The sequence below is a fragment of the Lissotriton vulgaris genome, chromosome 3_2 (genome assembly GCF_964263255.1).
Source record: "Lissotriton vulgaris chromosome 3_2, aLisVul1.2, whole genome shotgun sequence".
Classification (NCBI taxonomy): Eukaryota; Metazoa; Chordata; class Amphibia; order Caudata; family Salamandridae; genus Lissotriton; species Lissotriton vulgaris.
Genome location: NC_141690.1, coordinates 15,690,499 through 15,762,587, shown reverse-complemented (window position 1 = coordinate 15,762,587; position 72,089 = coordinate 15,690,499).

Genomic DNA, 72,089 nt, shown 5'->3' with positions numbered 1-72,089 from the left:
GCTAAATCCTTTGCATGGTATATTTTGGGGAAGACAATTGCCAAGTAACACGAACCATACCAATTGTCAGGCAGTTTTACATAGGCATTTCTCCCGCATACAAAATATACATTAGGAATCACTTGCATCTCCTTCATGAAATCTTTCGTGTAGTATTCCAATCGAAAAGCATGTTCGCAATTAACTTCATCTACAAATACGTTCTCATAATATGTCTTGCTTCGAGTTAAACATAACTTTCCTTTCTGCGTTCTATCCAATGCTATTGGACCATTGCTACCTTTCTTTTTATGTGCCTTCTCTTCTTCGGTCCAATCCGTTTTCCACTGTCCTGACATTTTTAGAATCTTCTGCCTTCTGTATCGGTCATCTACTTGTGCTATAAACTTTTTCTCAATCTCTGACACTTTGCAAGTCAAATTATTTCTACGTGCATATGAAGTATCTAGTGTATCCCAAGGAAGGAAGAATTTAGCTAGTCTATCCTCCTTTTTGTAATAGTCCCACTTATTCATTTGCTTATAATTCGGAACTTCAGGCAGTACCGAATCATAATTTGAAAAGTAGTACTCAAATCCTTCTCTACCATAAAATATACTAAGCAGAAAACTACATGTTATCCCATAAGTCAGTGGGAGATGATGATATCGGATGCCCTCATCTACAGAAGCCGGCAATTGCATACAAACGTAGCAATCTTTGGCCTCCATGGCATCGATATACTCGTACAACAGTTTAGCATATGCGTTTGACCTAAAGTTTCCCTGTGACTCGTCTACATGTAATCTACGAGCTTCGTTTACCAGTAACGCTTTTTCACGAATAACATTGCTCTCCTCCTTCTTCCCATCAAGAGCAGGTTTCAAAGTCGTTACAGGCTTTACATCTGCTATTTCTTTATCTGTTTCATGTCCTATTATGTATGATATTGTCACTACTGTAATTATGAGAAATATTACCACTGCTATAAGTGTACCTATTATACATCTAGCTTTTCTGTTTGGGTTGCCGTTCTCCATGTTGTCAAAAACAGCGTAACTCTTTCCTTTGCGAAAAAGTTTTTCAGTTCAGTCTTTGGGTTGCTTTATTTTCTTCTCAGTTTGTAAAGTGCTCTTTATCAACAAAGTCTCTTTTTCTCAACAATGTCTCTTTATTTTTAACAACAGACAACCCTAACCCTTCTCCGTCCTCTAAATGTATTCCCTAATTTTATTCTTCTTTCCACTCGGCGCTAGGTTATCTTCTTCCTTATAACTTATATACAACAGTCTTTATACATCAACAATTATTCTTGTACCTGCAGCTCTTGCAACAAGTTCCAACAATTCAAAACGAATGACTTTTTCTTCTTCTTCCGGAATTTGATGACCAAATGTTGGAAATTGTAATCTGTTTAGCACTAAATCTTTAATCTGACTCAAGTATGGGGGTATGGGAAGTGTGAAAGTCAGTAACCCCTCAGTCTCGAGTCCAGGCGTCAACATCCGTATCTCCACTGCCACAAATGGATCGAGATCGATTACTTTCACGTTCTTCACTCTCCCAGATTTCTGTCCCCAAGACATCTGCTAGATAAGTCCACTCTGGGGTGGCGTACCTTCTGCAGGGCACACGTACCCTCCTCGATCTTCTTGGACTCTCAGTTCCTGAGTCTGTAGTTTCCTCTTCTTGGTCTGATTCTTCGGAGATTGGGACAAGAGTTTTCTCCGGTTGTGCTTTCAAGCTTGGCCTCCTTCTTCTCTCCGGCCAACTGGCTTCGTCACTCCTTGTCCTCCTGCTCCTTGTTCTTGGACCCGTCTCCTTGTCACTCTCAGCTTGTTCAGTATCCGATTCAGTCTCCCAGTTACTTTCTTCTCCTGAGGCGACTTCGGTCTCACTAGCGTCCTGACCTTCGTCGTCCTGTTCCAACACAGTCTCAGCCTCTTCGATCACCTCTACAGCTTGACTTTCCCCCTCTATGGCTTCTCCGCTTTCCGCCGGATTCTCATCCGAGAGAGGAGCTGTTTCTTCTAGAGGTGTTGGCACTCTTCGAGTGTGTGAGGCATGTATCCAATTTGGCAGGCCTCCACACTTCACTGCAGTGTTCGTGACAAGTATGACTTGAAATGGTCCTCACCAACGCACGTCTAAGCAGTTCTTCCTGATGTGCTTTTTCACCAAAACCCAGTCCCCCGGACTCAGGTCATGGCACAAGTCTTGTGCTGATGGAACCTCTGCAGCCTGGACCTGGAGGGACACAGAATTTATGGCATCAGATAGTCCCTTGCAGTAGTCTAAGATCAAGTCGTCTGTGATGTTCAATAACGCTGCAGTCGGAACCGATGGCAATCTCATAGCTCTCCCCATTATCACTTCATGTGGAGAGAGACCTGTTTTTCTATCTGGTGTGCTACGTATGCTCATAAGAACCACTGGTAGTGCGTCTGGCCAACTCAGGGATGTTGATGAACAAACTTTAGCAAGTCTGGACTTAATTGTGCTGTTGATTTGCTCTACAATCCCTGAAGCTTCTGGTCGATAACTGCAATGGAGCTTCTGATCGATACTCAAGGCTGAGCATAGCATCTTCACTATTTCGCTGTTGAAATGAGTTCCTCTGTCCGATTCCAAAGAGGATGGCACCCCAAACCTCGGTATTAACTCTCTAAGTAACAGTTTTGCTACTGTAAGTGTATCGCATCTACGTGTAGGGTAAGCTTCAACCCATCTAGAAAATATACAGACAATCACAAGAACGTATCTGAGTCTGTTGCATTTAGGCATTTCTATAAAATCAAGCTGCATTCTATTGAAAGGCCCCCCAGACCTTCCTATGTGACTCAATGTGACTGGTGTTCTCTTACCCACGTTTAGTTGCTGACAGATCGCACATCGCTGACATACTGCTTCTGCCGCTACTCTAAACTTAGGATTAAACCACGTTTGTCTGAATACTCTCACCATGGCATCTCTACCTATGTGTGCTGATCCATGCAATTTCCTTGCCATTGGACTAACAAGTCATTTGGTAAAACTGCTCTCCCATCGGCGGAGACCCAACAATTCATCTCGCTTTTCATACACCCAGCTGTTTCCCAGCCCTTTTTCTCATCTTCTGGTGCATCCTCCTGAACGCATTTCAGTTCATCCCACGTATCTACAGTATCTAACAACATTGTCAATTCAGTCCTTTCTTGGATTCCCCCCACTTTTGCATCAGTGTGAGAATATCCCTGCTCCGCGCAATAACGCGCTACTTCATCCGCATAGCGGTTGCCTTGGGACACAAAATCGACATTTTTTGTATGCGCAGCACATTTAACAACTGCAATGGCTGCGGGACCTTGCAATGCCTCTAACAATAATCTCACAAATTCTCCATTCCTAATGGGAGAACCCGAGGAGGTCATGTAACCTCTTTGAGACCATAACTGCCCGTAATCGTGAACTACCCCGAAACCATACTGGCTATCGGTGTATATGGTGACTCGAATTTTGTTACCTGCTAAACAGGCACGCGTCAAAGCAACAATTTCAGCTACCTGAGCGGAGTGTACTCCTTCCAGGCAAGCGGCTTCTACAACTCTGGTAATTGTACAAACTGCATAAGCTGCTCTCAGCTGACCAATATCGTCTCTTACGCATGAACCATCAACAAAGAAAATTTCATCGGGGTCAGTCAATGGCTCATCTACGATATCGGGTCTCGGTTTGGTGCATAGTTCAGTCACATCAAGGCAATCATGATCTGTACAAATTTCATCATCCACCTCATTTGGAAGTGGCATCAACGTTGCAGGATTCAAGACGGAGCATCTTTTCAGGGTCACATTCTCGGCAGCCAGTATGACTTGCTCGTAGCGTGTGAGCCTGCTATTCGTCAGATGCTGAGTCTTAGTCCTGGTCATTAACAATTCTACAGAATGCGGTACGTACACCACTAACTGATGACCCATTACCACGCTTTCAGAACGTTCAATGCTGACACCCGTTGCAGCTTCGGATTTGAGACATCCGGGCAACGCTGCGGCTACTGGATCTAATGTAGCCGAAAAATACGCTACTGGTCTACGCGCATCTCCATGTATCTGGGCCAAAACTGCTAACGCGCATCCCTCTCTTTCGCAGCAGTAAAGCAAAAATGGTTTTGTGTAATCAGGCATTCCTAAAGCCGGGGCACGACATAAGTCCTCCCTCAGCTGCAAAAACGCCATCAAACAATCTTTGTCCCATGGTACCGGATCACTCACTCCTTTGTGCGTCAGCTGTAATAACGGTTTCGCCTTCAGTGAAAAGTTAGCTATCCACTGCCGACAATAACCGACCATGCCTAGAAACATCCTGACTTCTCTTTGTGTTGTAGGCGCGTTCATTTTCATAATCGCCTCTATTCTGTCTGGAGACACCTTCCGTTTTCCCTTTTCAATCCTATGGCCCAAGTATTGCACTTCAGTCTTACAATATTGCAATTTACTTGGAGACACCTTGTGCCCGTTCTCGGCCAAGTGATTTAACAAAGTTATGGTGTCTTCTCTGCAAGCTTCCTCAGTTTCTGACGCAACTAGGAGGTCGTCTATGTACTGGACCAGAACTGAATTCTTGGGCAGTACTAGACTTTCAAGATTTCTCTTTGAAAGCTGGTAAAAAATCGACGGGCTTTCTGTATACCCCTGAGGGATACGACACCATGTTAAAACGCGATCTTCCAGCTTAAAAGCGAAAAGATACTGGCTCTCTTCATCTAAAGGAATCGAAAAGAAAGCCTGGCACAAATCTATCACGGTGAACCATTCAGCTTGGAACGGTATCTGAAATAATATCACTGATGGATTCGGTACCACTGGACAACATGAGACAACAATATTATTAATCTTCCGAAGATCCTGTACTATTCTGTATTTTCCACTAGGCTTCTGCAAACCCATAATCAGTGAGTTACATGGGCTACCCACGATCTCCTTCAGTATTCCCTGTTTAATCATGGATTCGATCACAGGCTTTATTCCTGCAATCGTCTCTGGTGTCAACTTGTATTGTGGTGTTCTTGGATACTCAGCATTGGGTCTTACCATGATCTTTACTGGTTCCACTCCCTTGATTAATCCTATTTCTTCTCCAGTAAAATCCCACACCTCAGCTGACACTTTCTCCCTCAAATCCTGTGGAAGCTCCTCCACTGTTAAGGTAGGATATAATTCCACGCATTCCTGCGAGTTTACAACTTTGAAATCGGCATCTTCATCGTTGGTCTGCACTTCTACTCCTTCAGGTGTGCAATGTATTGTGCAATTCAGTTTACACAACAGATCTCTTCCTAGCAAACACACCGGGCTAGAATCACAGATCACAAACTGATGTTCGTCACTGTAATTCCCTATCTTCACTGATACTGGTTCTGTCAGAGGATTCGTCATCCTCTTGTTTGCGACTCCTACCACCTGAATCATCTCTCCTGATATCGGCAGACCTGGGACTACCGCTGATCTCAACGTGGATCTAGTGGCTCCCGTATCCACCAAAAAGGTCGTAGGACATCCAGCTACTTCAGCTTCTACGTATGGTCCTCTCTGGTCTACTTCCAGGGCTGCTCCTAGAGTACAGTCTTCTTCCCTATTCACTCGTTGCCCTGTAAGAGGATCAACGTAGTAGCATTCTTCTCCTCCTACGAACAATGGCATTTGTCTATAGGTTTTCCCTCCATTCGTAATGCGAGGCGGTTGAGGAAACGGGGCTCGAGGAGTCTGAGTCCCCCCTTTGATAAACTTTCCCTTCGGGACTGTCGCTCCCTTAACCACGTTATTCTGTACCTCTTCCTCCTCCTGCTCTAATTCCCCTGTCTCAATATTGTAAGGACACTCGCGTCTCCAATGTCCCACCTCATTACACTGATGACACCTGGTTGTCTTTTTCAGTGTTGCGATATCCATTCTCGGTCTCGGTCTTTCTTCCTCTTCTCTGCTCTGATTATTCTGTTTCTTTGCTTGCGTTCCTGTTCCCTGCTGCCGCTGTCCACCCTTTCCAGCTGCTTGCATTTGTACCAGCATTAATTTTTCCTTGAGTTTCTTTGCCTTTGAATCTATTTCATCGCTACAATACCTTGCATATCTCAGAATCTCATCTAAGGGTTTGTTCTGCCAACAAATCAGATGTTGTTGTATCATCAGGCTTATGTCTGGTCTCAATCCTAAAACAAACTTTGACACAAACTGTCCTATGTCCTTAGGATCCATTACGTCTAGCCCACTGTACTGCTTAAATGCTTTCAGTAATCTCTCATAGAACTCGTGGACGGTCTCTTTAGGCTCCTGAGTTGTTCGATCTATCTTAACCCAGTCTATGTCCTGCACCGGCACCTTCTCTTTTAGCCATGTTATTACTCTCTCGTATTTTTCCATGACTCTGTCTGATGGACCACCTGTCTGTGTATCTCTCTGAGGCTCACAGGTGGGCCATTCAATACTAAGTTTGCATGCCGTCCACAAATCTCCGGGTACTACGATATCGAACAATGTTTTCAAATCGATCCACAGTACCTTAGAGATCTTCACGAATCTCTCTACCTGCTTGTACCACTCTACGGGATTTTCTCTCAGCTTCGGGAAGGAATTAGTGAATGCCGCTAAATCCCCCCTACTCCATGGTACATGCACGTAGTTTCCGTTCGCGATTTCTCGCAAAGGGAAAGCTTCCATTCGCATTAAGTCTGTATCCTGAGACTTCACAAGTGTACTTCGTCTGACAGATCCCTTCTTGGACCATCTTTCCTCCCATCTATCCAGATCTCTCCATATCCTAATACACATGACCAATTCCCTTATGTGTACTCTTAGCCCGATCGTTCTGCGCTCATCTAGATCTAGATCCGTGCAATTCAGCCTATGATTGGCCTGTAAAGCCTTAGTTCGTGATATGTCTATCATGTACTTTTCTGCCAATTCAGATAACTTTTCATGAGCTGCTCTCGCTTTTCGAGTAACGTCTTTAGACAAAAACAGTATTTCATCTGGTGCGTACAACTCTAATCTCTCTATTGCCACTGTGCCATCAATTATTTCATCTAAGTCTGATTTTAAACTCATTACATCTATCCGTCTTGCTTTTATTTCAGCTTTCAGTACGTCAGTCCTAGGTTGTTCTCTCATATCCCTCTCTCCTCCACTATGCGCCCTACGCCTAAGCACAGGTGAGTTATGAGGAATTTTTCTTCCATCTCTTTGTTCCCACCTCTCTAGATCCCAAGCCTTTCCATCTTCCCTTGGGGTGTGGTGGAACAATGCTCCATCTCTTAACCCTACATTCCGTCTTTTCGACTCGGTTTCTCCAGATACGAGATAAGATCCTCCGTGCTGTTCTGAACCACTGTAACTCGCTTGCTGTCTGGTATCACTCAACAAACGATAAGGTCCTTCATGGCTCTCCATGCTCCCGCGATCTCGTTCGTGATCACCGGATGTATGGCGAGACGTTTCGCGACTCCCTATATTCTCATGACTTCGTTCTTGATCACCGGAGGCATGTCGAGACGTTTCACGACTCTCCATGTTCCCGTGATTCCAATGTTGCACATTTTCATCCGGAGTATGGTGTGTGCATCTGAAAGTATTTCGATACTCCTGCGTCCTTCGTTCTCCCTCACTAAAGGTGACGCGAGGCACTTCCCCACACCCTGCACTCCTGTCGTTGCACGTTTGCCGATTGCCACTAGTAGTAGGGCAAGTATCTCCCCTGCTTCCTTGACTCCCTCTCTCCCACTCCGGGCTGCTTTCGCCAGCTCCACAATGAGAGAGAATCCTATTATCTTGGTCTCTCCATTCAGCTCCTGTTTCTAAACTTTTATTCCGAGCTTCTTCGGCCGTATCCCATTCTCTTAGATATTCCCTTAATTCCTTATAGGATTTTGGTTTCGGTCCCCTCAAATCCATTGATCCTCTTTGACCCCCTTGTTCTATCCAGGGACCCGTTGCGGAATCTAATGGGGTACTCCGACTCATCGGTGCTAAAGTCTGCCTCTGAGTATTCATTACGGCATTCCTGTTCTCTATTTCTGCTCTTTCCCTGTCCCATCGTGCCTGTTCCTCCTGCTGGACCCCCTCTGGGTTGTAGATTGACACTATAGGGCCTATGGTGACAGGTACTTGTAAAGCGTCTGGCATTTGGTACGACCTTGCACATTGCGTCTCTGGCACCTTCTGGACCATGAATCTTCCCACTACTCTCTGTTCGGAACTAGCTTGGGGTATTTCCTCACTCTTGTTGGGGTCCCACTCTGTTACTGGGATCGATTTATATTCTCCCCATCTAGCTCCGTCCCCTTGCTGTAATATGGGACTTGCGGTTTCACCGCTATACGGAGGTGGTCTATCTGTTAACAGCCTATCTATTAGATCCTCCTCCGTCTCGCTTTCCTCATCTTCCTCCTCTGGAGGTTTCTTTTCTCCCGTAGCTTCTATCATGGTGAACAGTTTGTCTGCTTCTATCTTTTGCACTCTCCACTTCTTAGCTTCTTCATCCCATTTGGCATCCTGCACTGCCTTTACTGATCGTCTCACTCTTTCTTGGCGCCTCTTTACGCTCTTTTCGTGTGCTGCTCTAAACCATGCACTAAGTGCTTCGAATTGTGTTGGCCTCGGTAGAGGTCTCGTTGCAAGCATTACTGCTTTCAGTTGGTTCAACACGTCTAGCTTAAATGTTCCGAATCTCGGAAACATCAGTTCCTTTTCCCCTTCCGTTAGCCTATTCCACTCGGAGATCCACATTATCGAGTGTAAGCCTACATTTACTGCCATATGATAAGCTGGTGTGCCTTCTGGTGGAGCTTCTTCTCCAGCATATAAATTTCTTCTATTCCTCCTAAAGATTTTTCTTAAACCCTTAAAGCACTTCATTTTCGTTACTCTACTATTTTCCTCTTTCTCTTCCTTGTTTACGTCCCGATGACAAACCAACCAATCCCTACGCGGCTCTCGCTAATCGGCCTATCTCAGCGCGACTCTTCGCTGACGTCTAACAAACTAACCAATCTCAGCGCGGTTCTATGCTGACGTCACTCGTTTCCTCTGCAGCAGTCCTCTTTCTTTCTCAACTCATCTCACGATTTCGCATGCGTTTTCATTCATACACTGAAAAATGACTACTTCCGTCCAAGCGATCACTTTTCTCTGACTGTACGGCCACAGTCTAACTGTAATTGCTACCTCAACTGGCGAAACGTCTTCCTCTTACGGTCAGACGTTCACCTTAACTGATAGGTTACTTACACACAGTAAACGTACGACCAGCATGCGTTTACTCATACACTCACTCAAACGCTCCCCCTATCATCGGTCTGTCGGGCGATCAATGGTACCTCATGACCCCCTTTAAATGGTAGACAAATTACTCTGGGTGTTCGATACACCCGAACCACTTAACCCCTCTCTGGACATAAGATTTTATCCGGTTGCGCGCGCTCACAACCTTCCCTCAATCACACTACAGGCATTCAACTCCGCTTGACATTACAACACAGGAACAACATAAAACACCGCAATCTTACAACGCATGACCCTTATACTCACTCTCGACCGATTCTGCTGCTTTTCTCTCGACGCACCGTCAGCACCGTCTTCGGCAGGGATTCTTCTTCTGGTCGACGATGACTAGGGACCTTGGGGTAAACTAAACCTGGCCTAGGTCGTCTTCCTCAAGAAGATAACCATCCTCTGCTACCAACTGCGGGGAATGAGATTTTGATCTCTTTTATGCTTAATCTGATGACTTATCTCATTCAACTATTTTTGGACCGTTGGTATCTGTCATTGAGTAAAAGACAACCCTCATTCAGGTAAAATAAACCCCATCTACGGACACCACTCTGAAGAATCACTTACAACTGTTAAAGTTTAAAAGGTTTAATATAAAATTAATAAAAGTTGTATATACAATCCTCTCAGGATCAAATTCATCAAATATATCGGAACCAATAGGAACATATATTCCCTAAAGAACCTCAGTCTACAAACGAATACAATTAAAGTCAGTTCCAAAATCAACAAATTAAAAAGCATCGATATGAAGTGGTTCTTCTGCGTCATCTACAGAAAGAGAAAAATAATCAAGTTAAATCTGTCCCTACTCTATGCTAGGTGACATCCTTACTTCGCAAGTTTCTAGTACCCTAAAAAAGGTGTCAGCAGTTGACTCCCTAAGAAGTTCAACTCTCTTAGCCTCTAAAGGTAACTTAAGTTTAAGAAGCAGTACCCTCTCTGCCTACCCATTCGTTCTTCTAAGGGTCCTCGGCCTACTGCTCCCTTGCGCTCTGATCTCTCTCAGCTCATCTGCTCAAGTCATCTGCTCTTTCTAACTTGCCTCTCTCTGTTCTCGCTGAGCTCTTGCCTTCGCCTTCGCTATCTTCTCCCCGGGGTGCTGTCCCTAAAATACACAATCACAGTGTGGGTGGAACGCCCCTTGACGCCCACCACGGACTTTCCCCGATGATGTCAGTTTCTGGCTCTTTCCATTGCTTCATCTCTTTGCGTCGTCCGTTAAGTTGACCCTTCCCCTTACATGTCATCTTCGTCTTCTTGCTGGTAACTTCATTCAATTTTACCTTTGACACTTTTGGAGTAAAATCTATCAACTTATCAGAACTTTCATACTTTACAGCTGTACTTTAACCTCATTTGGTCCTGTGAATGGTCATTTCAAAACAAGACTCAAATTCCAATCGTCTCCTCTCATGTTTAGGTAATAAACCTCGTTCGACATTTGTCACCTTAAATCTAACAAGAACTAGACTCTTCGGCTCGCACATTCAAGTGAAGGCTATTCACGACTCCTGTGAGCCCACTAAATTACCAACAGCGGACTACACTCCTGTGAACCCTTGGTCAGTCAGGTTATAATCACAAATGACCTAAACTCTTCTAACATTCCTACAAACTTCTTCTACACAGTATAACCTTTAGCATACATTTATATATGAACGCATTTTAGCATAGAATACAATTACGTAGAATATGAACCTTAATACATAGAATATAAAGTTATATTCTCATTGGTTACATCGTTATGTGTATGCTCTCTGCACATTTCTCCATGTTACATTTCTCGCCGTTTCTGCATTTAAAATTACACACGTACATGAATTCTACTTTGCACGTTCTTCTGTTCATGAGCTTTTCTACATTAGCCCACTACGTATACGGACCTTCTAAATCTAATACATTCTAAAGTGAATACAGTTACATTTCCTATATTACTTTGGTTACGTCTGTTAACTTTATGCTATAAGCGTCAACTTCACGTTCAATATATATTTCATTCCTACGTTTATATGATATGCTCCTAAATATGACTCGGATATACATTTTATTCAAATTGCGCTCTCTCACCCTGATTCCCAAGAGCAGCAAGGCCAGTCTTGAAAAATGGGAAGACCTACCTCAGTCCCTCTCCCAGCTTCTTAATAGGACTGGAAGCACATCCCTATAAAAAGCTGGGACAGTGCTTAGGAGTCTGCTCCTCCAGCCCTTTTTGACTTCTCAATGGCCTTAGGGATGTACTGATGTGTGTTCTAACAGCTACATTTTAGCTTAGCAGATATTATCTGCTGCCTGAAGCATGTGCAGTGTTTCTGCACAAAAATGGATTATGCTTGTGTGAGGGGATCTGATTTGAACAATACCCGTCAGACATGTGCAATCCATACACCACCCTATAGAGTACTGTGTTTTTAAACCTCCTCCTCCTGTCATCAGGAGCCTGGAAAAAAACCAAGAGAGCTGACCTGTGTGCTAGCAGTGCTAATAGCAACACAAAAGTCATATTTTCATGAACACTGTTAGCAGTTGTGGCAAGGGGCAGTAAGCAGCTGCTGGTAAACCTCTGTTAAGGAGCTGCCACTGTCCTCAAGAAGTGTTCGATCATTCCTCCATAGTTTATTTATTTATTTTAAGCACTGTAGCTTGTGGAATGATTTTCATAAACATATTCAAAAATTATTTGTCATACCTGCTCTAGCGAAAATATGGTATCTGTCCTTCATAATGGATTGTTCTATAGGAAGTGGTTATTCATCCCTCCGCAGGACAAATAATATCAAATCTCTGCTGTTTATTCGGCACCAGCGAAAATTGTACAGTTTCAGCTATTTAGTAGCAGAAAAAAACACGTTTCAAGTGAGTGCTAGCTAATTAGTAGAGATATGTATTATTAGACTGGTGACCAGATAAATATTGGAGGTCTCGTTTTTTGTCGGCTGGGTTATTGCCTTTAAAAGTACCAAAATAAACAAGCTTTGGCAAAGCCAACAGGCCCGGCTTTGGGTACAGAGCTATTGGCTTTGCCAATGCTTATCTCCCTTAGTATCGTTTATCATTAGTTTTTTTTTTACTTTATTTTTTACTATGTAGTACTCTCGGTGATACACAATATATAATCACACATTTCTCAAGTACCTTTACAATACAAACATCATGTTCATCCGCATATCTGGAATCACCTCAGTTCAATCAGAGTACCCCTAATGGGAAATTGTGGCAGTATGGCACCGTCCTGGACCAGTGACGAGTCTAGCTGATCCTTGTTACCCACAGCCCACCACGGCAGAATCTGCACCTAGTTATGTAAGACCAATATCTTGTATCCTCACTGGGATCCCTCTTCAGGGTTTGTTGATCATAAATAGTTCGATAGAGGTTGCCAGATATCTTTAGGTCTAGATGGGGTGGGGGGGGGGGCAGCTCCGTAGCATAAATTTCAGTATTAATACCACAATACATAAAACTGTTAATCCACTGTCCCAGTGTTGGAGTGCATTTTTGTCCCCAATCTACAGCCAGTTTCCTCTTCGCCAGGAGCACGGCAATCACAACAAACCTACGTGCCACCTTGGGGATATCTTTAATGTAGCCTAGCAGCGCCAGAAGGGGGGATAGTTTGATCTATAATTGTGTTATTCATTCCAATTCAACAAATGTTTGTCTCCAGTAATCTGCTATCTTACTACATGTCCAGGTGGTCAGATGTCAAATGTCCGCAGCAGGGTTCTGGCATTGTGAGGAGCGGGATTGATCTTTGTGAGCCACTGCTGTAGGTGTAATTCAGATTCTACATAGACATTTGTAGTGAATCAGTTTGGCCAGTGGTTGGATACATATGGGAGAGCTGCCCAACAACTTAGATCACTGCCTGAAACTACAAGAAGAAGAAGGACTGCCCTGCAGGGACTCTGACCTGCACCTCAAAGGATTGCTCTTTGTACAAACCTGGAATAAAGTTGACAGAAAGGAATTATCAGCGATTTTAGAACAGTCTAACCTAATTGTAACAGGCGAAGCAAATTAAACTGCAGCCAACTTTTCCACCTGGATTAAGGAGCTAGCCAATAAATTGCCCCACTTAAAGTAGCCAAAATTCATAGAACAAACCATACAGCTGGTTGGTATTCACCAACGCTTAAGGAATTAAAAAGAAGCTGTCGGGGACAGGAAGAAATTTGGAGGAGCATCTACTCACCAGCTGAAAAGACTAAGTATAAACATCTTATGTTAGGCTATGAAATTGGAGATAAAAGCTGAACAAATTAAATGAGCAAGTAATTCCTCTAAGGAGCTTTTTAGAACAGTCCAGCTGCTCTCATGCCCTCCTAATGATAAATACCTTAGTCCCTAAGCAAAATGTATATGATAGCCTAGCTAAATTATTTTAAGAACAAAGTGGAGGCAGTCTACTGGGACTTCAAGTTAAATCATGGGGATTACCCCTCATTCCCTGGTGTTACCTCGTTGGATGTGTCCCATTCCCTGGTGTTACCTCCTCGGAAGACAGCCGCCCAACTCTTTGAAACTTTCCGCCTCTCACAATAGAAAATGTGGTGGAGTTGATAAAACTGACTAAGTCTGGGGCTCCATCAGATCTCTGACCTGAGAAAATCTTTCAGGGCCTAGCTGGCACATTAGCTACTCCCTCTGCAACATTATTGAATAATATCTTAAATGTTGGTAACTTTCCCCTTAGATTGGAAAAAAGCATCAATTCTTTCCCTACTTAAAAGGCCAGCCCTAAATCCAAATGTAGAAAAGAACTATCACCCCATCTCTAAAATTCAAGTACCAGCTAAAATTCTGGAGAGACACCTGAACTCAGTTCTCTCAGAATTTCTGGAGCAGAATAACATCTTAGATGGAACACAATTTGGTTTTAGGAAAGCACAAAGCACATGATCTGCATGCTGGTGACTACTGAGGAGATCAGTGTCATCATGGATAACAGGGGAAAGGCTGCAGGGGTCCCTTTGGACCTATCCGGAGTCTTTGACACGGTTAGCCATAAGGTCCTGAACCAGCGTTTAGTGGGGTTTGGTATTGGAGGTGCAGCCTTTAATCTATTGATGTATTTTCTTAGTAACAGAGTGCAGTTTGGATAATTTACCTCCAGTTCCTGCTCTTTGCCGTGTGGGGTCCCACAAAGATCCTCTCTGAGCCCTACATTGTCCACTATTTATGTGGCTCCGCTGGCTGAATTGATTAGATCATTTGGCTTTATTACAATATTGCATGGGGATCTCACCAGTAACACAGAAGAGGTAGCTATCAGGTTTAATAACTGTATGAGAGCGATTGTTAACTGAAGGAATAGCTAATGCTTAAAACTGAACTCTGATAAGACTTAGGTACTACTCCTTGATTCCGACTGGTCATTCTGGAATTCCTCCTGATGGTCTTCGATGCTCGGCCCTTTACCAATTCCAGTCACTAAAGTAAAACATTTAGGAGTAGTGTTTTAATCCAGACTTTTGTTTGCAGATTAGACAAATAAGTTTATTTCCTCCTGCTTTTATCTCTAAGATATTGAAAAAGGTTTTGGCTTTTATTTCATCTGGTGTTCAGACAACTGTGGTCATCTCTCTAGTGTTATCACTGATAGCTTACTGCAATGCTGTATATTTGAGTATGCAGCAAGGTTTATTAAAGAAATTTCAGAGGCTGCAGTTTGCAGCAGTCCCTCTTTTGAAAAAACATTCAAAAATATGAATCCACTTCCTATGGGCTAAGGGAGCTTCATTGGCTTCCTGTAAGAAACAAGCAGCTTTTAAGGCACACTGTATTGCAAATAAGACCTTGCATGGAATAGGCCTAGAGTACCTGAAGAAAGAAATATGCCATGGTACTCTCCTAGAAGATGTCTACGGAATAGCATATGTTACCACACACGCCGAAACCACATGTGGCTTAACTTAGCAATCAGTACCGCAACTATGTTGTTACCACGATTTCCATTACAACCAAGTCATTACAACGAATTGCTTTAGAGAAGCGCTGGACTTTGGAATTGTTTAAATTACTATTCCAACTCCAGGCGGTGTATCAGTAGGGAAGGTGTTGGACCTAAAATCCGACACTGCACTCCCTACAGCACGTCGTTGTAATGACTTGTGTTGCAATGGAACTTGTGGTAACGTCGCAGTCATAGTACTGACTGTGTTATAAAGGCACTGCAATGTAATGCCTGTATTGTAATAGATGTTTCCCATGTCTACGATCAGCTAGGCCCAATACTATGCAGATTCCTAAGATTATTTAAACCTTTTTGGGTGGCAGGAGTTTTGTTCATGCTACCTCTTTGTTGTAGAATCAAATGCTGCTGCCTTCAAGATCTCAATCTAATTTTATTACTTTCAGAAAACATCTAAAAACCTACCTTTTTTCTTTATTTTTGTAATGTTTACGGTTTGGTGTTGCTTTTATCAGTCTTGTCCTGACAGACGTTAGTGCCACGATGCCTTCGGGCATTCGTCGCACTCTACAAATACTGATCAAATATAACTGTAACTGCAAGACACTTTGGAAGTACAGCCCTAAAGACTTGGCCTTGCTTAAAGAAGAGAAGGAGTGGACTCCCTGAAAGCAGCAGGTTAAAAGAGCTCAACCTGTATCATCTCGCCCAAGAAGAACCCAGCTGACTAGCATCCAGGCAGCTGCAGTACGTGCAGTTAAGCGAAATGGGGTAGGGTGGGAGAGGGGGAAGTCGACAACCGACTGAATAGGGAAAATTAAATAAATAAATGAATCATTTTCTGTCATCAGTCATTATCCCCCCCTCTCCCCGCCCTACCTCACTTACCTGCACGGACCGCTGCTGCATCAAGGGGACTTTTAAGGATTAGACCAGGTGCAATCTGGGAGATATAATGCCAACATCCCAAGGACCATCTCAGAACTTCTAGACCCTTGGATTGCTGCTATGGAAACTTTGAAACCTAAAAAGGACCTTCTGGAAGAAGATTCAGAAGTTTGGAGAATTTTTGTCAAAAAGCTCCATAAGTTGACCGACCCGTCATCGAGAGTCAAGCAGTTGACGTCGAACCGCAACCCCTCTTGGATTTCAGGTGTGTCCTGCTGAATGTTCCAGAGCTCAAGCCTTCCAGGATGTCCCTGAGGCCTCGTACTGAACCAAGTCGCCATCACCGACTTCATACCCGGCCTAACGAGATGCCTCGCTCAACGAGAGAAAAAGCTCCAGAAAAAAAAACTAAGTCTGACTGTAAAAACATGACTTGGGCCTACCGCTCAGTTCCCCCAACCCAAGCTCCATCAAGGTCGGCCTCAAACTTTGACTTTGACCCGGTCAGGCGCAACCAGGTGTCCCAAATCGATGCTTTTCGTTTTTAGCCCCTAACATTTATTTGATATGTAAAACCATATCTCTAGTTCCCTACATTGTATCCTATTTGTATAAATTAGTTTTGGATTTTTATTGTGGGTGGTGTCTGAATTTCACCTATTCACACAATCTCTCAAACTAAGATTCCCTCCCACTTTCACTCTCAGTGATATTCTCAATGCACTCTCACACAATCTCATTCACTCTCAATCTCTCACAAACACGTACACACACATGCCCAGAGAGACAGCATTTACTTTACTTTGCTGACAACACTGAAGCTGCATGGCTGTAAAGACAAGGAATCTAGTACTGGACATTGGAACCAGCAAGCCCTGATTCCCAATGAGAAACCAGACAGAGCAGTAAGGCCAGGCTTGAAAAATGGGAAGACCTACCTCAGTCCCTCTCCCAGCTTCTTAATAGGACTGGAAGCACATCCCTATAAAAAGCTGGGGCAGTGCTTAGGAGTCTGCTCCTCCAGCCCTTTTTGACTTCTCAATGGCCTTAGGGATGTACTGATGTGTGTTCTAACAGCTACATTTTAGCTTAGCAGATATTATCTGCTGCCTGAAGCATGTGCAGTGTTTCTGCATAAAAATGGATTATGCCTGTGTGAGGGGATCTGATTTGAACAATACCAGTCAGACATGTGCAATCCATACACCACCCTATAGAGTACTGTGTTTTTAAACCTCCTCCTCCTGTCATCAGGAGCCTGGAAAAAAACCAAGAGAGCTGACCTGTGTGCTAGCAGTGCTAATAGCAACACAAAAGTCATATTTTCATGAACACTGTTAGCAGTTGTGGTAAGGGGCAGTAAGCAGCTGCTGTTAAACCTCTGTTAAGGAGCTGCCACTGTCTTCAAGAAGTGTTCGATCATTCCTCCCTAGTTTATTTATTTATTTTAAGCACTGTAGCTTGTGGAATGATTTACATAAACATATTCAAAAAGGATTTGTCATACCTGCTCTAGCGAAAATATGGTATCTGTCCTTCATAATGGATTTTTCTATAGGAAGTGGTTATTCATCCCTCCGCAGGACAAATAATATCAAACCTCTGCTGTTTATTCGGCACCAGCCAAAATTGTACAGTTTCAGCTATTTAGTAGCAGAAAAAAACACGTTTCAAGTGAGTGCTAGCTAATTAGTAGAGATATGTATTATTAGACTGGTGACCAGATAAATATTGGAGGTCTCCTTTATTGTTTGCTGGGTTATTGCCTTTAAAAGTACCAAAATAAACAAGCTTTGGCAAAGCCAACAGGCCCGGCTTTGGGTACAGTTTCGTTTGTCATTAGTTTATTTTTTTACTTTATTTTTTACTATGTAGTACTCTCGGTGATACACAATATATAATCACACATTTCCCAAGTACCTGTACAATACAAACATCATGTCCATCCGCATATCTGGAATCACCTCAGTTCAACCAGAGTACCCCTAATGGGAAATTGTGGCAGTATGGCTCCGCCCTGCACCAGTGACGAGTCTAGCTGATCCTTGTTACCCACAGCCCACCACGGCAGAATCTGCACCTAGTTATGTAAGACCAATATCTTGTATCATCACTGGGATGCCTCTTCAGGGTTTGTTGATCATAAATAGTTCGATAGAGGTTGCAAGATATCTTTAGGTCTAGATGTGGGGGGGGGGCATCTCCGTAGCATAAATTTCAGTATTAATACCGCAATACATAAAACTATTAATCCACTGTCCCAGTGTCGGAGTGCATTTGTGTCCCCAATCTACAGCCAGTTTCCTCTTCGCCAGGAGCAGGGCAATCACAACAAACCTACGTGCCACCTTGGGGATATCTTTAATGTAGCCTAGCAGCGCCAGAAGGGGGGATAGTTTGATCTATAATTGTGTTATTCATTCCAATTCAACGAATGTTTGTCTCCAGTAATCTGCTATCTTACTACATGTCCAGGTCATATGACAAAAGTCCGCAGCAGGGTTCTGGCATTGTGAGGAGCGGGATTGATCTGTGCGAGCCACTGCTGTAGGTGTAATTCAGATTCTACATAGACATTTGTAGTGAATCAGTTTGGTCAGTGGTTGCAGGACACGAAGGGAGTCTGTTCACAGCAATCATACCAAGTTTTGTCTGTGATTGGGGGCCCCCAGTGGGCCTCCCATGACGTTCTCAGCTTGGTATCTCGTGTAGGCAGTAGTTCCCCACTTCTTTGATACAATTTGGAGACCAGCCGATCTCCCTCCCCATCCGTAATAACCAGCGTGAGCGGTGTAAGGGTATTTAGCTCCATGGGTTTGTCGATATTGTACTTCTTTGCCCATTCTGGAGTCGAGTCAATACAAAGTGGGGAATGTATTTGGCATCTGTAAAATGGGCATCTTCGGTGCTCAAGAAAATGTGGCCTCCAGGAAAGCTGTCCCCAAACATGGATTGTGTATTACCTAAGGGTGCGATTCACTAGCAGTGCTTTTCTGATTGCCATCCATTGGTTGTCTATTAGGGAAAATGCTGTTGAGTACAGTACTGTGCCCTCTGTCATCCATGCCAGTCTCTTCCAGGCCCAGCATGTGGTTGACACAGTTTGGATATCAATTCTGTCCAACAGGGCACACAACGGCACCGGGGTCTCCAGGTCTATCTCAGGTTTGGAGTTTGGTATACGTGCATCCTGATGATACTAGTGATGCGCATAGCTACATTGTGCTACTAAGTAGTATAACTGTATATTCAGGACCCCAAAGCCTCCCTTTTCAAATGGAAGAACCAGGGTGCTTCAGCCAATACATGGCTGCCCCCCAACCCAAATGAGACACTTGAATTGTGTATGCATTTGGGAAAAAATGCATTTCTTAGGGGAATAGGGATATTATTAAATAGATAAAGCAACTGTGGTAGGACCAAAATTTTAATAATGGCTATACGGCCAGTTATGGATAGTGGAAGTTTAATCCACCGTCTATTTTGGTACTCAGTTTGTCCATTATTGTCCCATAGTTGAGCCGTAGTATCTGCTCTTTGTTCCTATGCAGGGTGACCCCCAAATATTGTGTGTCTGATTCACACTATATCAGTGGAAATTTCCCACAAATATGGTCTTTGACCTACGTGAGTGGTAACACCTCAGATTTTTCCCAGTTAATATGTAGCCCAGACATCATCCAAAAGCGCGTGATCTTGGGTCCATTGCTATAATAAAAAAGAGTGGTAACAGCGGACTGCCCTGCCGAGTACTCAACCTTCAAACTCGCACACCCTCACTCACCTTCACACCCTCACAACACTCACCCTCACTCACCCTCAAACTCTCACCCTCACTCACCCACACCTGTCACACACCCTAACACTCCATTAGCCTCACCCCCTCATGTTCACACACCCTCACCCCTTCACCCTCACACACCCTCACCCCTTCACCCTCACAACCCTCACACCCCCACTCATACTCACTCTGTCACCCTCACTCACCCTCACACACCATCACACACCCCCACACCCCCTGACCCTCACATCCACTCACACTTACACCGTCCAAGTCCACCCCCCATTAGCCTCACCCCCTCATGTTCACACACCCTCACCCCTTCACCCTCACAACCCTCACTCATACTCACACCGTCACCCTCACTCACCCTCACACCCCCTGACCCTCACATCCACTCACCCTCACACTCACACCGTCCAAGTCCACCCTCACACCCTCACTCATACTCACACAGTCACACTCACTCACCCTCACACACCATCACACACCCTCACACCCCCTGACCCTCACATCCACTCACCCTCACACTCACACCGTCCAAGTCCACCCTCACAACCCTCACACCCTCACTCATACTCACACCGTCACCCTCACTCACCCTCACACACCATCACACACCCTCACACCCCCTGACCCTACATCCACTCACACTCACACCGTCCAACTCCACCCTCCAACTCCACCCTACAACACCACCCTACAACTCCACCCGCCAATATGACTGCGCATCTATGTTAATGCAAGCAAAGCTTTTGCTGTGCAAATTGATGTGTACCTTACCAAAAAAAAGAAAACTTTTTACATGGATAATATAAAAAAAGTTTATGATGTCTTTGTTTTTGGATTCAGCGCTAACAACATCATCAATCAACATTACATAGGTCTCTATTAGCTTCTGAAACAACGCTTCACTACATTAATACATTTGAAGTGTCCAATATTCACAGAGAAAAAAAGAACACTTATAGGCATCATCACAACAACTCACACTCACACCCACACCCACACCCACCCTCACCCTCACTCATCCTCACCCTCCCTCACACCCTCACACACCATCAATCACCAACACACCCTCACCCACAACCTCAACACCCTCACCCTCACACACCCTCAATCACCCTCACCAACTCACCATCACACACCATCACTCAACATCACCCCATCACCCCCTCACCCTCACACCCCTCACCCCCTCACCCTCACCCACAGTCACACACTCAACCTTCAAACTCGCACACCCTCACTCACCTTCACAACATCACAACACTCACCCTCAAACTCTCACCTTCACTCACCCACACCTATCATCACACACTCTCACATCCCATTAACCTCACCCCCTCATCTTCACACACAATCACCCCCTCACCCTCACACCCACACTCATACTCACACCGTCACCCTCACTCACCCTCACACACCATCACACAGCCTCACACCCCCTGAACCTTACATCCACTCAACCTCACACTGTCCAAGTACACCCTCACAACCCTCACACCCTCACTCATACTCACACCGTCATCCTCACTCCCCCTCACACACCATCACACACCCTCACACCACCTGACCCTCACATCCACTCACACCGTCCAAGTCCACCCTCCAACTACACCCTATAACTACAATACCACCCTACAACTCCACCCTCCAACTCCACACATAAATAGCGTTAGGCAACATTTATTTTAATACGTAAAAATCGGATTACACACTTGTAGCTATTCATAAATTTAAACTTAATGCAACGCAAGGACAGTGCAGCAATTAATACACAAAAATGAAGAAAGGGATTGTAAAATAAAACTTCTTTCACAAAGATCATAAATGCACACAAAATAGGCAAACATCTGAATACACAGCAAATAATACAACAATTTAAAAGTGGACAAAGCGAGCTAAAGGAAACAAATTCACAACATAAAGCACTTACTAAAGTAAGGGAAAATAAACCATTAAACAATGCCAGAAAAAAATCAAAAACACAAACAAAGTGCGTAATCACAAAAGCACGAGACTTCACAGCCTAATTGCAATTCCTCCAAAAATACAACAAAGTATTTCACTCAAAGTAACAAAAGAAATCTAAACAATGCATTTAAGTATTCAAAAAAATAAAGAAAATAAACAGCAGAGCTAACAACAGCATCAATCAACATTACATAGGTCTCTTAGCTTCTGAAACAACGCTTCACAACATTAATACATTTGAAGTGTACAATATTCACAGAGAAAAAATGAACACTTATAGGCATCATCACAACAACTCTCACTCAAACCCTCACCCACCCTCACCCTCAGCCTCACACACCCTCACTCATCCTCACCCTCCCTCACACCATCACTCACCAACACACCCTCACCTTCAACACCCTCACCCTCACACACCCTCACTCACCCTCACCCCCTCACCCACTCACCCTCACACACCATCACTCAACATCACCCCCTCACCCTCACACCCCCTCACACACCCTCACCCTCACACACCCTCACCCACAGTCACACACTCAACCTTCAAACTCGCACACCCTCACTCACCTTCACACACTCACACCCTCACAACACTCACCCTCACTCACCCTCAAACTCTCACCCTCACTAACCTACACCTATCATCACACACACTCACACCCCATTACCCTCACCCCCTCATATTCAGACACCCTCACCCCCTCACCCTCACACCCTCACTCATACTCACACAGTCACCCTCACTCACCCTTACACACCATCACACACCCTCACACCCCTTGACCCTCACATCCACTCACCCTCACACTCACACCGTCCAAGTCCACCCTCCAACTACACCCTACAACACCACCCTACAACACCACCCTACAACACCACCCTACAACTACTACTCCACCCTCCAACTACTAATCCACCCTTCAACTCCAAACGTAAATAGCATTAGGCAACATTTAATTCAATAAAAAAACATCGGATTACACACTTGTAGGTATTCAGAAATGAAAACTTAATGCATCGCGAGGACAGTGCACCAATTAATACATAAAAACGCAGAAAAGGATTGTTAAATATAACATTTTTTACGGAAAAAAAAAGAAAATAGGGAAACATCTGAATACACAGCGAGTAATACACCAATTTAAAAGGGGACACAGACATCTAAAGGACACAAATTCACAACATAAAGCAGCTACTAAAGTAAGGGAAAATAAATAAACCATTAAACAATGGTGGAAAGAATCCACAAAACAAACAAAGTGCGTAATCACAAGAGCACGAGACCTCACATCCTAATTGCAATTCTTCCATAAGTACAATTAAGGATTCCACTCAAAGTACACAACAAAAACAATACAATTTTTAAAGGTGGCTTCATACTTATTCTTTGCCACAATTAATGCGCATCTGTAGTCGGAAATTTAAAAGGAGGTAAACATTGTCTCTAATGAGCAAACACAGACAAAATCACTGCGCATCTATGTTAATGCAAGCCAAGCTTTTGCAGTGTGAATTGATGTGTACCTTACAAAAAAAGGTAACTTTTTACATGCATTATATAAAAAACTTTACTGATGTGTTTGTTTTTTGATTCAGCGTTAACAGCATCAATCAACATTACATAGATCTTGATTAGCTTCTAAAACAACGCTTCACAACATTAATACATTTGAAGTGTACAATAATCACGGAAAAAAATGATCACTTATAGGCATCATCACAACCACTCACACCCTCACCCTCAGCCTCACACACCCTCACTCATCCTCACCCTACATCACACTCTCACAACCTCACACCCTCAATCACACTCATACCCTCACACACCATCACTCACCAACACACGCTCAGTCTCACTCACAACCTCAAACTCCCAGACACTCACATCCACTCACCCTCACACTCACACCGTCCGAGTCCACCCTCCAACTACACCCTAAAACTACAATACCACACTACAACTCTACCCTCCAAATACAACTCCAGCCTCCAACTGTACACATAAATAGCGTTAAGCAACTATTTGATATATACGTTAACCGCGGATTACACACTTGCAGCTATTCCAAAATGCAAACTTAAAGCAACGCAAGGAGAGTGCAGCTATTAATACACAAATATGCAAACAGGGATTGGAAAATAAAATTTTTTTCACAAAACGCATAAAATACACACATTACATCACTGTGCATCCTCTTAACACATTGATAGGGAAAATAAATACAGCAAATACAAAAACTTTCCTTTAATACATCGATAAGCTCAATAACATATAATCCGGCTACTTCAGCATCACAGGAAAAAAACAATGCAAACACAACATACATAAATATAATAGAAACTAAATAGTACTTCAAAGTTCAAACAACAGCTCTTGTACGTCAAATAACAAACACCAGCTAAAAATACATTACATTACAGTTTTCGAAAACATATACATTACATATCGACGAATAAAAACAAGATTTTAATTTACATTACATAATAAACATTTACAAATATTACGATCGAAAACAAACAATGTCAACAGTTATAAAAATACACTCCTATTCATTTGTTAAGTTAAACATACTATAGATACTACATTACATTACATAAAAAAACACTTTGGAATAAATTCTTACCTGTCAAACGACGCAGCAACAGCACAGGAACAAGAACACACCTTCCGCGCACCAACATTCTCGATCTTCTGGGGAATTCCACTGTTGACGTAAGCAAATCTGAACGCAACGTCAAAAACGTCGCGCTCCGATTGGCTACAAATAAACGTCAAGGAAATGTAAACACTCACAACACAAAAAAAATAGAACGCTAACGTAGGGAACGTCAAGGTGACGCATTGCGTCGGCCATTTTTAAATTAATACAATTAATACGGGACTCCACAGACACCAAAAACACACATAACACCACACATTAATTAAAACACACACACACTTAAATTACATAAAAAAATACACATAAGGCAGGACAATTATAAAGGGAAGCTCTATCACGTTTTTTTTTACACGACACATATTAAAAAGAAAAACAAAAAAAATATTATTAACATACACACACTCATAACATCACCCTCACACACCAAAACTCTCAAACACCTTAACACATCCTCAATCACCCTCACACAACGTCACGCTCACACACCATCACACACCTTCAGCCTCACACCCACTCACTCACCCTCACCCTCACACACACTCACACCCAATCACACTCACACACACTCACACACCCTCACTCCCCTCAAAGACTCACACCCCTCACAACAATCTCACACTCCCTACACCGGACAGCCTCACCCTCACACACTCACCCCCCTCACACTCTCACCCCCCTCACACTCTTTCACCATCAACACCCCTCAGCCTCACACACCCTTACCCTCATCCCCTCACCCTCACACACCCTCAATCACCCTCACACCATCACCCTCACACACCCTAACTCTCACCCTCAACCGCTCACACACACTCACACTCCCTCGCTCACCCTCACCCTCACACACCCTCACACCCCCTCACCCTCACACCCCATCACCCTCGCACACCCTCACTCCCCTCACACCCTCACACCCCTCACAACACTCTCACACTCACTACACCTCACACACTCACCCTCAAACACCCTCACACACACTCACCCACCCTCAGCCTTGCAAAATCTCAACATCAACACCCCTCACCCTCACACATCCTTACCCTCATCCCCTCAACCACATTCACCCTCAGTCACCCTCAAACACCCTAACTCTCAAATTCACCCACTCACACACCCTCACACTCCGTAACTCACCCTCGCACATCCTCACCCTCACACCATCACACACCCACACACTCACACTCAATCATTCACCATCAAACACACACACTCACCCTCACACACCGTCACACAACCTCATCCTCACACCACCTCACTCACCCTCACCCACACTCACACCCCCTCACCCTCACAGCCCCTCACACACACTCGCTACACTCACAACTTCACACCCCTCACAACAATCTCACTCACTACACCACACACCCTCACCCTCACAGACTCGCTCCACTCACCCTCTCTCAACATCAACCCCCTCAGACTCACACACCCTTACACTCATTCTGTCACCCTCACACACACTCAGTCACCCTCACACCCTCACCCTCACACACCCTCACTCCCACCCTCACCCACTCACACAACCTCACACTCCCTCACACTCCCTCACTCACCCTCAAACACACTCACACTCACACAAAGTCACACAACCCCACCCTCACACTCCCTCACTCACACTCACTCACAATGACTCACACTCACCCTCACACACCCTCACCCTCACACACCGTCACACACCCTCTGCCTAACAACACCTCTCTCACCCTCACACACACTCACACTCACACACCGTCACACACCCGAAGCCTCACACCCCCTCACTCACCCTCACACTCACACACACACCCCCTCACCCTCAAACACCTTACACTCACACACCCACGCTCCCCTCACACCCATAACAACACTCTCACACTCACTACACCTCACACACTCTCAGCCACAAACAACCTCACTCACCCTCACCCTCACACACTCACACACCCTCACCCTCACACCCCATCACCCTCACACACGCTCACTCCCCTCACACCCTCACATGCCTCACAACACTCTCACACTCACTACACCTCACACCCTCACCATCAAACACCCTCCCACACACTCACCCACCCTCAGCTTTGCAACTTGTCACAATCAACACGCCTCACCCTCACACACCCTTACCATCATCCCCTCACCCTCATTCACACTCAATCAACATCACAACACCTAACTCTCAGACTCACCCACTCACACACAATCACACTCCCTAGCTCACCCTCACACCGTCACACACCCACACACTCACACTCCCTCAATCAACATCAAACAACCTCACTCACCCTCACACACCCTCACCAACACACACCGTCACACACACTCAGCCTCACAAACACTCACTCAACTTCACTATCACACACACTCACACCCCCTCACACTCACACTCCCTCACACTCACAACGCTCACACCCCTCACCCTCACATCCCTCACCCTCACATCCCTCACCCTCACACCCCTCACCCTCACACCACTCAAGCCACAGATGGGTGTGCGATGGGAGGACGTTCAGCTTGCAGGGCTGTGCTTCTATCCCCTGCTGCACTCTCCTGCTCTCTAGAAATGTGGCATAACAACATAAGCTGCCATCAAAGTCACGTCAATACAAATCATGTGGCATTCCAAATGCTATAGGTGTCACATTCACAAAAATTAAAACTATTGGCATTGTAAATGACAAATCTATCAATGTAGCTATTTGGAAAAACTACACAAAAAAAAATCATTTACAAGACCTATAACTCCTACTTTTCTAATGCGAGACCTATTGCATTTCCAATGCTTGTTTATGTTTCTTCACCTCCACCCGGCTTCCAGCAACTGTGGCTCCCAGTAGGCTTCAGAGCTGGCCACTCCCGCCTCTCAGCAGCTCACCGTCTCTGCGAGGCCTAAGGCCAGTCAGTACTCTGGTCCCCACAGAGATTGGCCCTTCTCCTCGCCGCTAGCGGTAGCAGGGCTCGTCCTTCAGGAGAAGCAGAGCCGCCATGGTTCGAGCTCCGTATGGGGCACCCGCTCGAACAGCTCTCCTCCATAGCATGCCTGAGGGACTCTAATCTCAGATGCAGCACAGGTTAGGCTGGTAGTCGGTCCCTTCTTTCCACTCTGGTTTCTTTGGTTGTGCCACCGTTTCCTCTCTCCACAGTCATCATATGTTTTGCTGGGGGCATAGAAGCGACAATTGTTGCTTATTTAGGTGGGTAATCAGCCTCTCAAGCCCACATGGGCACAGATTCGCAGGGATACCGACGAAGCTTGAGCTCCGCGTGTCCATCACGGTCGGTGGCTTGGCCACGCCCCCATTCCTCTATAGTTCAGCTGGCAATCTACCAATGTATATCAATATTTCTCATTAGCTCACAATACACTTTCTCTCCCATAAAATAGTTTACCATTAATTTATGTTTGTGCACTGATTCCTTCATGTAGTTAACCAAATCCAATCTTTTTTCACTGGAACATTTTGGCAGGTGTTACTTGTCAAAAGGTGCACTAGAAGGAACAAACAGCAATGTGATTTAAACACATATCTTGTCATTGCAATGCGGGCACAATTCTAACCACACGACCATGATAAGCAGCGGAAATTTACATTGGGCTAGTGTTACTAAGGGCTTCTGTTGCCCTTGCATGACACAAGTCATTGCAAGGCAATGCAAGCTCTTTAGTGGGTTTAACTAAGCCACACAAAGCCGCCTAGTGGTTTAGTGAATCCAAAGTAATGCAAGGCAGCACATATCACTGCCTTGATTACCTTACAACATGGAGGCTTTTCATGGGTGTGGTATGGGCGTTCCCACGCTTGCCCCCATGGTTTTTGACACAATTCCAGATTTACAAAGGTCTGTAAACCTGTGAATGCACCAAAATGGTGCACCTCTCTGACCTAGGTGTAAAGAGGAGAAATGTTTTTATTTCTCCTTATGACTTCCTCTCAAGGCAAGTTGTCTTGCTGTGCTGCATTGTGTGAAAGAATAGTAAATATGGCCCTCAGTGTGTTAGTTGTAGTCTTCAAAGTTTTGCTTCACAAGACTAGAAATGGTGCATGAAAATCTGTCTAAGACAGCATTGCGCTAATACTGAAGCAGTTGGTGTTTCCGTCATATTCTTAGCAAACTACCAAGGCGTATCTCCTTCGCAAACATCAGAAACTCTAACACTCCTCAAAAGTAGTGGAGAAATGTTGTGAAGTTTAAATGAAACCAATATAATGCTTGGCACTCAAGAGCAGAAACAGGCAGTGTTTTCTCAAATTTGGTTTGTTGCATAAATCCACCTTACATCCACCTACAAACTCCAGACATGGTAAAACTCATTCAAAGCAGTGGTGAAATATCAGCCAATTGAGAGATAGCTAGTGTGACAATTTAATGTTTTGTAGTATAAAAAAGGATAGAATGTTTAACTAAATCAATATATACGACTGTACATACGATGTGCTATCTTATATTCTCTGTCCAAATGAGCACCAATATTATTTTAAAATTGCTGGTAGCTAGACTGCTAACCAGTCTAAAGACGCACTTCAGGAATAGACATGTGGGCTCAATCTACTTAACGCTGAATATACTAGCTAAATACTGAATTCTGCACAAAGTAAAAAGCTTGAAAGTCACTTTCATTCAAAACAATATATTAGCATCTGGTGAAATATAATTTCTTTGTCATACATCCTTTGCAATGCATCTGTTTCCAAAATGAAATGAATTCCAAACATTCAAATAACCCAATGAAGTTTGGGTCAACAAGACCCTTCATCAGGGGTAACTAAAATAAACCAAAATAGCCATTTATTTCTGCATGGTTGTGGGACCCAGTGCACCCCACCTTGTCAAATGATATATGTAAATGTGATAAGTCACTTAAAAAAGAAAAGTTTAACTGTGTGCAGATATGCCCATATTAATTCTCAAAAACAATATTGTTCCACTCGTTATGTACTTCAACACCTGTGTGGTTATCCAACAACATGTTAAATGACAATCATGCCACATATTGCTTAACAAATAAACCTGTTATGTGAGATCAGGATAGGCTCAACCGTGTTCTGTGTATAAGAGAAGTTAATCAAATGAAAAAAATAAACCAATGAGTAAAACCAAATAGTTAATTCATCGACACCAAAATGATAAAAAACCAAGTATACGTGCTGTCTAACAATCTCACTCCCCGCACACCAGCGGTGTAGTTTGTTAAATTATTCATTCTATGTCAGGACCGGAGATGAGGATTATGCATAACTTTCTTCACTTTTTATTATTCAGCAGATTCAAAGCTAAACAGAAAAAAACATCAAACACTACAAATCACATGAGTCCAGGGAAGAGTTCCCATGACAACTATTAGCCAATAGTAGTTGAGTCCCTCATTCAATTTAATGACTCTTGGTGGATACCCGCCCCACAATGGTGATCATAGCACTACTGGTGCTAATAATTATGACAACTTTAGTCACAGATGACTGCATGTTCATGGTTTAGAAATGAGGGGTACCAACCACCCTATGGTTGCCTGACTCTAAGATGGTTGCCTGACTCTAAGATGGCGGCACCTCAAGTCTATTTACACATGACGAGCGTCCCTGGTTCTCAGACAAATTGGCTGTATTGTCCTAAAACAAAGAATTAATATGTCAGAAGGCAGGTGAGCCCTAACCCTAGGGACATCTTTGTTAAAAAAAATCTACTTTACTATAATCTGATAAAAACATGCAGTCTCGAACAACAAGCATGCCTGACCCTAAGATGGCGGCTACCGACTTAGTTTACTCTTGAAGAGCCTCCACAAACAAATGCTTGTGGAGTGATACCTGATCACCTCACACCACAATAAGGTGAAAGGACCTATGGTCACTATCTCGACCTGAGCTCTACTGTGAGAAAGACTTGAGATCCTGATAACTTGGTAGCCTGCCACCTAGGTGTACTCTCATTAAGTCGCAATCGCCTGACCCTAAGATGGGAGATCTTCAAGCCTAATCACCTCCACCGCGAATCCCCTAACAACTGCAGGTGGAGCGGTCACCTGCACATTTTTAAAACTCTCCTACAACGAGCGGAACTGTGATCAGTCATATCTGTTGAACCCTAACTTCAGGAATACCTGTCACTTAGGTGACAGCGGAAGCCTCCCGTGGAACTCGACAGGTTTCTAATGGAGCAACGGCACCACAACGCAAAGACAACACTCAGCTCGACCTCTCCTGAGCAACAAACCTATACTTGAGAGGGTAATCGCTCAATGCACTCACCCATTGGATTAATACAAAGGCCTAACTACCGTCACTAGCTCAATTACCAAGAGAAGAGCAAGATCCAACCATGCCCCCTAGCCCAACTCGCTAAGACCAACAGTCTGCATTTGGCCCGAGTGGTAAACCACAGCCAACGAGGATAAAATTATTACTGACACATCAACCTCCCTCCACGCCCCAACGAATTACATGAAACCCCACAACCAAAACTCCTTCTCCATCATCTTATCCCCCAATCTATCACTCAAAGCCAAATTATATTTCAAACACAGGCTGATTAGACAGCACCCTGAAACACTATTCGCTGATATTAATCACTGCTCCACCAAAGGCCTGCAGAAAATGGATCTCATTTTCCACACCCTGAGCCCTGCAGATAGAAATACCATTGTGAGAACACACCTCCACACATCCAAAACAACCAGCACCCGTCTCAGCTGCAAACTGACGATATCAACCTCTAACTGTCTGAAACACTGTGGCAACACCTCAGTGACCATTTACAGCAATGGTACAGTACTGATCCAAGCCGACAATGGCAATCTAGACCCATTTGACACCCTCTTCCCCATGCTACGCAATGCCTTCACCCATCTCTGACATGACTCAAACAACCCCCTGACCACCAACAGACTTACCGCCATCACCAACCCCAACTTACTCCCCCCATTGCCACCTTCCCCCCACAACAAGCAGCTAACGTAATCAACCCTCAGTCATTGACTCCCATCCCTCACCTATCTCCGACTCTCAAGAAGTTGACACTTGAACCACAATAGGTGACTCCACGCCACACATCCCCGACCACCCTCAAGGGCAATTCAGCAAACTCCGGTTCTGTGGGACACTCTCTCACTAGCAAGCTCTCCCCTTCCCTGGATAGCCCTGCTTGGGACTCCAAAAACCTGAACTCCACCACCCCCTCTGCTTTGATCATGACTCAGAGACTGACCATATTGGAAAACAAATTGAAGATTGCAATACTGGGCATCAACAATATCCTATCGCACCTTTGTTCATGTCTGGAGCCTTCTCTATGCCCTCACCTTATTCCCACAATTACCAACACTAAACTCACACAACCCCCCAGTGCTCAAGGGCACAACTGGCCCACTAGCCCCTCCCTGAACAAACATCTAAGACCCAAAAGAACAACTGCAGCAATGTCCATGAATGAGGCAATTGATCTTGCCAACTCCTACGACGCTTCTTCAACGGTCAACCCCTGCTCCAAAATCAAGGTTATCAATAGACTTGGAAGAGAACGTCCCCACCTAGAACACCGAGGCCTCCAACCGTCCTCACTAATGTCCCCATGATTCCCACAATGAAGATATTCAACAGCAAGGAGACAACCAAATGCATGCTCATTAATTGCAGATCGGCCAACAAACATGCCACTGAACTGGAAGAAACCATCCTCACCAATGACATAGACCTCTCATTCATTACTGAAACCTGGTTAAATGAGTCCTACTCCTCAATCATGGACAAGCTCGTCCCTACGGGGTTCTCAATCATCAATAAAGATAGAACGAAACACCGAGGTGGGGAATTGCAATTATCCACAAGAGCAACATTTCCGTAGCGGAATCTGACTCCTTCAAATATAACTCATTTGAACACCTAAGCATCACATTTAAGACGAGCGTCAACAAAACACTAGACTGCCATCTCCCCTACCATCCACCAGGTAATACGCCTGCTTTCGGAGAACACCTTTCAGACCTGATAACCCACTGCTCTCTCTAAGACTCCAACAACATAAAACTAGGTGACCTCAACCTACATTGGAATGAGGAAAATAACTCTCTGTCCCAAACCCTGAATGAACTTCTTCTCAACAACATTCTCACCCATCACTGCACTGAAAGAACCCATAACAGCGGTGGAACTCTCAATGCCATAATTCCCACGAAGACCCAATCACGATAGACCACATCCTTCCTGTCGACTGGTCAGATCACTATATCATTCTATTCTGCATCAATCAGACTTGCCACTGCCTACCCCGCACACAGGAATCCTTCCACTGGGTGAGAAATCTTAGATAAATCCCCCAAACCGACCTGGAAGAAAGGATTAGCTCACTCCTTCCCATCACAGCATGAGAACCTTCGACAACCGAACTCACTGCACAATACAATACAACAATGACCTCCATTCTCGACCAGATTGCCCTCCTGAAACTAAAAAAGAACAGTACCATTTCTTCTAGATCCTGGTTCAACACAGATCTAAACTTGGAAAGAAAACAACTAAGAGCTGCAGAAAGATTCTGGAGAAACAACCCGTCAACAATCCACCTAGACCTACTCAAATCCAAACGCAGGGAATTTAAAAAACACATCAAGAATGAGAAAACCTCTTTCTTCTGTGATGCACTAAACAATGCCAAAAATCGACCCAAAGAACTCTTTAATATCATCAGACAACTAACCTCCAAGCCCCTCTCACCCGCTATGACGGCCTCCACAGAACCATGCAACAACTTTGCCACCTTCTTCAAAGAGAAAATCAACAAGAATGAGCTCTCCTTGGACAAGAAGCTCCAAGCACCCAATGTAAGCCCTCCCCCTTTTGAAGAAGACCTCAACCCACCCAGCCCCCCCCAACAACTCGAAATCCTTTGCCTCATCTCAGAATCAGAGATCTCTAAATTAATTACCAGCTCCAAACCCTCGTCTCACTTCTCAGACCCTATCCCAGCGCAACTAGCTAAGAAACTCAATCTCATCCTAGCCCCGCTTTGGAACAAGATTATAAATAGTTCCCTAAGAGTCATGCCAGACTGTCTCAAAATGGGTCAAGTCTCACAACTTCTAAAAAAAAAAGGCTCTGACCCCAACGATCTCAACAACTTCAGGCCTGTATCTAATCTCCCCTTTCTAGCAAAAATCAGGGAAAGATGTGTCCTCTTGCAATGAACACAACACATCGAAAGCAACAACTTCCTAGGCCCTCAGCAATCAGGCTTCAGAAAAGGTTGCAGCACTGAGACAGCAATTCTGAATGTCATAAATGACATTCACAATTCACTTGACAATGAGCGATGCTGCCTACTTATCCTCCTAGACCTATCTGCAGCATTCAATATGGATAACCACAAACTGCTCATTATTGTACTGCGGGAAAGGGTTGGAGCAGACGAGGTGGTACTACAGTGGTTTTCTTCCTTCCTGCAGACCCGTACCCAAAGAATAAAAATTAAAAACAGCACATCAGACCTACTGCCCGTAAACAGGGGGGTTCAGCAAGGATCAGTTCTCTCCCCGCCAAACTCAATATCTACATGGAGCCCCTCACCAAGATACTCAATAAAGGCAACATCCCCTTCCACCTATATGCAGACGATACCCAGATCTACCTTGAAACGTCCTCTATTGATGACATGCAAAGACTAAACCTCACTCTGAAAGAAATCCAACACTGGCTATCCCTCAACCACCTGAAACTAAACTAGGACAAGACTGAAATACTCATCATATCCAACAAAGCACAGACCACTCAAGTCACAGAATGGCTACAAACCATTGATGCTCTAAACTGCAGCCTCATCCCAGCAGACACTGTAAAGTCACTGGGAATCACTCTAGACCCTAACTTAGACATGGTCAAACACATCAAAAACTACTGCCGAGAGCGCTTTCATCAACCTAAAACTGCTCAACAAAATAAAGCCATTCATCTCTCCCAATGACCTCAAACAAGCCACCCAATCCCTGGTTTTGCCCAGATTGGACTAAGGGAACGCAACCCTCACAAGCACAGCAAAATCCCACTTAGCCCCCCTCAGAGCAACCCTAAATGCAGCAGCCAAGATGGTCATTGGAGTAAAGAAATATGAACACATCACGCCTGCTCTAAGAGAGCTAAAATGGATACCAACCGAAATGCCCGCTAGCTTCAGAACAGCCTGTCTCACTCACAAAGCCCTGCATACCGGTAAACCCGCATACCTTGCCAAGAAACTCAACAAAGCTGGTCAGTCAATGAACCTAAGACTCTACTTCTCATCCCGCCATAAACTCGCAAACATAAAACCTCATCACGCGCCTTCTCTGGAAATGCACCCAAAATTTGGAACTCCATCCCAGTTCATATCAGGACCAACCCCTCCTTTCTAAAATTCAAAAGCCAGCTCAAAGACCTTATCCTCAACCGAACTCTTCCAAATAGAATACTCTACAGCGAATCCCGCACACTGCAGTATACAAAGACTCTGTTGAGAGGAGTGATACCTCTTTTACCTCTCGTCTCTCTCTGGTGCTCCCCTTCACCGTTCTGGATTTGTCACGAATCATGGAGTTTATTGGCTACTCGTTGTGTTTGAACTGTACTCGCCACGTATCCTTATGTTCTATTTGCTACTCTTTGTGTTTGAACTTTACTCGTCACGAACCACTGTGTTCTACTTTTATCACTTCTTATGTTTGATTGCACCTTTGATACATGTTGTAAAGCGCTCTGATACCCTCGGGCCTGGCTAGCACTATATAAAACTCCTAAATAAATGGATGTTACAAATTTGAATCAAGGAATGTGATGGGTTTATCGACCAAGTTGGGCACCATTGAGTGGTCCGGTCCGATCTCTGGTATTGATGTCATTTGCATTCAAGAAACATGGTGTGTGAACCCAAATGCATGTTAAGGGGTACTCTTTGTTTTTCCTGGGTGCCATTCCTTCCTCTCCTGGGGAGGCTAAAAGAGGGTTGCGTACCCTTATTTCTAATAAAAACATTGTAACTGTTAAAAGGACGTGTTCAGTATGACCACACTCTCAGATGCTGTGGTTAACTATCAAGGGGGGAAGTTGTGATTTGGTGCTGATCAACTTCTACGATAGTGTGTTCGGCCCCCTGCATAGTAAGCTTGATCTTGGTTTGCGAAGCCTTCTAACCCCTATCTTTAATATTATGGGCAGGAGATTTTAATATGCAGTCTTACTCTCTAGCAGCAAACTGTGTGTTGATATTCTAACCAGGATGGGATGGACACCATAAATTTCTGTCATAATGAACTCAATCATTACCAAGTTTGACTTACAGCTGCTGACTTGTGAACACAGTGTTAATGAGAAATCTATCCCAACTTTTACAGGTAGAAATGACGCCATGGTTATTGATCACGCATTGGTGTCTGCTTCTGCTAGTCACATGTGTGGTACCCCTAGAATTGTCTGGGCCACAATAAGTGACCATGACCCCATCATGTTGCTGTTTCTTTTTTGGGGCAGAAAAAGTGAAGTATTCCTTGTAATTGGTAATATTGTTCCTACTGGGTCCAGGGGTGTGAGAATCAAATGACCAGTATCAATCCCAAAAGCTCACTGCATGACATTGTAACTAGAAACCTCCCATATATTAACTACTGCTTAAAGGATGGGGTGAATTCCAACAGGTTATTGGATAATTTTAATCTCATTACCTATTCTATTAATTCATTATTGACTGGTAAACCAAAACTCTCCCAAGTTATATATAAGGGCTGGCTCGACCGTTCTTGAACTCAGACCTCTCAGCGTCTGAGGGTGGCTCTACATAGTTCCCCACGGAACCATATGCTAATTAAGTCCCTCCGACTGGAGTACAAATAGGCCATCATTGTAAGGAAGAAGGCTCTGCAGGAAGAAGTGTGGTCAAAGTTGACATTAGCTGCTAAATCCAAAAATAGAAGCTATTCTGGAATTCAGTTAACAACCCCTTTTGAAAAAATTATGTTACTCCTGAGTTTAATTCACTTGTTTCCTGTGAAGCATGATTGGCACACTTTTCCAATATTTTTCAACACAATCCAGAGGAAAGTGATGTTGAGGTTTGTAAGGTGGAGTGTAGGCAAACCCTCTACCCTTAGATATTTCCATTGATGAGCTCTGCATGACAGTGCTGGAGGAAGGACTCTGGAGCCCGATGGGGTGCCAGTGGATGTATTTAAATCTGATAAAGATCTATGGGGCCTATTTTAACCAGAGTGCTTAATGCTGCTGCAGTTTGTGAGATACCATCTTCCTGGGGTGTCTCCATTGTATCTATTTTTAAAAAGGTTGACAAATCAGATACAAAATCCTTTCACCCTATATTGCTCCTGGACTCCTCAGTAAAAGTGATGAGCAGGATTTAATGAAAAGATTGGAGGACTGGGCACAGGAACACTAGGGAGGATAGAGGAATGCATTAACTTGGATCTGCTGATCGGAAAATATACTTCAGCTAAATCTGGTTCACTATATCTTTGCTTTGCAGATCTAAGTAGCACATTTGACCTTGTTGATCTTACGATCTTTTGGCCAACACTACTTTCACTTGGCGCCAATAGGGCAATTATTATCTTCCTTGCACGCATGTATGAGAATTTATCTAGGAGAGTCCGTTATGGCCCCCAGGGCGAATTTTTGCCCACTTTTAACGTGGACAGAGGCCTTCGACAGCGCTGTGTTCTGGCCCCGCTATTGTTTTCACTTTTCATCAATGGGGTTGGCAATCTTTTTCAGGCCTTATCAACAGATGCTCCTTGTGCTGCCAGGCATTCCATACCGGTGTTATTATACGCTGATGATGCTAGTTTGATATCCAGGACCCTGGTTGGCCTCCAGAGATTAGTGAGTGTTTTTGGGGAGTTTATGGCATCAAAAGGCAAAGTGATCAACAAATCCAAGACCTTTACAATGACTCGTGCACAAAGACCAAAAAACTGCAGATCCTTTTTAATTGATAAGACTTGTATTACCAGACTTAATTCTTTTTGCTATCTGGGAGTCCTATCTAGAAGTAATGGTTGTTAGGCTCAACAGATCCTCAATCCCAAATCTAAACTCATTAGAATAATGTTTTTTTAGATATTAAGCAAAATTGGGCAACCAGCCGATTAAAGAAATGGTGGAGATATATAAGGTCAGAGGGGTAGTTCCTGCCGCTTATAGGGCCTGAGTGTGGGGCTATACCTCCAGTAAGTCACTGCAACAAGAGGAAAATAGTTTTTTAAAGCACCTACTTCGCTTACAAGCCTCTGCTTTGACCTTTATTGCCCACCGCAAGTATGGCCTACAATATTTGGAGGACCTGCTTTTGGTTAGACCTTTGCTCCTCTGGCTTTCCATATGATCAAAAGATGAAATCAGCTTCACCAAATCAATCATTTCAGATTGATTGACCATGGATAATCCCTCTCGTATCCCTTGGCTGACGTATATAAACTCCTCGTAAAGTAACCTGTTAAACTTTCAGTTTGGGTAGACCTCCTCAAGGTCCTATCGCTGTCAAAGAGATCAATCAAAAACACTTTTTCTAAGCACCGGTCTGAAGGCTGAATGAGTTCCAAACAGTTGAAATCGACGGATGTATTTTATATGTCTTTTCTCTTGAAGGAGGGTCACCAAAAAATGTTATCCGGTGTTGCCAATAATCAACATCAATACGTTTTGACTAGGTTCCATTTTGGTATTGTACACCACTTGGTAGACTTTCCTACTATGGAGATATATCCAGCTGCTTCTACCCCTTGCGAAGATGGAGTAAACAGAGCACTTTGCACTTTATGTTGTTTTGTAATTTGTAATCAAACTGTAGGTGTTAGTATCTTAAACCTATTTTTGTTGCTCAGAATATTGGAAACCTTCAGTTGCACTGAATTTCCTGCTTGCTTCAAGTCACAATTTTGTGTGTTTTAATGTTGCTCTTTTAATCGTGAGGGCTATTCTGAGGAAAAGTATTGTGTATTAGAAAGAATTATAGTTATGTCAATGAATGGCTATATAACGTGAGTTATTTGGATTTATGTATTCTAGTACTCCCTTGAATGTGCCTTCTGGAAATGTTTTATTGTTTCACTGTTTTATCTAATGTTTTATGTACTTTTATGGCTGTTTTTAACTTGCCGAATAAAGTTTTGAACCAAACCGACTCTTGGTGTTGTATGTTGTTCTGGGGATATTGAGCAAATAGACTGTGATATAACGGTGTTTTGACTCTGCTGATAGTTTGCTAGAGCACTCTCCCCAAGGCGTGGCAAGCTTCGGCCTGAGTGCATTCTTGTACCGCACGGGTCTGGTTGGGGTGCTGTTTTGTGCCATCTGCAGTCACCATTAGGCGAATCACAGCCTGAGCTTCAGTGTGCTGTGTTTACCTGCGCTTCTTAGGCACGAGTCACGAGCTACGGAGTGTGTGTCGGTCTCCTTGGGGGGGAAATCAAGTGCCAATTGCTGGGGGTTCTTACCCCGCCCCTACCAACTCTCGCAGCAATAAGAACTGACGGCCCTTCTTGGCCGATTCTCATAACATTTCTGGTCTTTCCAGACTGCTGGCATTAAGCACCAGAGAAGGGGCTGCCCTTTGAATTCTTTACAGGGTGCATAATAAGTGTATTTTTTGGTACTCACACCTCCTGTTCAAATAACATTCTTCAGAGACCACAAATATTTACTCGAACTAGTCTCTGAAGAGGAGTGGCCCCCACAACGTTGCTTTCCTGCAGGGTGGACAGGCTCCTTGCCCAAACCATAGTTAGTGCGCTGGCACCGCTGCAGAAAGGTATGGACAAATTGACTTTCCAGGTCTTGAGTGGCTCCGGGATCCTCTGGGCCATGGGAGCAAGGCCTAGAGGACTCCACGCAACTAACACTCTGATGGCCCAAAAGCATGACACAGGATATCTGGAAGGCTTCAATTGCCTGAGAGAGCCCTTCTGTAAGAGTGTGCGTACTTTAAAAACTTACCCTACCTGGAGGAAGACTTACCCAGGGAAATTGGTGATGCTGTTGTACTAAACTTCGACCCCGAAGAAGGGATCCCTGATATACGGAGGGGTGGACACAGATGATGAAGGGTCCTCTGACGATGGACAAAATTCCAGGAAGCCTTGGTGCCCCAACTCGAATGCCTCCGGATCCTTTGAAGGGGATCACTGTCCGACAGAAATGTTTGAATCGGATGGGATCTACAATTTGAAGTCCTTGGAGTGGCTCCCAGACCAGAACTTGGTGGACTATGAAGCCAGAAAAAAACACCAGCACCTAGACACAGAAGTTCAAGGCCCCCTTCAAGGGGAGTGCCCTAGACCAGCTTTGGGAGGAAAAGTGGCAGTCACCCCGACATAGATCCTAAATTTGGCATGTTCTTTGCAAAGTATATGGAAGACCTCAAGAAGGATATTGATTGCTCATGGACAGCGTGTCAGGACACATTACTTGATGTGGTAGGCGCACTGATGCAAAAAATAGAACTGGCAGAACAGTTGAGACAGTCAGGGCCCACCCTCTCTACAGACACAGTGGCAGGCTGGTCTCAGAGGGCGATGTCCCTGTAGGGCAAACCAACTGTACCTTGTCAGCGTAGAGACAACATTCCCTACTAATCAAAGTAAATCCTAAACTGGGGAGCTGTCCTCATCAGAAGCGGAAGAAGTGGCTAAAGGCAATTTATTTGGCGAATCCGTCATAAAAGTTCATTGCCACCTGCTAGACAAAGCGTAGTGATTAATATGGAATTTTTTCAGGAAAGGATTTCACTGGTGCCGTAAGAGGCAGGGGTCGCTCCTCCGGCTGCTCTTTGCAACCAGGACTCTGCTACAATGGGTGGAACAATGGTAGGCGGGGGACCTTTTACGCAGAAAGGGCTGAGCCAACCATGCCCTTTCTTTCCCTCAAAGGATAGTGGGGAGGTTGAGACTCTTTGCACACAGGTGGAGAGAAATCACTATGGATCAGTGGGTCCTACAGACGGTACAGGGACACCACATAGAGTTCTACGAACTCCGGTTCAAGTGGCCAGACCACACTCCCTATTTTTTTCACAACATGATATTGGACTGATAGATGCGGAGGCACAGGATCTGCTCACCAAAGGAGCAGTCTAGAGGTCAGTATTGCACCCTTGGGGTTTTCTCAGCAATCTCTTTTTAGTAGAGAAGAAAGACAAAGTCTTACACCCCGTGATAAACCTAAGAAGTTTCAACTAGTGGCTGGTATACTATCACTTCTCACTTCAAGATGGAGGGCATTCACCTCCTGAGAGATCTCTTACTGCAGCATGACTGGATGGTGCATCTATATCTCAAGGATTCGTACCTCACAGTTACTATTTTTCCCTATCATCGCTGTTTTCTTCTATTTGAGTGGAGGGGACAGATTTTCGAATTCCAATATCTCCCTTTATGTCTGTTCTCAGCACCTTGGTGCTTCACAAAACTCCCCAGGCCAGTGGTGGAGACACTGAGTACAAAGGGCATCAGGCTGATTATATACCTTGATGACATCCTTCTGATTGACCAGTCACACTTGCATCTGGTGTCACATTTGAATACGACTATTGCGCTCCTTCAGTATCTGGGGTTCCTCAGCAACTCTCAGAAATCAGAATTAACGCCATTGCAGAACATTCATTTCCTAAGGTTTCTCATAGACACCACCACAGCCACATTGAGCCTACCGATATTGAAAGTCCACAAGACCAAGAAGGAATTGGCCTAGGTACTGAGATAGGACAGTATCTACCTCAGGCAATTGGCCAGGGTAGTTGGTTTAATATATTCATCGATTCAAGCCATCTGCCTGGACTCACTACAGTATGGAACATTAAAACATTTGAAAGTGGCTCACCTCTGTAAGGGCCTCGCCTACTCGGATCTCGTGACCTGAAGAGTGATCCTTCCTGGACATGGTAATAGAGTTGGATGCCAGCCTGCAGAGCTGGGGTGCCAGATGTGGTTCAATCACCATGGGAAGATGGTGGACAGAGAAAGAGTTGAGATTACAGATCAACTGCCTGGAGCTGCTGTCGAATTTCTTTTGCGATCCAATCAATGACTAAGGATAAGGTACCATGTTATGTCCTCCTTCGGATGGATAATACAACAGCGATCCAATATATCAAACTGTTGGGCAGTGCCCGATTGAAAGCATAAGCAGAACTGCCTTCAACATCAGATTTCGGTGATGGCAGAGTATCTTCCAAGATCTCTGAACTCAGTGGCGGACTGGAACTCCAGGCATTTCATGGATTACAGCGACTGTCAATTAGTCCAGTCGACCTTACAGGCACTGATGAACCAATGGGGTCCCTGCTGTGTGGACCTGTTTACATACCAGACTGAATGCCGGACCCGGGTGCATTGACGGTAGACACCTTCCTACAGAACTTGACAACAGGTCAAGCATTTGCGTTTCTGCCATTCTTTTGATTCCCAGATTTCAGAGTAAAGAGCTATGATGGCACCCAGCCGTGTGTTCGGGGTCCCCTATGTTTGCAGTTTCTTCCAATGAATATTCCTATTAACAAAGTCAAAAATCTGCGGAATAATTTACAAATCAAGTAAAAAGTGAATCCTGTTATGGGTGAGTAGCTTGCTCAACTAGATAGGTCATTGCCAGAATGTTGTCTATTGTCGACGCCCCATCCCTGAAACCACTGATTACTGTATTGCTCTTGTTGTGGGTTCTTAATACAAAGGTATATACTTATTGGTTATCCCCCAGATTCATCAAAGTGCCGTTTTGCGAGTCCTTAATAGGGATTTTTAAGGAATCGCTATTAAAGACTCGCAAAACGGGATGCATGTAGAAATCACAATATTTTTTGTGATTTCTACTGCTTCCTTATTTGCGATTCGGTAATTGCTAATCGCAAATAAGGAATGGCTTTCCCATTCATTCCTATGGGCCTAAAGGCCCATAGGAATGAATGGGGAGTTATTCCTTATTTGCGATTAGCAATTAGCGAATCGCAAATAAGGAAGCGATTTCAAGGGTGTCAGGGTGTCCAAAGGACACCCTGTAGCACCCCAGAAATGCAAATGTACACTGGTGTTGCGCACACACATGTCCAAAGGACATGTGTGTGTAACATACAACTTAGAAAAATGCACTAAAGTGCATTTTTCTAGGGGGGGCGCTAGAGGGCGCACGAGCGGAATGGCTGCTTGAACGCGCAGCTCCCGCACCTTGGTCAATGATCCTGCTGTTATCTGCTGCCACGGAGTGCCTAATCTCCTGATTTTCACGTCGCCTGCAGAAGGTGTCACACCCTACAATCGACCCAAGTTTGGTGGTGCTCTATCGCTCGCACCTCGAGATACGGACGCTTGAAGATCCAGCGGAGATCACACTGGAGCTGACGGATCGCGGTGGCCGGCTGCAGCGGTCTACGCAACACCGGGGTTGACCACGAGGATCTGGGCCGCGTGACGGGACTGATGGCGGCCTGCTACTGAGACCTCGTGTGCGGACCTGGCCGGGCGGTAAGAGGCTGTCACCCCACCCGTGCAGAGCCCCCCCCCATCTACCACTACTGCCCTCGCTCCTGGGGCTTTGGACTGACCCGCTACTGGCTGCTGGCGGGGGCTGCGGCGCGGCCCGTGTCCTGGGTCCGTGTGGGGGCCCACGACTGCCTGGAGCTCTTGGCGGTGCGGCGGGTCCCTGCAGCATACCGGATCTGTGGCTGCGTGTTGCGCCTGGCCCCCGCAGTGCACGGTGCTGCCACGTTTCATGCCCGGAGCGTCCATTGCGCTGCTGCCCCACCTCTGGACCCTGGGTGGCCCTGCGGACTGCTGCGCCGCCGACTGCTGTCACGGAAGGGACCCTGCTCCTCTCCCGACTCTGCTGTGGCCTCGCACCTCCTCTGGGGACCCCGGCACACGAGAGACTCACGCTGCACCTTCCCTAGGGGGCTCCTCTTCTGCCACCTCGCTCCACCGGTGCCCTGCCGCTCTCTGAGTCTACCCGCCTGGGCCATTGGCGCCTCCACTGACCTGCGCACAGAGGCCCGGAGCCTCCCCTGCCTCGACGCCTCCTTCTGCTCAGCCTCACGGCGCTTCGGATCCACACAGGTCTCCTGTACCCCTGAGCCCGCCTTTGTATTGGCCCTTGCTGTCCCACTGTGGCACCTGCGAAATCACTACCCTGCTACAGTCGCCTCCCACTGGGGTACCCTGACACGCCGCCACGCTCCACGGCGCACAGGTGCGAGGATAGCTAACCACCATGGTGCGGCCTGAAAATCGGCAGGCGAAGCTTAGCTTTGAAGGCGCAAAAAAAGGAGCGAAATCGGTACAAGCGGATCCTGTACCTAGTGCATCGTCCCCACAAGCTACCGGCTCGGCTACTGCGGGCGTTGATCTGACCAACCTAATACAGGAGATGCGGCAGGGGTTTGCCACGGTGGTTGAGAAGGTGGATGGGGTCACTGCTCGACTGGACGCGCTAGTGCACAAAGTTGATCGTCATGAAGAGCGCATCACAACTGCGGAGCAACGTATATCCGACACTTCAGACATTACCGCGACCCACACGACGCAACTGAGCAGGATGGACAACTTGCTTAGGGTCATAGCGGCTAAAAATGAGGACTTGGAAGCTCGCAGCCGCCGGAATAACATACGGGTCACCAATGTGCCGGAATCCACAGACACGGGCAGGATGGAGCTATACATCGAGAAGTTGCTCAGAGGTTCGATCGGCGAGGATGCCTTCTCGCCACAATTTATCGTTGAAAGGGCCCACCGCTCCCTGGCACCTGTGCCCAAGCCTGGGCTCCCACCGAGGCCCATAATAGCTCGTCTCTTGAATTACCGTGACCGGGATACTGCGCTTCGGGCGGCCCGGACTCAGAGGTCGCTGCATTACAATGGTGTGACGTTCTCCATTTACCCAGACTTCACGCCCATGGTTCAGGAGGAGCGACGCAAATTCCTTCCGGTAAAGAAAAAGTTGCGAGAGGCCCAGATAGACTATGCGCTCTTGTATCCTGCGAAACTCCGAGTCACGCACCAGGGCACACAAAGATTCTTCACTAATCCGCAAAAGGTTGAAGACTTCCTGAAATCGCTTCGAAGGTCCCAGCGGGATGGTCGAGCTGATGATGAAGGTCATGAAGAGGCAGACTAATCCTCATCACCCTGGAACGGCTAACTGAAGCCTTGTGCTGCTCCGTACGCCTTATCTACTCTGGATGGTTTTCTTTACACGGACTGCTGCACGGACACTGGGTGGATTGCGGATGATGGACTTGCGCTGAACCTGCACCCCTGTGGTAACGTAAAACCAAGGTCCACTTTTCTGACCCTAGTCTCCCCCGAGGGCGGCACAGTGATGGAGCTCAGGGTCAGGGAGTGGCTGTGCGCACTCTATGTGTTACCCCTATTGGGTGATCCCCTTTACCTTGCTAATGTTTGAGTTTTTGCTGTTGCGGGACTTGGGTGGGGAGGGATGGGGGAAGGGCTGTTGGGTGGGAGAGATCGGCTTCTGGCATGATTGGGATGCTGGGGTGGGTGGGGGGTGGGGATGTTTCAAGAGGCAATCATTGACTAGACTTTCCACGTGGGCATTATTCTGGTGTGTGCACCGTTGCTGGCTGGGCGGGGGTGGCTATGTTATGCTGCCTGTCTTGGCGCCGCTATGTTATCTTACTGATCTATCCATGGCGGCTCTATCTGCATGTGTTCTGCTAACCTGCTTGTCCAGTAATGCATGGGGGCTGTACAAACTGTGTATATTTCCGATACCTGGGCTACACTCTGGCACTGTCAGGGAGGGGGAGGTTGCACTTTGCGGCCCTCTGGGGCCCTCCTTTACTCATCGTTGTTTTGCCCATGGCTGATTTAAATGCGAATGCGCAATTGACATGTTTATCCTGGAATGTCTGCGGACTGAATAATGCTAGGAAATGCCGTAATGTTATTGCCTACCTCGATAGACATCATGTGCAGCTGGCCATGTTACAAGAGACACATCTGCCCGCACGAGGTGGCGCCACTTTTGCAAAGAAATGGGCTGTACACCGTATCTTTTCCTCTTATTCGACTTATGCCAGGGGGGTGGCAATTCTTGTTGCCCGCAATGTGCCTTTCCAACCATGTGGGGACATGTCGGACAGAGAGGGCCGTTATGCTCTATTATGGGGCAGAATAGGCCGTGACCTGTATCTGTTTGTGTCCGTATATGCACCTAATATTGATTCACCTGCCTTTTTCACCACTCTGTGGGGTCAGATTGTGGCTGTTGGGGCGCGACACATAGTATGGGGTGGTGATTTCAACCTGGCATTGATACCCATGTTAGACAGAGCGGATGGGGTTGGCTCCTATAAGCCGAGGGCCAGGGAGGCACTGGGGGGAGTTATCGAGGAGGGTGGACTTCTAGATATATGGAGACACTCACATCCTAATGGAAGGGAGGGTACACATTTCACCTCTCATACTGGGACGTGGGCACGCCTGGATTACTTCTTAGTCACTAGGATGGTCGCTGCGGACTTAGTGGGGGCTACTCACCTGCCTAGAACCTACTCTGATCACAGCCCTGTACTTTTACGATTCCGTATCCCTGGGTGGGATGCTCCCCGGCCGCAGTGGCGGTTACGCCCTGCTGTACTTCTTGACAACCTGTTTTGCACTGAACTGGGGGAAGAGATAGCGGACTTCTTTTCCAGAAACAAGGGGACGGTTGACTCGGTTGAGGCCATTTGGGAGGCGTTTAAGGTCACTGTCAGGGGGTACTGCATATCTAAGAGCCACGGGGTACTACGTGATATTCTGCACTCCATTACCACACTGGAGAAGGAACTACGGTCCCTGGAACTCCGCATGACATCAGACACTGACCCCGGCCTGCATGCCGCCTTTAGGGAGTCACTATCAAGGTATGAGGAGGAGGCTGCCAGGGAAGCGAAATACCGGGGCAAGCATTGGACAGCCCGTAAATACTGTGAAGGCGATAGGCCCGGGAAGGTACTGGCCACACTCACGCAACCCTCACATATACACCACACCATATTAGAAATCACCGACGCCGCCGGTACCATTGTGCGTGACTCTGATGCAATATTACACACATTCGCAACGCACTACTCCTCACTATACACCTCCACGGCGGAGGCGGATGCGCCCTATGCATCATACCTCAACGATGTGGCGTTATGCTGGCTCAGCGATGGGGACAGGGAGTTTCTGGCTGCGCCTTTCGAGCTCGAAGAGGTGCGTGAGGCCATTATGTCCCTCAGGAATGGCAAGGCCCCGGGCCTTGATGGCATACCTGCCGAATTTTATAAAGCCTATATTGATGTTATGGCGCCAGTGCTTCGAGAGGTGTTTACGGAATCCCTTGCTGATGGTATTCTTCCCCGCTCTATGCGCGAGGTGGTGATCACCTCCCTCCTAAAGCCAGATAAAGACCCCACATCATGCGATTCTTACCGCCCGCTCTCCCTCCTAAACTGTGACGTCAAGATCCTTGCTAAGGTGCTAGCCACTCGACTATCGCTCCTTATGACCAGACTTGTATTGCCTGATCAGTCTGGCTTTGTGGCGGGCAGATCTACGTCCCACAATCTTCGCACCCTCTTCTCCTTGCTCCGCACAGTTCACCCTGACACCCCAGTGGCAGCTGTATTCCTTGATGCCACCAAGGCTTTCGATTCTATTGAATGGCCTTACCTATTTTCGGTACTTGCTAGCATGGGATTCCCTAAGCTATTCCTGTCTTGGGTCCGCCTCCTGTACACGGATCCCACGGCCAGGGTGCTGATTAACGGACGCCTGTCGCAGGCCATCGCGCTCACGAGGGGCACTCGGCAGGGATGCCCGCTCTCTCCCCTATTATTCGCCATCGCGGTTGAGCCTCTTGCCTGTCGCCTACGGCAACTGAATCGAACTGGTGCTGTGCAATGCCTGCAGCGGCAAATTGACGTATCGCTCTATGCGGATGACATCACGCTGTACGTCAAGCATCCTGAGACACATCTGAATCCCCTACTTCGGGAATTTATTTTATTCGGCGGTATGTCTGGAGTCCACATAAACTGGACCAAGTCGCAATTTTTCCCACTAACGGATGCGGTGTGCGACTTCCCCCTTGATTACCCGTTGGAGTGGTGTAGTACGGATCTCCGCTATCTGGGAATCCGCATCTCTCGTGACAAGGACGAGACACTGCGTTCCAATTATGGAGTTGCCATGACCAACTTAACTGCCTCCATCGACAGATGGATCACGTTACCACTCTCTATGGCCGGGAGGGCCTCGCTCATAAAAATGGTGGTCCTACCCCGCTTTCTGTACCTTTTCCTCAATGTCCCTTACTTCCCTGGGGCTTTCTTTTTCAAAACTCTTCGGACGGAGTTACGCAGGCTTTTCTGGGGAGGCAAGAGCCCCCGGTTAAAATGGTTGACGCTGATCCTTCCCTATGAAAAAGGAGGTTTTGATGTCCCTGATTTTGAGGCATACTACCAGTGCACACAGGCGCAATTCGCCTACCACTGGATGGCTCCTACCCCCTTTATGCCACACATAGCGGTCGAAGACTGGATCGTGCACCCAATCCCACTCAATGGGCTGCTGCACTGTCCTGAGGCGTCCATAACCACGCCGAATACCTCGGTTTCCTGCACTCTGGACGCGTGGCGCCGCATGGCTAAAAGCTTATCATGCCCATTGATCTACTCGCCCAGGTTACCGCTTGCCTACCACCCGGAGCTCACACTGTTATCGGAAACGGGTTTCCGACGTCTTTGTGATACACTACGTGTCACCTGCTGGGGCGATCTGTTTCATGAGGGTCGTTTCAAGTCAGTTGACCTGTTTTTCAAAACGCATGAGCGCACCCCCCTCGAGCTCTTCTATTACATTCGCTTGCGTGCAGGGATGAAAGATATTTTACCTGATTATCCTATTGAGCCCGAGACCCTCCCTCCGCTGCACTTCTTATTAGGGTCACAGGACGGTGCACATCTGGTCTCTGGACTCTACCGTCAGCTCCGCAGTGCTGCCCCTGATCCGGAATCCGCTGCTCGAACGCGCTGGTCTGCTGAGCTTGCGACTGAGGTGTCGGACGACCAATGGCACTATTGCTGCGCGCTCACTTCCCGTATATCTGCCAGTAGCAGGTTGAAAATTATCCACTATAAATTTCTTCAACGAGTGTACTACACGCCGGTGCGGAAACTTAGGTTCGGACTGGCGGATAATGACCGATGCGAGCGCTGTCGTGCTGACCATGCTGATTTTCTCCATCTGGCATGGGAGTGTCCCCAGGTGGCTCACTACTGGCGACAAGTGCTGGAAGCTCTTGCCGAAATGACAGAGGAGATGGTTCCTGTGGACCCCCTGATGGCCCTCCTAGGGTATACGATGCAGATGCCTAGAGGCTGCAGGAAATTCATCGACACTGCCTTACTCTTGGCCAGGCGGCGGGTCGCGTGCCGGTGGGGCAGAGGAAGGGCGCCTAAATTCAAAGACTGGCTCAAGGACTTGATATACTGCCAAGACCAGCATGCTACCTTTGCTGAACTGCTGCCCCTCTCGTGTCGTCCCAGAGACATCTGGGAGCCGCTTGTGCACTATCTGCTCGCACGCCCGGATGACGGCGTTTGCCCGGAAGGGCAGCCTGACTTCACTTAAGAACCCGGACTATGCTCTAGACCCAGCCTGACGTCCCGTCTGGGCTGGCTTGATTTCCTTGCCCGAGCCCCCGTGTACCCCTGAACAGTCATTGACCTTGTGGGCTGTCCTGCCTTGGCCTGCTCACCGCCCCTCCCTCTCTGCACGTGTAAACTCTACACTACACTCACTGCATGCTCTTACACCTTCAGCGGATGATGCTCCAGGGTTCCCTACACCTTTCCACGACCGACCCCTGTTGGTCCCTCTTGTATCGGGTCATGCATTCTGAACACGAGATCTCACACTCACCTCTGCCTGCCTGGATCGCCACGCCAGAACTCTATCACTGATCCTATTATACGGTCATGCATTGCCTTTTCGTTGTTACCTAGTTGGGATGTTTTTGTGTTACTGTTTATGACTTTCAACAAAATGGAGAGAACCTTCTCTCGCAAAAAACCCTGTTCAGCTGCTGCTCATCCTTGCTAGTCCCACGCCACCAACTGCCGAACAAGATTACCGTATATGTATGTTTGCCGCCGGGCCCCCGGGATGCCGGCTGTATGGCTGTGTACAGACCTCTCCATTCTGCTGCCGGCCTCCGGGTTGTGGGCGAAGCAAGCTGTGTACTGTACTTTTTCTCATACAATAAAGCAGATTTGAACCCCAAAAAAAAAAAAAAAAAAAAGTGCATTTTTCTAAGTTTTTCGCTATTTACCACAAAGTTACACTTCACGGTAAATAGCTGTCCCATATTGCGAATTCACAATTTTAAAAAGGTTCATGAATAGCATTTAAGGAATCTCTAATTGAGATTCCTTAAATGCGATTTTTCACAATTTAGCGATTTCTTTAATTGCGATTTTTGCATTTGGGATGATGAATCCCAAATGCAAAAATAGGGCCCGCAAAGGGCCAGATTCTCAGAATCTGGCCCTTTGCGAGCCGATTTCAGCTTGATGAATCTGGCTGTATGTTTCATGATTTGATTCCAAGGCGGATTGATGCTGCTTGAACTTAACTTCCTATCAGTGAAGAAGAGGAAGGACTGCGTGATATTTACAGACAGTGCTACGATAGGTTATTGGTTGTCATGGATGGATTTGTAGTGTTGGATGTTTTTTCTGTTTAACTTTAAATCTGTTGAATAATAAAAAGTGAAGAACAATATGCATAATCCTCACCTCTGCGTCCTTAATAGAACTGAAACTTTGCTTTATGTGAGCTAGGAAGGTTTTCAGTTACCTGGAATCATCATGCCCGTGAACAAAGTGGAACCCCGTACAGATTCTGGCATCCACATGTTGTGAATTCAGACAGATTTTAGCGATAAAGACTACACTGAGACCCCAGTTATCACACACCTCGCTTCTCAAAACACTAAGAATAAATATGAAAAACATGAAAAAATGAAACCAGGGAGAGCAAGAAGAGAAAAATGCTGAAGTGTTTAAACTGAAATGAACTCGGAAGTGAGTGGCCGTGTTGAAGTGAGTGTCCGTGTTGAGTTCACTGACAATTTTGCATTTCACTGAAACTAAAATCCCAATAACGTCCTATTCCCTAACACATAATGACAAAACAAACCTAACCATCAAAAAATAAAACAGCTGAAAATAAAACAGTTAGCTACTACAGTTGCCATCTTGGAAAAGGTGAATAAATAGACACAATACTAAACAATTGGATCCTATTGTGTGAATAGTGATGAATATGACATATAATGCACAAATAATGCATCACTGTCTGTCATGAATATTAATAAGGTACCGTCTTGGAAATAATAAATTAAATAAACACAATGCTAGACACTACAACATATTTAAAGCAAACAATACATCCTAATCGAAATGATCAAGATAATGTGTTCAAAGAAAACAAGACAATTTGCCATTCATGCCATTTGGCTGTAAAGTACCCAGTTTCTAAATCCAAAATATTTCTCTTTAAACAAGTTTCTTATGATTGTCTATGTCATGTTGGGGTTTAACTAATTTTAAGATTTGAAAACGAGCTTCGGTGATGTTATAACCTTGTTCAGTCTAATGTACCACTACGCTGGAATTCTTATTCTTATTTATTTATTTATTTTTGAGATTTATACAGCGCGTACAATTGCCCGTAGGCGTCTCGGCGCTAGAAACTTTGAATGTATTCCCGAGGTTAGGCCGGTAACTATTCTTGATCAAACAGCCAGGTCTTTATCTTTCTGCAGAAATGCATCAGGGATGGGCTGTCTTTGATGGAAGCTGGCAGGGAGTTCCATAACCTGGGAGCTGCCACAAGGAAGCGTTTATCGCCCCAGTTAACTGTTTTTGTTCGTGGTATTTGAAGGATTTTAAGGTTGTTAGATCGGAGCGATCTTATGGAGGACTGGTATCTGAGATGGGATTTCAGGAAATGTGGACCACAGTTGTGCAGTGCTTTATAGAGTATGCACAGCGCTTTAAACGTGATCCTGTTTCGAATCTTGAGCCAATGCAGGTCTCTTATAGTCTCAGAGATTGGTGAGAACTTTGGGATTCCAGACAAGAGGCGGGCTGCAGCATTCTGGATGGTCTGCATTTTGTTGGTCACTCTTGCTTGGGCGTTGATGAATAAGCCGTTACAATAGTCAAGAGATGACAGCACGAGGGCGCTTACCAGCGTCTTACCTGCTGAGGTTGGTAGAAATGGCATGATTTTCTTGATCAGCCTAAGTTTGTGATGGGCTGTTGCTGCTATTTTATTTGAGTGGGCCATAAAATTTAATTTATCGTCAAAAATCACCCCCAGATTTCTGACGGTGATGGCTGGTGTAGGTGGTGTTCCGTGCGTAGGGGGCCACCAGGTGTTTGACCATCCGGGGGAGAGATGTCCAAATATGATGACCTCCGTTTTTTCAGCATTTAACTTTAGGCAGTTAGAGCCCATCCACTCACTGATCGCCCGCATGCCCTATTGGAAGTTTTTAGCTACCTTGTCTCCATTCCCGTTGATGGCCAACACAAGCTGGGTGTCATCCGCGTACGAGGTAAGGCTCATCCCATAGGCCTTGATGACAGAGGCCAGGTCCGACACGTAGATATTAAATAGTGTCGGACTAAGGGATGAGCCTTGGGGAACCCCACACGGTAGTGACAGCTTGTGCGATTGGAAGGGCCCCAGTGTGACCACCTGTGATCTACCGGCCAAGAAGGAGGAGAGCAGATTTCTAGCCATGTGGCGGATGCCCAGGTTTTCGGCACGGTCGACCAGGATCTTGTGGTCGACCGTGTCGAAGGCCGCCGACAGATCGAGCAGTACGAGTATTGCTGTACCTCCCTGGTCCCGGATCACTCTTATGTCCTCTGTAGCTTTTATTAAGGCAGTTTCTGTTCCGTGGAACTTGCGGAAACCAAATTGGATGTTTTTCTATGAACTCTGAGAGTTGTGAGTTCATAGCCTTTTTCACTACCTTGGCTAAAAAGGGGAGACTGGCTATGGGGCGGTAGTTTTTTAGTTGGTCCTTGTCCAGATTAGCTTTCTTAAGTAGGGGTTTGACCAAGGTGTTTTTAAGGGAGTCTAGGTATATCCCAGTGCCGAACATTGTGTTGCAGATTGATACAATGTCAGGGGAGATATAGTCCATGATCGGACGAATGACTTTTAGAGGGCAAGGATCTAATGCTGAGCCTGATTTGATTGTGGCCGTTATTTCCTTGATTTGTGTTTCTCCAAGGTTTAAGAACTGAGAAAGTTTGATATTGTTAGTCCCGTTGTTAGATGTGGGGGGGCTGATTACTGTTTTTGTGGAGAATGCTTGATATATATAATTCACCTTTGTGAAAAAGAAATCAGCCAGAGAATCACAAAAGACTTGGGATTGTGGAGGATTCAGGTCCGGTGCGTTTCCCGCTAAAACCTTAGTTATCTCAAAAAGTTTTTTACTTGAGTTTTTAGCAGAATTGATTTGTTCAGTGAGATAGGATTTTTTTGGCTCGACTATAAGGGCTTTGTATTGTCCGAGTGCTTCCTTATAGCTGGTCTTGCTTTCAGCGCTGTAGGATCGGCGCCAATGTCTCTCCCTGTTTCTACAGAATTGCCTCTTAATACGGAGCTCCTCTGTAAACCATGGGGCTGATGGCGTTGCTCTACTTCTAGAGAATTTTTTAGTTGGGGCTAAGGAGTGGGTGGCGGTACCTATCCACTCCTGAAATTGTCGTGTGGCCAAGTTTGGATCAAATGTTGAGTCAGGACGAGTTTTTTCAAGTAGGCTCGTTAGCTCAGCGTGATCGATGTCCTTCCAAACTTTAATAGTTTGTGGTTTCGGTACAGAGTGGGGTCTGAGTCTATTTAATGTGACTGATATTTTTATTAAAATGGCGAAGTGGTCGGTCCATGGCATTGGTAAGGTATCTATTACATTAACGCCTTGCATATTAGTAAAAATGCCATCTAGCGTGTGACCCGCTATATGGGTGGGGGTGGTTACCAGTTGCCGAAGACTCATGGTGTGCATGTCTGATATCAAGGAATGGGTATCTTTGTCAGCTGCATTCTTGATGTTGCTTTTGTGTTCAGTAATTTGAGTCTTAACTTTCCTTTCTGTTTTGCCGACATATGGAATGGCACACGGACACATTAAACAATAAACAATATTTCTAGTATTCCAACCATAATATCTGAGCGGTATAGTATTTCAAAGTAAAAGTAAACTTTATTATTCCATTAATTAAAATCATTACACTATATATTGAATGCAGTAAATGAATAAATAAATATATTAAAATAGTAAAAACGTCCTTGTTGAATAAGGGAAGGAGGATAATCTGTGTTCAATGTAGTTGTCTGTGGAAAAAAATGTAATGTCCTTCTTTGTGCAAATGTGCAAGAGGCAGCTTAACAAACATATAAGTGAATAGGCATTGTTCCACCGAAGGCCAACTGATTCATGTGACCCAAGCGGGGAAAGTGCGTAGTGCAAAAGTGATGTTTCTTAATGGTTCTTTGGAACATTCCGAGGGTCGGCATTGTGAACCATAATTGTGCTAGCCCAATCAGGTCCGTTGATTGTTTGAGATATTCTATGACCACTGAATGGGGTTTGTTGTGGTTTATGGTATTCCTTTCAGCTGACTGAAGCCAGCAGCACATGATGGTAAATGCTGCACGTCTGGCTATTGACTGTATGGCTCAGGCAATTTCTTACCTGATTTGGGTGGGCGAGGTGTATCTGGGGAGACTAAAAATTTCCCGGTAAATTCTAGTGACATGTTGTCCAGAGTTGTTGAAGCCCTGCCCTCAAAAACTTCAATTCTGTACGCCAGGTTTGGGACTTTCGTGGCCCTTGCTATTTCTAAAATGGGGCTGTATGATAGACTATTCAGGTTACTAAATAGCGCCCTGAGACCTGCTGCCAGAGTGAGCCCTTTCCTTTTTACTACCTCCCTGTGGAGCTTGAAGTTTCCTTTATTGTCAGATGTAAGTCAGAGGTATTTGTATTCAGTGACTTCATCAACCTTGGTGGAGTCAAGAAACCAGTTGACTTTGCCGCTTGTTCTTCAAGAACAGTTCATGATTTTGGTTTTCTTGGTGTTGATTGTCAGGCCATTTTGTGTTGAGTATTTATGGGTGACATTCCTACCTTGGTCTGGCTAATCAGCACCAAGTCATCACTATAGAGGAGTTTTGGGAGCAGTATAGTCTGAGCTTTGGGGCATGGCAGTTAATCGGAGCCAGCGATGAGGAATGGTCAGCCAGAAATAGGTTAAAAAGAGTGAGTGCTAAGACGCAACCCTGCTTGAGACCGCAGGATGCTGGAATGGCCCTGGAGAGGTAAGCCCCACTCTCAGATTTACTCTGATCCAAGTATTCATATATAGTTTTTCAATTGTTCTTAGCAGCACCGTTGGCGCATCCCAGTTCTTTGGTTTAATTCTAAGACTATTCCAGTTAATACAGTTGAGGGCGGCTTTGTAGTCTATGTAGCATAAATACACTGGTAATTTGGCTGTTTTTGAAGTGTCGAGCATATTTGCCAAAGTCCCATTTTTTTGTGAACCCTGTCTGGTTAATCAAGATGATTAAGTTTGCCTTGGCCCAGGCAAAGATCTGTTCCAGTAAAAGCATGCAAAATACTTCACTTCATTGTCAATGAGGGCTATCAGTCTATAGTTTTGGGCTTTTGACTTATCATCTCCCTTGAAGATGGGTGCAATGATGGACCCTTTCCAGGATTCTGGAATTGTAGCACCTGATAGAGCATAAGTGAATAGCGGGGCAATATACTCTGGCCATCTGACTGAGTTGGTCTTGAATATGGCCTGGGGAATTCTGTTCAGGCTGGAGCGATAGTGATTCTGCCTTTAATTATCTGCAGTTGCATTATAGCTTCCTCTATAATTTGCACCTTGTCTGTGACACTGGGAAGTAAATCTGACTGGAGGTGCTCATCAGCCGAGGCTGCCCCTGGGATTCGATGTGTCTGCTGCATGCATGTTGTTGTTAAAGTGAGGAAGTAGGAAGGATGCCCAGGCATCCTCAGACAAGTTGGATTCTGGGCATGGCTATAATGTGTTTTTTAGGGCATTGCCAGATCACCAGAATGCATTGGGATGGTGATACTCAGTGTCCCAGATCAGCTTGTCCCAGAAGGATTGACAAATTTCCCTCTTTTTGCTCCAGGCCAACCTTTTCAACTCTTTTTTTTTTGGTCCTCATACGCCATTAGATGTACCCAAAGTCCACTTCTTATTTTTTGCTCTGCGGGCCCCCATTCAGTAGTTTGGCACCCGTAGCAAGAAACTCTGATCTAAATGGATGCACTTTACACAAGCCTCTGGTACATGGTCAATTCTATTCTTCTAAATGAGTGTCCCAGAAAGCTGACACGAGTGGTAAGTCTGTGCAAAGGCATAAATTGGACTGATGGTTTTTTCGTGTCACATGTTATCAAGCCAGCCCATACATGGCAGCCCAAACATTTTTCTATTCAATTTTAACGTATATTTGTTTGAATTTACCCATTCTAAGAAAGTTGGGGGTGTACTCTTAATCCGAGATTTACAGATTTCTCTACGGGCAAGCAAATATAACTAAAAAGACAACTTACTTATGTCACGGATAGCAATTCATAATTCAAAAAAATACCAAAAAATACTAAAGTTTTGCTCACCTGTATATCAAAACCAAACATGGCTTTCATACCTTCAATGACCGAGTCCCAAAACAGATGTAGCTTTGGAAATTTTAAAAACATGTGTATATCATCAGCTTTTTCTTGCTGACACTTCAGACAGCATGGTATTAGACCTCTCGCGAATTTAGAGAGCTTGAGAGGGGACCAGTATACTCTGTGAAGAGAGAAGAGATGATTTCTCTTTAAATTTGCAGCGTATACCGTAGAGTATAATAAGTAAAATAAAACTTGCCAGATTTCTTCTGTGCTGGAGTTTGGCAAGTATTCTCCCCACAGCAAGGATGGTAAAGTCAAGTCACCGTCAGCTAGGTCAATCATCATTCAATATAGATTTGCTGTCTCTTTCTTATTCTGTATTCTCATGTTTAAGGCCTTCTCTAAATCATTTGAGCCACCCACCTTTGCACCAATTGCCTGGCATCAACTTCTTATTTGGAAATATTTAAATTTCGATAGTTTACTGTCTGTATTATTTCTCAGTTCTTCCCATGTTAACAAAGAGCCATCCAGCATGAGTTGAGCTCAGCATTCGATCCCGGCTGATTTTAAAGGAATAGCCAGTGTGTCTTTGGTCCACTCCGGAGATCCCTGGGATTCCTAGATAGGTGCCATGGCGCTGTAATAGCTGATCTTTAAAAGCTTTCTGATTTTGGACCAACCCATTTGTCTCATTACGCATTTTAAGGAGGATCTCATTTTACAATTTTGTGCTGATCTGTTCTTATATGTTCTATCCAACCGAGGGTCTAAAACCAAATTAAAGTCTCCTGCCTAAATTAAAGAATCCTGAAAATTTAGTAACTCTGCAAACAACTTCCTCATTGGAGCTGGGTCATCCAGATTAGGACCGTAATAGCCCGCCACTGTGAATTTGTGCATATGGAACTTGATCTTCGCTATAACCCACCTGCCCATCTTATCTACTATGTGGTCTACCACTGAGAGAGCAGAGTATTTTTTTAATAAGAATATCCACTCCCTTTGTAGTCAACTGATGTGTGGTACAAATAACTTCCTGAATCCAATTTTTGGTTTTACACAAATCCCTCATCTCCTTTTCTGTTAAATGAGTTTCCTGTAGAATGAGAATTTGCTCAGGAGTATCTTTTAAATATTGAAAGATTCTCTCCATTCTAGGCTTAACCCTTAGCCCGTTCATATATCATGATAGAACCTTTAGATGTAATGCCTGATCAGACATAACTTATACCTTTTCTGATATTGTGGATGATGCATGGCTTTAAAGGACCTGTTTTGGCGCATCAGAGTAATATTTTGTTTTTTTCCCCTATGCTCCTCACCCTTTGACCCCTGTGACCTCCCCACCCTCCCCCTTTGACCCACCCTAGTGCTCCCCTGGAGAACCCCCAATCTTCCTCTTATGGCCCTACTCTGACAACTCTTTTTTTCTTGAGGGCTTCATTGTGAGGGAGACACCATATTGCCTGCAGGACCTTGCGCATGATAGCCTGTTGGTGGTGGGGCTGAATGAGATTTTCTCTTTTTGGGATGTTGTTGGAAGAAAGAGTCAACAATTGCTCCCCAGTTTCTCCTTCCTATTGCTTTGAGCCAGCTTAAAGTGGGTTTCAGCTTCCTGCTCCAAGAAATCTACTGTGTTCGAGGTCCATTTTACCTTCCTTACGTCGGCCTGGTAGGTTGATCACGGGGGGGAGTGGGTCTGAGGTGCAGGTGTTCTCGATCACAGCAAGGGCAAGCTCCAGCTCCTGGAGCAGATAGTCACTCTCCGTTCTTTTCCCATTTTAAATGAGCAACCTTATTGTAGTAGGGACAGGGATCCAAACGTGGAGTTGATAAGAGAGTTTCAATTGGTAGAGTAAAATGGCATGGATGGAGCGATATAGTCTTGGAAACTGCCATTGAGGGCCCTGAAATGCAGGTGTTACATTTTACTGAGCAGGTTAAGGTCTTTTGGTCCCTCCTCCCTGACTCTGTTTTTGCTTGTATTGGGATGTCCCATTGACACTCTTGTGTCTCATAAGTTTGCTCTTAGGTGAAGAGCCTAGCAGATGCGTTTTGAAGATACCTGTAACAATGATCAGGGAGTGTGGGTAGGATGCCCCTACTCTGAAAAGGTTGTTGCACAGCTTCATCAGCGTCTCTGCGTGGTCTTTGCAGTGGTGGTGCATAGCGGTTTATCTGGCTTCGGCCATTCTTGCATAGTTACGTGCAGTATTTGGATATATAGTCAGTTTTTGTTCCTTACCGTTGGCTTTGATTGCGGTGGACGAATAAATTGGGAGGCCCCATCTGCTGCGTCTCAATTTGGATTTTTTTTGGTGACCAGGATTACATGATGCACAACCATCCCAAGAAGGTTTGGAGAAAGGAGATAAAGTCCTGGTCTTTAAGCTTTCTTGCTAGGGTCTGTATGTTACATGAGCAGTATCGGACGACAGGTGTTACGTGTTTCTTGGGACCTGCTTGAGCTGCCCCCGGTTCACCCTGCCAGCTGTGGTTTGTTTAGTGATCTTGCAATTCATCCCCACTTGTGCTGAGGGTGGTATACAGAGTCTGCTTTTTCCTTGCTTGGTGGGCTTACACTTTACGTTTTTCAGCACAGAGTACGATTTTGGTGGGATATTTGTTATCCCTGGCTCAGAGCCTTCTGTCCTCCTTACTGGGTGTTGGTACCCTGGTTCTAGGTATCTTTCCCTGATTATACCCCATGCCAGGAAGCAGTTACCTCTGTGCTGAACCTTGTCAGCCATATTCAGTGTGCTCCAAGTGACCTTTGTTGAGTCTCTCTGGTGCCCTAGATTTGTGTTTACAAATTGAATATATTCAATATTGGTAGCGGTTGACTCGACAAGTTCTGGAATCTGATTCAGCAGTGTTATAATGTTGCCTCAGTTAAGGATGTAATCATTTCCAGACGATCCTCTCACCCAACCTATTATGACGCAACTTCTGCAAGAAATTAAAACTGAAATTGGATCTCTTAAATCTGTTGACCAGACTTTTATTAAGGAAATCAGAAAGGAGGTAACAGACATTGGGGAGAGGGCAGATGACCTTGAAAAAACTGTGGACACCCGTACTGAAGACCAGGAACAGCTCTGGCAGTGCCCAACCCAGATCCCCATCCTCACAGCGGAGTCCGAGAACTATGTCTGACGCCTGGTGGAGATGCTCTGTTCAGCCATTGAGGAGATCGGCCTTGGTTCATCCTCTGACCGTCACCTACCCAGCCGGACTTTGGTCACAGTTTTTCTCCCCACCTCCCTGTCTTGCCCACCCCCCATCGTATTTCTGTGACTCTGCTTTTTCCTTGTCTCCTATCTATCTGTTCCTATTCAGCATTCTTTTGTTCTTTGTCTACTCCCTTGCTTCTATCTCCTCTCACCTGAATCTTTCTCCTTGCCCGCTTCACCGCTTAGCCCCCTATCCTCTTGTGCCATTTGACTAAGCACTCCTTCTCCCCTTTTAAGGGAAAAGATCCAAGATACATACTCTGGAGTCTCAGCATATCTGCTGAGAGAGTCCACAGCGCCAAGGGAGCCACTCACAATTGAGGTATTGTATGGCACCCCTTGCCAAAGCACTCCCTCTCCCCTTTTTGAGGAAGGATCCAGTAAAGTAGGCCTTGGAGTCTCAGAGACCCTCTGACAGAGTCCACAGCGCCTAGGGAGCCACTCACAGTTGAGGTATGGTATGGCACCCCTTGCCAAAGCACTCCCTGCAGGGATGGGGGATGGGGTAATGATACAGGTATGGGGAAATGATACCACTCCCCCTGGGATCACAGCTTACTGGACTTTGGGTGCAGCTTTGACTCACCTACCGGTTTGTGTCCCCGTCACCCTCCCCCTCCTCTTGCCTGGCCTCTAATCCTCCCCTCCTCTTTCCCCCTCCACTCTCTGCCTACTTCCCCTGCTCCTACCCCTATTCCCCGGAATGTCTCCCCTTGCCTGCTTTCACCACCTAGCCCCCTGCCCTTTTGTACCCTTTGACTTAGCACCCCTTCTCCCCTTTTTGGGGAACGATCATAGTTATATGCTGGAGTCTCAGAATACCCGCGAGAGAGTCCACAGCGCCAAGGGGGCCACTCACAATTGAGGTATGGTACGGCACCCCTTGCCAAAGCACTCCCTCTCCCCTTTTTTTGGGAAGGATCCAGTAAATAGGCCTTGGAGTCTCGGAGACCCCTCTGAGAGACTCCCCTGCGCTTAGGGAGCCTCTCGCAACTGAGATGGGGAATTGATACAACTCCGCCTGGGATCACAGCTTCTGGACTTTGGGCGCAGCTTTGACTCGCCTACCAGTTTGTGTCCCTGTCACCCTCCCCCTCCTCTAGCCACACCGTGTCTCTAACCCTCCCCTCCTCTTTCCCTCCTTCACTCTCTTTCTACTTCACCTGCTCTTACCACCCCACTCCCCGGAATATCTCCCCTTGCCAGCTTTTTACCCTACCTATATGTTCCTTTTTGTTTGTCTCAACCTTACTTGTAACTAAAATTGCCATGCTCTAATAACTGTGTAACCTTTGTAAAGCTGTAACCTGCAATTTATTGCCTGATACCCATGTAAAGCGCTCTGATACCTCCAGGTCTAGCCAGCGCTATATAAAACCTTTTAAATAAATAAAATAAAATAAATAAATAAGTGGTAAAGTGGATGGAACAGGGTTGCACTATATTCTCTTGCTTGGGGGATCTTGCAGGGTGTTGTGTGCTCTTGGTCAGTAGCTGAAGGTTAGATAGGGCTGTGTACTCTTTGCCCCTTTGTGCTGCCGGAAACCCCCCGTCCTGTTTTGAATGATTCTTTTTAGGAACAAATTACTGTTGCAGGTTGTTTCCAGGACAGATGCTGCATGTCATTATTTCTGGAGGTGAGCCCAAGGTCTCTGACAAGAGCTTGTGGACAGAGGGTGGCCCTTTCCTTGAATTCTGCCACGGGCCATCCTGTTCATGTTTTCTTCAACTGTGTTAGCTAGGAGAGGGTGAGATTAGAAAATGGCTCTTTCCTTGCATTCTGGGCCTCTGGAGTGAGGGGTGGGCTGATATTCGGGATCAAAGTCCTGAGCTGTTCTGGGTCCCATGACACGGGGTCCTGGCCTTCTGTAGTTGGTGCCAATATGGAGGAAGAAGGTCTATCCTCAGTTGTGTGATCTGTTGTGACCTGTTCTCGCTCTGAGAGTCGACCCCTTTCCTTTCTGGGATTGAGGGGGAGTTTCCAAAGATGGCGTAGTTCGTCAGCCAATTTGTTTTAGGGATGTTTTTGTTCCTCGACTTCCTTTTCTGACATCTTTTTGATCTGGCACCAGTGTTGGCTATGTTTGAGAGGACAGGTGGTGTGTTTTGGGCCGGATCATTGAGGCCGAGCTGGCTAAACCCTGTACCGCTGCTTTCATCATTGTTGATGATGCAGCTTTTTATTTTCTGGCTATCGGCTGCCCCAGACCCTATTGCCGTGGTCTCATTAGAACCATTGTGATATGGTGGCGGGCTAAGGAGAGATTGAACATCTGAGGAAGCTCTGAGTGCGATGGGGTTAGTCATTATTTTGGGCTGTTTCGTTGCTGAGCTGCCTCCTTTGTCCAAGGTCTCATCCGGGGTGTGAGGATCTCTTTGTCTAGTTGAGGCTTTAGGACAGCTTTTAGGTCATCGAACAAGGTGGCGAGGGTGCTAAGTTTCTCCAGTATAGGGGAGCATGTACACCTTGTAGTTAACACCCTAGAGTAGTTTTGTACCCTTTTAATGAGGTTATTTAAGTCGGTGATTTTGCCATCAACCCCTACCACATGGGTGGCTAAGGGGTTTAGTAGCTCTATTTGGATATCCACTTTTTGATGAATGGTAGTCCATGGCATCGACCAAAGATTGAATGGCTTTTAGCATGGAGGGCCAGACTCCTGTGTCTGGGGAGTTGTTCGCTTTTACTGCAGTCTCTGGCTTAGGGGTCGCTTCCGGGGAATTTAATATATCTGGGGGGACTTCTTTTTTGTGATCAGTGGTGAATGAGGCTAGAATATCATCCCAATCTTCTTGTATTAAATATGCAGTCCCTGCATGCTCAGTGTGCGCCTGTGATGCCTACTGGGCTCCGCTTTCTTGGCCTGGGTCTTTTACACATGCTTTAGTTGGCATATGGTTACTTGCTCTGTCCAGCTGAAATGGGGATATAGGTGAGGTGGTGGCCATTAGTTCTTTTGAGGAAACTGGAACCAGGGAGGAGATCACTTAATGGAAGGTTTGAAGTATGATGTTGTTCCCCACTGCTGAAGTATTTGCTACCATGGAGGCTAAGTTTGATTGACAAGGTTGACTAGGTTGACCCGCACCCTGGCTGGTCAAGCTGGAGGTAAAATCAATGATCTCATCCAAATCCAGTGTCCGGCTTACTGGGATTGCAAAGTACCCTCCTTCTACTTTGTCAGTGCTGCCTTGGTGGACCAGGAGTGGAAATTGGAAATCATATATTTCTACTGTGGTCAGAGTGGACGTGTGCACCATGACCAGAGGTGAGCTTTGAGGTGTAGCCCTGGTGTGTACTACTATAACTGGCATTAGAGGGGCAAGAAGGCCCTTACTGCTGGTTGTATTTGAAAGAATGGCCAAGTCTGTATCATTCAGATACTGGAGTTTTGAGGTCATTTTGGGTGGGTTGCCAGGGCAGGCTACCTGACCCTGAGTGGCAGTGCCCCATTGAGAGATCTTCCTCTATTTGCTCCCTTGCAGTGATGAACATCTGGCCTTCCGTGACCTCATGTTGCTGGAGCAGCATTGTGTTTTAGCTATCTGACTGCTGGCCTGGCCTCGGTCTTATTGGTTGATCTGGGTGGGCTAAACAGGATGCGTGAGCGGGTGTGGGAATGTACTTCTTCAGTCTCAGCTCTTCCGGGTCTTTGTGGCTCTACATTGGACTGTTATCTCTTTGTCTCTGTGTGCTTTCTTCCCTCCTCTCCTCTGGTCAGTTCGGGTGGGGACAACTTACCCACACAAGATTAAAAAAATTACTGCGGTTTATTTGGGAGTTGCATGAGTACACCCCTAAAAAGGATCGGGGTGTTGTAAACTTTTTGTGGTCTTCTTGACCTGACCTGACCTGACCTCACGGAGGTCTGTGGATTGGCACTTGTCGGAAAACTAGCAGGTGGCATGTGGGTGACAGGCAGCGCTGCAGTGTGGTGCTAGATCCAGTATACTGGGGATGGCTGTGTATAGCTAGTCTAAGTGGATGGTGCTTTCGCTCTTCTTGCCCCAGTTGATTCTTTTGACTGGCTTGACTGGCTGTTTGGTGGGGAGTGAGGGCGATTCAAGGCACGGGAGGAACAGAGAGTGAGAGGAGGGAGGGAAGAAGATGAACTAGCAGAGATGTGAGGTGGCAGTGCACAAGGCCAGCAAGCTGCACCCAATCTTTGTTGGACTGCTTCAGGGGACCTCGAGACTCGACCTGCGCCGTGGTACCTAGCCCGTGGAACCGACCTCAGCGGATGATAAGCCCTCCTTTAGGTGCTCCCTTCCACTTTTCAAACCCCCAGTTGCTGTGACCCCTGGCTGGACTCCACCTCGGGCTTTAGCTCTGTGACTGATTCTGTGGCCAGGGAGGGGGTTCCGTGGAAGGCTAGTACAGGGTAAGGCACGAAAAGCAGAAAGGCAAAAAGGCAAAAGGCAAGTAGGCAAAGCTCCAGAAAATCTGCCCCCTCCCCCACCTTGCACCCTGTTTTTAGTTCTCTGGCTCCCGGCAGCTCAGTTTTATCTGGGTTGCTCTGTTTGGCTCCTCTGACCCTTTCTGCACAACTCTGAGCGCACACGCCCAATGTGCTAAGAGCATAACAGGACGACGGCGCCGGGGGATATTAGAGGAGGGAGAGAGGGGTAGAGGTGGTAGTGTCTTCAGGATGCAAAGGGGCAGCTCATCTCAAACCGAGGCTTGTGTTTTTAGGGTGAGTTTGGGACTTGAGAAGTGTGGCGTCCACTCGCCTTACAGCTGTCTCTCCTCATCAGGCTCCTCCTCCTCTGAGATTGCTTCCTGGTTCTGTTAACAACCTCCCACTGATACACAGGATGTGTGGCATAGTATATCCTTTCTTTGGATGTGAAACATTGTTGTCAAGTATGAATTGTTTGCAGTGAAAACAGTTATTACATCTTTTTGTACCTAAGTAGTTCTCCACATTGATGGTCGTGTTGGCAGTTAGGATTCCTTTAATGTTTTTGAATCGATTGAATTCAAATAAAGGTTTCTCAGTGAATGATTCATGGAAATCAGGTTTAGCTTGCAATAATTCGCAACCTGTAGTAATAATTTTTTTTATAATAGGGGATTTTGCCGAAAATTTTGGATCAAAAACCATCCTCGCACAATTATCTTTGGTCATTTTTTACCAAAAAAAATCTCTTTCCATGGCCTGCACAAGTTGGATGAAGTTCTCCAAAATTGATTCAGGATATCCACATCCTGTAGAAGTCTTCAGTTGTTGTAAAATCTTCTGAATTGGAAGGAATCCATTTCAGTTGGATAAACTGAGTATAAGGTAAATGATGCTTGAGGGTTTGAGGTTGAAAACTCTGGAAATGTAAACAGTTGCTTCTATCTGTTGATTTTCTGTATACCTTAGTTTTAATACCCAAAGGCATCAACATGACCAACACACCCAAAAATGAAATCTCAAAATTGTTAATGTGATGAGTAAATTGTAGGTTATGATTTCTAGAATTTAAGATATGAATATTATTCTCCAAAGATTCCTTAGATGTATCCTAAATCAGAAAGATGCCATTAATAAATCATAAATAAATCAACAGATGTTCTTTCGAAACGTCTTCTTCTAAAATGTAGTGATTTTCAAATTTTGCCATGAAAAGATTGACATAACTTGGGGTTCCTGAAAACCCTATGGATGTATCATTCCTTTGTTGAAAAAATCTGCCCTTCCATTGAAAATAACTATGATACAAAGCAGAATGTAACAACACCAACAAAAAGTCTTGTTAGTACCAATGTAATAAGGTCCATTCTACCGCCTCCATTCCCTCCCTGTGCAGGATGGAAGTGTATAGGGCAGGGGTCTCCAAACCGGTCCTGGAGGGCCGGATCCATGCCAGATTTGTTGGATATCCCCATTGAGATACATGTAGTTATTTAAAAAATCTGGCATGGATCCGGCCCTCCAGGACCGGTTTGGGGACCCCTGGTATAGGGCATTCACATCGTTAGTGCAAAGCCACCAATTTTGAATGTGGTCATAAGGCATCTGGGATAATCTATTGAAAAAAAAATTCTATCTTGAATGCTGGATTTCCATTATTGCACAATGGGTTGTAATAAGGTATCCAAATATTGACCCAAGGGTTCATGTAAAGAAACGCAAATTGACACAATAGGTTTAAACAGAGTATTTGTCAGATGATTATGAAACTTGGGCAACATGTAGATTTTCGGTCTACTTGGAAATCGTCCTTAGTTACCCCTGATAAAGGTTCTTGTTGACCTGAAATGCATTGGATAATTAGAGTGTTTAGAATTCATTTAAGAAACAGATGCATTGCAGAGGATCTATGGCAAAAGAATTATATTTGGACAGATGCTAATATATTGTTTTGAATGAACACTCCTTTCAAGCATTAACAATGTTTTAATTTGTGTCGAACTCGGTCTTCAGCCAGTTTATTCAGCGTTAAATGGATTGAGCCCAGGGCTTATTCGTGACAGTGCAGCTTGGGACTGGTTAGCAGTCTAGCTGCCAGCAATTTCATAATGTAATGTTTTGCCCACAAATGTGGTAGCATGAGCTGTTCTTTCACCCTCTCAACAACCTGCCAAGACCTGCTCTTGTTCGCAAACGCCAGAACCGGTAAAACTTCCCAAAGCAGGGGTAATATGTTGGGCAAACAAGAGTAACAAATGCAGCATTTGGCATGCATGTGCAGTAGCAGATGGCGTGCTTTCACAATCTTAACTCAAAAAAAACCCACGTGCCTCTGGAGACTCTAGAAATTGTGACACACACCCCAAATCAGAGATGAAATGACATGCAATTTGGGTGTAACAAATACAGCGCTTAGCACACAACGGTAGAAGCTATTCAGTCATGTTTTAGCAACCTGAAAAAGCCCAACCTCCTTCATGAAAAACAGATATTGAAGCACTCACCAAAGCAGCGGTGAGATGTTGTGATATGTAGTAGTGATCAATGTAACAAACTGGAGTATACGAAAAAAGTAATGGGTGGAATGCTTGGATTAAACTCAGCCACTTGTAATGACCCATGGGCATGGCAGCCCACTGGTATTTTGCACACAATGCGACCTCAGTTTTCAACTTAGTATTCTTCGATGTAATGAATGGCACACAAATGCAGAAAGAGGGCCATTCTATTGCATTATTAACAGCCCTGAAAAACAAACTTTCTCCTACAAACTCCACAAACTATAACTCTTCCGGAAACAAATCCGGATGTGTTGCACATTTTTGTGTGACCATGACATCTCTTGTCTCACAAATGCAGATGCAGGTGGTTAATAAGATACTCTTGACCTGTTTTTGCCTGATGTTCTCAAACTTCAGAAATGCTAACACTCCCCTCAAAAATTGGTGAAATGTCATGGTATTCAGCCACAACTAGTACAGTTCATGGTACACTAATACAGAAGCGGGTGGTGTTCGTTTGCGCTCTTAACAATCTCACAAATCCATCACTCTCACAAGCACCAGAAAGTGTGACACTCCCCTACATGAATGGTGAAATATCATGGAATTCAGGTGTGACTTATGTACAGCTTGGTTTAGAAATATAGAAGTTGTTGGTGTTGTGTTACTCTACATCAGCACAGCCTGCTCCATATACTCTAAAAGCTGACGACATTCCCTCAAAGCAGTGGTGAATTGCAGGTTTGACTAAAGTAGTGCTTATCCACACATGCAGGAGACGGTAGACTTGTATCACAATAACCTGCAAAGTCCCATCCTCCTCCACAAACTTCAGCACTCCCACATAGATGCAGTAACATTTCAAGCAATTCAGGTGAGACCAATATCAATTTTAATTTATTTTGCATATTATTTTCTATAGTGTAAGCATGTCACTGGCAGTCAGTCTGACATGCTAAAGTCCACTTGTTATACATTTCTAAAGAAGGAATTCTTAAGGTTAGTGTGGAATTCCTCAATGGTTAGGGATCCATCCAATTCCTACAGTAAACTGAATGGTTCTGTTTAATTGTATGCTCGGTCAAGAGGGAAGGCCGTGTGAACAGGGCTATTATAGACTGTTTTTTAATGCTAGTAGACTATGCAGCACACCAACATGTGAGCTCACTTTCACTGTGTACTACCTTGCACCTTGATGGTTGTGTTACAATATTTGGATTGTTTGAAATCCGGTTTGCAGATCAATCTGAAGCTGTTGGTTCTGAGTAGTTCATTCTGGGTGTAGTAAGGGACAGGTTTCCATAAGTATTCTGGGCGCTCCCTCCCAAAGGTTTTAATCATAATGACCAAGGTCCATCGGTAGTCGGTGTAATGATAGAGAAGTGGAGGTATGTGGGTAGATGTCTTCTTTTTTGGGATTTCATACTTGATGGCCACTAAATAAATAATCTTCAATAATTCAATCAAGATATAAGAAAGACTCTTGTTATTTCACCCCTGGGATATGATCGCTTACACTCTTTGGAGATAAAATTAATGGCACGTTTTCAGCCACTTGATTGTCACACTCTCACTTGATCTTGGTGTGATAAGGCTTTTAGGACTTGGTATATAATTTATCATAAAAATCATAGTCAGAGAAAACCAACATCCAACTGAGTTGCCAAAGGGGTACAAGTTTAAGCTCATTTAATGAACTACAACGTTCTGTATTTTGTATATACCTCCATAGTGTGTTTGGGTACTAAAAAAATGTTTTTCTAGACTTGAAAAGACTTGTAATGGGCAAATGTTTCGTGTCACTGATTGTTAGAATTGGGGGTCTCTGGTTGGCACAGGTAGGTACTTGTGACAAGCAGGGACCCTCTCCTCTAGTCAGGGCAAGGGAGTTACTCTCCCAAAATAACCCCTGCTCACCCTCTAGGCGGCGTGGCGCGAGCAGTCAAGGCTTATTTCAGAGGCGATGTAAGTTAAGCAGTTGTGACCACATACAGTAACCCAGTGACAACACTATAATATTTGGACACCACACAGGTTATATATCAAAAATAAGATATACTTTATATAGAGTTACCACAAGACCAATAAACGACAAAAAGAATCCACAGTGCTATCAAATTTCAAGAGTTCAGGTTTAAAATCTTAGTTCAAGGTTCTGTGCGAGTCGGTAGTCTTGTCCGGCTACAGCGTTACTGAAAAGGACACAGAGTCTAACAAATCCAGCGGACCGCGGCGATCTGGGCCCACTTAAATGTCGACAGACTTAGTCACAGTACCTTTTCTTGAGGCGGCCGGCACGGATGTGCGAGCCGGTTCCGGTGTTTGTCGCGGTGTAGAAAAAGAAAGCATTGCAAGTCACGGTGTCCTTCCAGTCGCGGTGCAGGCTATGGCTCGTTGACGGTGTCGGTGAGCTCAGAGCTTACGTTGTTCGATGCGGACATTGCTCGTTGCGGTGCTTCCAGCTTTATGATGCGGCGACAGAGCCAGTGTTCGGGAGCTGGCGTCGATCAGTCCGAACAACGGTGCAAGTCGGGCGGTGCATCGCGAAGCGTGCGAGGCAGTGCCCAACTCGTGGGGTCACAGGACTCAAAGTCAGCAGCAGTGACGCATCAGTCAGACCAGTTCGAGTCAGTGTAGCGAGGCGTTGCACGTTGCGGTGTCCTTCCAGTCACGGTGCAGGCTATGGCTCGTTGACGCATCGAGACGGAGTCGGTGAGCACAGAGCTTGCATTGTTCGAGGCGGACGTTGCTCAATGCGGTGCCTACAGGACACCAGGCTGGTTGTGAGAGTCGGTCACAGCTCCCTGCCTCTGTAGCCACTGGAACAGCAGCAATTCACAACGGCTGGTGAAGTCCACTGCTCCTGGGACTTCGATCAGGGGGCAAGCTCTCTTCCAAGCCGTTGGAGATCTTTGCACAAGTTGAAAATTAAAGGTAAAGTCCACAAAGTCCTTTCTCCTCTCTTTGGCAGTCAGGCAACCACTGCAGGCCCATCCCCCAAGCAGCACTTCAGCTTGGGAATAGTCTCTCCTCAGTTTCTTCAGGTTCCTTCTCCTCAGCAGAGGTTTCGTCTTGTCAGTTTCAGGGGTGATCTAATTTCATGGGTTCAGGGTCCCAATACTTATACCCCAAAATCCTTTGTTCTCTGAGGGGAGAGGGGCCTGTGCCCAGTCCCAGCCAGTTCCTGAGCACTCTGTTTACCAGACTGCTCCTTTCCTTTCACCATGCAGGGCAGGAACATCAGACGCCCCACAGGAGGTGGAGCCAGCATTGTGGAAGGCACGTACAGTCCAGGAGCACTTTGTTGACAGTCTTCCTTCTCTTCTTTCAGTGTGCAGGGCAGAGACATCAGACACACCACAGGGGGTGGATCCAGCATTGTAGAGGAAAGGCCTAGCCCTATTCAGGTCCCAGGTGCAACTCCTCGCTCCCATCTGGATGCTGATCTCCCTATTCACCACCGGGCTGCCCCAGCCTGTCTCCTGGAATTCCCCAGTCCTGTCACACACAAACCCAGACAAGGAATACACAACCTGGCAGAGGCGGGCTCCAATGGTTAGGCAAGCAAATACCTACTTTCTAAAAGTGGTATTTGCAAACACAGAATATTAAAATAAACTTTACTAAAATATGTATTTTATTATTCTGAGTCCAGGCATACTAAACTCGAATTTTTACCATGTTCTCTGAGTCTGCTAGGATTATAAACATGTAACAATCCAGCAGCCCATTCTAGCCTATGGAGAACAGGTAGCCTTGCAATAGTGAAAAACGAAAATGGCTGTAATTCACTATTAGGACATGCCACACACATCAGGGCTTGTCCTACCTTATACTTACAATGCACCCTGCCCTTGGGCCTACCATAGGGGTGACTAATATGAAAAAAGGGAAGGTTTAGGGACTGGCAAGTGGGTGCACTTGTCCAGTCAGCATGGCAGTACCAGACTGCACGCAGGTTCTGCAATGGCAGACCTTAGAAACACTGGCAATCTGTAAATCTGACCAATAAAGCATTAATAAAGTGGAGTGCCTAATGAAGCATCGGTGGATTGAGTGCCTCTTTTAACTAAACATATTCCATGTGGGATTGTATATTACTGGCCTATGTTTTCCTGGTTATATGTCCAATATTTTAAAATGGTCTGAGTATAAAAAAGAAAATCATCACAGCAGCAAATTTATGTGACAATTTGAAAGTTATGGTTCTGACTAGAATATGGTACACCTAAAACTTACCTCCAATATCCTTTTTGTGTGCAAATTAGTCAAAGGGTAACATATGGCCTTTATCTTCAGTGAACACAAGAAAAGGCTAATATAGTGCCAGAATGCAATAATAATGGCAGTCTGAAAGCGCCAGCTCACAAATATGCTATTCAGTTTGGGCCCGATTCACAAAAGTAATCTGAGACAAAATCCTAACTTTACGACATTCGGTATTCAAAGAAGGCATTTAGTAGTAATAAAGTTAGGATTCCTAACTTTACTACTACTAAACTAAGAAAAATCCTAACTTTACGACTTTCGGTTTTCACAAAAGGTATTTAGAAGTAGTAAAGTTAGGATTCCTAAATTAGGATTTTGTCTCAGGTTACTTTTCTGAATCGGGCCCTTAATGAGGTGTCATATATTGCATCTTTGTGGTGCCTTAGAAATACTTTTGGGCACTAAGCCAAAAAATGTACTGGTTAGGCGCCAGGGTAGATGGTTTGTGTAGTTGGAGAAGGTACTCAGCTCTCTCTAGCAGTCTCTCACAACTGAGCTAGATTGCGCTCTTGAGAAGAACTGGCCATTAATTGAGGGGTGAGGTTCGAATAACTGGTGCAAGGAGCTCCTAGCAACGATGCACAGGCTGGAGGCTGGCCATACTGCGGTGACTAGAGGATCTAGACCACATGTATACCTGGTGAACAGTTCTGGTCTCAGAAAAGTCTTTGGAGTAGACACCTCAGTGTTGTACTTGCCTGGGCGAGAGACGTTGAGAACCTGCACCCCAAGCACCAGAAGTGACTTTTTGTGACAGACTCCCGGACTCCCCTATGACAAACTAGAGGCTGCTTTTATGCTGGTAATACTATTACACAGCATGAGAGCAGCCCCAGGATTGGTCTGAGCGGGCTGGTTTTGCACTCCCTCTGGGACTGGGAGCCTGTGCCTGCTGCTCTCCACCAACTGTGCAGCACAGCTCTAAATGTGCATGTCAGTTTGGCCTTCCTAAAACAGCCGACCAAACCGACAGGTGCAAATGCAGTGCCTGCCACTGCTCCTCTATGCTGCTGTCATCACTACCAAGACTCGGTTCCATGATGAAAAATAAAATGATAATAAAACAGTTTCATTATCATTTTATTTTTTGTGTTTGCATCTGCTGGCTCTCAGCAGTGGGGAGACGCTCCTCTGTCTTAACAGAGGAGCCACTGTTGGAATGATCTGTAATCTGTGAAAAAGAGCTTTATTAATTCCCAGGTATAGTACATTTCTCAAGCAATTAATAATCACAGCCTGGGCAACAGTCTTCTGCATGGTGAGAGTAAGCGACCATAGAAAATTCCTTAAGCGTCTAAGAAGACCAAAGCCTCAAGATGCCAAATGTAAGCAGGTGTAAGGACAGGTACCTGGCCGTTTGCTACCATAGGGGGCCCCAAAGGCTAGGCTGATTGCTAACCCCCAGAATCTCCACATTGGTACAATTTAGTTCCAGACAATTGCTGTCCA